Source organism: Onychostoma macrolepis, chromosome 11 (genome assembly GCF_012432095.1).
Source record: "Onychostoma macrolepis isolate SWU-2019 chromosome 11, ASM1243209v1, whole genome shotgun sequence".
In the NCBI taxonomy this organism is placed as follows: Eukaryota; Metazoa; Chordata; class Actinopteri; order Cypriniformes; family Cyprinidae; genus Onychostoma; species Onychostoma macrolepis.
The window spans coordinates 15,897,395-15,969,483 of NC_081165.1; the positions used below are offsets into that span (position 1 = coordinate 15,897,395).

The 72,089-nt window shown below is 36.6% G+C and overlaps 2 protein-coding genes across 8 annotated transcripts in view; both read right to left on the reverse strand.

The window, feature by feature from the left end:
• Positions 1–3,756: 3,756 nt before the first annotated feature.
• Positions 3,757–27,970, reverse strand: lrrc38b (leucine rich repeat containing 38b). Its single transcript, XM_058790523.1, has 2 exons — positions 24,490–27,970; positions 3,757–7,323 (listed from the first exon to the last, which is right to left on the reverse strand). The coding sequence occupies exons 1-2, from the start codon at positions 25,115–25,117 to the stop codon at positions 7,076–7,078; spliced, it is 876 nt and encodes a 291-aa protein (XP_058646506.1). The 5' UTR covers positions 25,118–27,970; the 3' UTR covers positions 3,757–7,075.
• Positions 27,971–65,161: 37,191 nt separating this feature from the next.
• ephb2b (eph receptor B2b) overlaps positions 65,162–72,089 on the reverse strand; it is a 150,726-nt gene continuing 143,798 nt past the window's right edge. Inside the window, exons 16-18 of one of the 7 annotated variants that reach the window (XR_009273378.1) lie at positions 68,341–70,312; positions 68,125–68,221; positions 65,162–68,057 (exon numbers count right to left, since the gene is read on the reverse strand). Coding sequence is in view for 1 of the 7 variants with exons in the window: in XM_058791336.1 (XP_058647319.1) it covers positions 70,204–70,312 (109 nt within the window). In the remaining 6 variants the exon portion in view is untranslated. Of the gene's footprint in view, positions 70,313–72,089 lie in introns of all 7 variants that reach the window. The other 6 variants (XR_009273379.1, XR_009273380.1, XR_009273376.1 and 3 more) reach the window with 6 other exon arrangements.

Sequence of the window (72,089 nt, forward strand, 5' to 3'; positions counted from 1 at the left end):
AAAGAAAAAAAAAGAAAAGAAAAAAGAAATCCTTTGTAACAATTTAATGCATCCTTGCAGAAGAAAAGTCCCCAAAACTCTGAACGGTAGTGTAAATAAATGTGACAGCTGGGAGAAAAGAATCTTACCATCTTTAAGCATTCTGGACTGTAAATGGAGGTACAAGTTTAGGCCCCAGAGGCTGCAGTACAGTAACCTGAGAAACCTACTTTACCTCAAGTTTAAGCTAAGTTCAGCGAGCCTTTGCACAGAGATCTCTCTAGAGGTGTTCGTTTCTTTCTTCAGCATTCCTCGCTGTTTCTCTCTCAAGGGTTTCTAGGCCATCTTACTTCTAATTCACTTCACAATGTTTGCTGAGGGAAAACTGTTGTGCATAAATACACACATACATACTGTACATACAGTATATATAGGTAAAGTAAAGGTTTTTGTTATGTTTTATTTTTGGTTTGTTCAAAGATATTATGCATTGCAAAGTTTGCTGTCTATAATGCAGTGGTTCACAAATATGCTAAAGCGAATAACTAAAATGCTCACTGTGCCACTGTACACCGAGAGGATCGGATTTAATCTGCATCTCATGTCTCTGGCTACTCTTGCGCATAAAATCCTGGGAGTATTAGGCCTACGTTGGAGAGAATTTGAGCTTGTGTGCATTTGTGAAAACTAGAGGTCAGCACCATCTTAATCTGAAGAGACTTCTCTCTAGTGCCAATACGTGAACCATAGCTAATCAGAAGAGACTGGGCTCCAAGCTGAAAGTGACCCTGTGAAGCCCCTACCTGCTCTTTAGCACTGAATATAGAATCAGGAGACAGGTCCTGATGACACGAATCTCCCGAATATGGCAGTTCCTTTTAGTGTGAGCAGGACAGACGAGGAAGCAAGTGCAAAAGGCTGTGGCCGTGACTGTTCCCGCCTCGGCATCCCACCGTGCAAGCCTCTGGTCCTGTAGCCATGGTAACCAAATGAAGTAAATGCTTGAAGGAGGGTTCTCTTTTTTCCATCCATCATTGCCTAAGTGTTCTCACCATACCTTTTTTTTTAAACAGCAAGTTTAAGGAGAACAACTTTGGCGCTTCTCTTGAAAGGGTAATCACACATATGGAAAAATCCAAACAGTGAAATCAGTGGCTGACCATCTGCTCCATTATAAAACAGCAATGTGGGCAAACACCTGTGTCACATGAACTGGACCATGCTTAGTCTCCACAGCTGTAATCTGCATCAAAAAGCATCATTTGTGAATGCAAACACCGACTTGGAGGTAAACTGAAGTATGACGTTAATCCATTTGTGCATGAAAACTTTCAAGAAAAAAGGTTGTGAACTGCTCGGTTTACATTGACAAAATGAATATGTTTCAGAAGATTTCATATTTAGGTTCTATCATAGAAAATGAAAAGAATAGTTTGCCAAAAATTGAAATATACTCACTTTCAATTTGTTTAGTCTTCTGAAGCCATATAGTATTTTTTGGGCATTGTATGAAGATTCTGCATGAAAAATAATGGCATACAGGTTCAGAACAACTAAAGGGTGAGTAAATAATGTTAGATGTTATATTAAGGCATCTGCTTATCGCATTCAAAGGGAAAGTTCACATAAAAAGGAATATTTTTAAACTTTTTTACAGCGCCCCCACATTCTGACCGCTTCAAATCACACACACACACACACACATATATATATACAGTATATATTCAGTGCTGCTTGAAAGTTTGTGAACCCTTTAGAATTTTCTATATTTGTGCATAAATATGACACAAAACATCATCAGATTTTCATGCAAGTCCTGAAAGTAGACAAAGAGAACCTAATCAAACAAGTGGGAGAAAAATATTTTCTTTGTCATTTATTTATTGAGAAAAATGATCCGGTGTTACACATCTGTGCGTTGAAAAAGTATGTGAATCTTTGCTTTCAGTATCTGGTGTGACCCCCTTTTGCTGCAGTAACTGAAGGTAAAGTTTCTTGTTAATGCTGATCAGTCCTGCACAATAACATGTCGGAGTTTTAGCCCATTCCTTAGTGCAGAACCACTTAAACTCTGTGATGTTGGTGGGTTTCCTCCTATGAACTGCTTGCTTAGGTCCTTCCACAATATTTTAATTGGATTAAGGTCTGGACTTTGACTCAGCCATTCCAAAACATTTACTTTGTTCTTCTTTAACCATTCTTTGGTAGAATGACTTGTGTGCTTGGGGTCGTTGTCTTGCTGCATGACCCAAGTTCTCTTGAGACTCTGTTCTTAAACAGATGTCCTGACGTTTTCCTTTAGAATTTGCTGGTATAATTCAGAACTCATTGTTCCATCAATGATGGCAGGCTGTCCTGGCCAAGATGCAGCAAAACAGGCACAAGCCGTGATACTACCTCCACCATGTTTCACAGATGGGATAAGATTCTTAAGCTAGAATGTTCTTTTCTCTGAAAATAATAGCTTCTCATTTAAACCAATAAGTTCTATTTTGGTTTCATCCATCCATTAAACCTTTCTCCAATAGTCCTCTGGCTTGTCCACATGATCTTTAGCAAGCAATTTTCTTTTTGGAAAACAGTGGCTTTCTTCTTGCAGCTCTGCCATGCACACCATGGTTGCTCAGTGTTCTGCTGATGGTGGGCTCATGAACATTAACATTAGCCAATGTGAGAAAGGCCTTTAGTTGCTTGGAAGTTACCCTGGGAACTTTTGCAATCTTGCAGACTATTACACGTTCTGCTTTGGAGTGATCTTTGTTGGTCGACCACTTCTCGGGAAGGTAACAGTGGTCTTGAATTTCCTTCTTTTGTACATAATCTGTCTGATTGTGGATTTGTGGAGTCCAAACTCTTTAGAGATGGTTTGTAATATTTTCTAGCCTGATGAGCAACATCAGCTCTTTTTCTGAGGTCCTCAGTAATCTCCTTTGTTTGCGACATGATTCACTTCCACAAACATGATCAGACTTTGACAGATTTTGAATAAAACTGGCAACGCTCTGACATTTGATAGTCATTGCACTGACTGAAAACACCTCTGCACAGATGGACTCTAATTTCTAAATTAACTGCTAATCCAAGAGATTCACATACTTTTGCCACAATTTTCCTGAATAAATAAATGACAAAGAAAATATTTTTGTCTCATTTGTTTGATTGGATTCTCTTTGTCTACTTTCAGGACTTGTGCGAAAATCTGATTATGGTTTGGTTCATGTTTATGCAGAAATATAGAAAATTCTAAAGGGTTCACAAACTTTCCAGCAGCACTATATATATATATATATACAGTATATATATATATATATATATATATATATATATGTATAATTTGAAGCGAGCAGGATGCTAGAGCTAACAAGCCGTAACTGATGAAAATTACTGTCATTTTACTTATTCTGTCAAATATTGCGCTGCAAAGAGCAATACTATTTTTAACTTGTATATAACTTGGCAAATGACCATGGAAAAAGCGGGATAATCAACGGCTTGCCATGTGTTAAAGGATATTAACACTAATATATCTATATCTATATATATCTAAACACACACACACACACACATATATATATATATATATATATATATACTGTATTCTAGTACCAGATGTGGAACAACATGGAGTGAATTATTTTTCCAGAATTGCACAAAGCTTGGAATCAATAACATTTCAACACCAATTGTCTTAAAATGATGGGTGAATACATGACAGTTAGAGAGAGAGATTATAGCTTAACCATGCATTGTTTTCATCATTTTATTCTGCAGATCTACAAAAATATCTGGCCAAACATGCTGTTATCTAGAGCTTAAGCCCCTGAGAAGTTATCTGTGGTCCTGACAGATTGCAGACATGACCTGACAGTTAATTATCACCCGTGGACGTCACAAGCGTTAATACTGGGGCGTGAAATTAGATAGTGCGGTGTCTCCTTAGTGTTTAGAACCCAGTTTCACATTCATTGTCCGTAAAACGACAAAATCCATTAGATGGATGTCTAGTCAAGGATACATGTCTAGTCAAGCTTTATGTGGAAAAGTAACACTCAAACATGTCTGTTTTACAGAGCTGGACATTGCTACTTAAAGGATTGGTAAGAAAAATGAACAAAATCAATGCAAAGAAATAAAAGATCAGTCGAAAATAGTTTACTGTTTAATATGATATTGTATTTCATCAACAGTGCACTGCCATATGAAAAAAACAAAGTACTGGATGATGTTGCCATTGGGTTATGCAGGAAAAATAAAATCATAAATTGTTTTCCCTTTCTTTGTACTGTAACTACATAGTAGTTGGTTTTCTAGGTATATGTAGTGTTCAGTTAAGACGGAGAACAAATATACTCCAAGTTATTATGCAACACACATCTTTACTACATCGCTCAGTGTGACAGTTATGACACAGGATATGACTGATGCTGGGAGCTCTGGGCTCTTTTCAAACGACACATACTGAATTCAGAAACAGACGGTACAGCAATGAACTCGCCATATTTTACTTGTTGTTGTAGACAATGAAGGAAAGTACTGATTATGGAAATTTGATGCATTTTGTCATTGCAAATGTCATTATTCAACTGATCCGTGTAAAATCAGCTGCTGTTCTGTTTGTAGCACTAAAAACTTTCAGGTCATGAGTTCCCTCAGGAATTTCAAACAAGTTGGCAGTTTTTGATTTACGAGTTGACAATTTAAAATAAGATGCTTAATTTACAACTAATTCTCCTTGTATCAACCATTTTTTTTTTTTTTTCATTTGAGATTTGACTGTAAACACTGATGTCTATTCATATAGCTTACTCTCAATATTGTTATTACTTTATATTTCTTGTTTTATTCATAACACAATTTAAAAAAAACATTCGAAATTCTAACGGGAAGCCATGCAGATGTCTGCAAACAAATTGACGTCATGACTGAACAGCTCTATTGTCATGGCATAGTAAGTGTCTATAATATTAGTTTACAATTTGAATTTTTTTTTTTAATGATAATGCCTCATTTCACTTGCAAATACAAAGTAGTTGTTTTTTTGTTTTGTTTTTTACTGGTTGACTGAAAAGCTATTTCAGAATATACTGTATGTGAAAAAAAAAAAAATTCAATATGACAATTTTATAGCTGCAGGTTTGAGTTCTGCTGATGATATCATGCTACAGTCTAGCTTTGAAAGTTTGTGCATATGGGTCAACCGTGTCCTGACACCAGAATATTTACATTATATTAATATGCATTCGTGCTTCTTACATCCAACACAATATGATGGCTGAGGTTGAGTGAGCAGAATAGAATTCTTTTAAAATAAGATGGTCTTTGAATCATAATGATTTCTTTTTCCATCCCCAACATTTTTGAAGGCAAGCACACTGTCTGCTTCATTTCACACATCCAATTAATTATTCATGCACTGCAAAAATGAAGTTGTGATACCTGTCTGGGAAAAAGAGCTATACTATATTCTCTAAATAGTACATCCAGAGCATCTGCCAACAGCAACAATGGAACAGAGGATAGTGATATATTAGGATATTAATGAACGTGATTCTTGAAATTGTGCAGAAGACATTAATCTAATTCTATATGAAGCCCTTTTAAAATAAGGACATGAAAGAAGCAAGACTGATAGAAATATTCATAAAGGAAAACACAAACAATCAAATGTCTTTTTCTGACATTCGAAAATCATTTCCCCATACGCTCTATTGACAAAATAATTTTCTTGGAATTGATGGAATTGACATTATGAACAGAAATGTATGCCAGTTAGTTACACACTGTATTATTATTAGTCGACACTAGACAGCAATCTGTAGACACGTGAACATACAGTGGCCTCAAAACATATTTGGACACTTAAGTGGCATCTAAAAATGTACGAAAATAATTTTGTTGTTAAAAAGAAATTGTGACATCAGCAAATGAAGAATGCAGAACCTTTTGTCAGTCCAAATGTCACTTTTCTGGGACATTTTTGCAATTTCATTTTACCTTTTCTTTTCTTTTTTTTCATTGTGCATGTATTTAATTCAATTTACATTTTTGATAATATCATATAATTCATTGTTTTTTTATTTTATTTAAACCAAACAGGCATCTTTTGCTTGGTTCATTATTTTGTTATGTATTGCAGTGTCTGACTTGAATGCCCAAATACATTTTGGGCCCACTGTACGCATTTTTAAATATACTTTTAAGACATAAATAATTGAATAACACAATGACATTTGTAGAATAAACTTATCTCCATCTCATAGATATTGTCTTTAGTCACATTAAGGATATCATTATATGTGAGTAGTACCATAATTACGCTAAATAAATGTAATCTTGCTAAAATCACAAACTTTCTTTAAAGAAAAATAAATCTATATTTCAAAACACATTAACCTCAGTCCCTCAGTCAAAGCATTCTTTGGCAGATCTGGGCTGAACCAGTGTACCTGGTGGTTTGAGGGACAATGTCAGGTAGGACCATTTTAAAGTGCGGTATTTGACACGACTATTCACATTAAGCGCTATACTTTCAATTACAGGTAATGCTTTCTGAAATCTCTCTTCAGTCTAAGTTATTTTTCCCATCCTTTCCAACCTGAAGGAAAATGGCTTCTATCATGTATACTTGGCTGTATAAAGCTGCAACATGACTTTCTATAGTGATAATTCCTCACCATGGATCATCAGTGCTTGTCTGAACCATTGCTGTCTACCTGTGCTAATTTGGCACAATCAACAAGTAGCACAGTTATATTTTGCTAACTTTATATTGACTACATGTAGGGAAACTCTACAGACACGAGTGTTCAACAACACTGAAACTCTACTGCAGAACAAGATCTCAAAGAATTTCCTTTAACAAGTAAATCCCTGGAAGTTTGCATACTAAGGCTTGCTTTCATACCAAATATCCTTCAATTCTGAGGGCACTGCGTCCGTACTAGTCACTTTATTAGTGCTGATACTATCAGTCAGGTTATTTCTGCTCGAGTTCTACCTGGTGTCTGTTCAGTCACGCTGTTTGTTTGAACTCTGGAACTGTCAGGAACTGGCAGCTCTGAATCAGATTGAAGGTCGTTCAGCCTAAACCCCCTCCTCATTCTTCACTCTCCTCCTCGTCTCCTTTAGTGCCCTTGCTCCAGCGCTGAAAACAGTGGACGGTGGACGCCAGGAAGAAGCTGGCCATGATGGCGGCCACTGAGACGGAGATGCCCGAGAAGATGATGATGAGGAAATCAGTGAGGGTGAGGGTGAGTTGGCACTCCCGAAAACTGTCCTGGGAGAGCTGGCTGAGAGGCACGCGGCGTCCGTCGGTGGGCAAGGAACACTCCATACCCTCTATACCTGTATAAACAGGACAAAAACAGTATAATAAATTATAGTTTTTAGTTAGAGTAAGATCTGATATTTGTATTAAAATCATAAGTACGACTCTACATTACATATGGTTTCTATAAAACAAAATATAGCATTTTTATGAACAGTTGCTTAGGTCTAAAAGCTCTTGCGGTCTTCTTCTGACTATGTTATTAATATATTGTATATTATATATTATATATTATTATTATATATTAATATATTAATAATTAAATACTTCATTTCAGGTAAATATTTTCTTTCTGTCTTCTTTCTTCCAATGCAGTTTCTTGTCTAGTGTGAGCATTTCATTTCTGATTCAAACTCACTGAACAGAAAGGGAACCAATTCTTAAACTCTGAACCCCGATATATAAACATGCATATTGTCTGAATATCTCATATTTTAATAATGGTATCTCATTAGACTAAATACACAACAGATATATAACATAATGACAGTAATAGTACAGCTTTATTAGTTAACATCCAAGGACTGGACAATTGTTCTGTATGGCCATTCAGATCAGATTCATCTGACACAAACGAATCCCTGGACTCATTTCAAGAAATTTTAGAATATTATAGATGGAAACGAAATGGCAGGGGGCTTATGAGATGGCCTAAAATAGCTCTCATGTTTATTTATGCCACTATTTGACCAGGACAGGAGTCAGATTGTCAGCACTCACTCATTTAAAACAACACACACACACACACACTCAGCATGGCCCCGCTGATTCACTGCTGCGTGTTAATGAGACTGAATCAAGGGCATATAAGACTTGGGCACGTCAACAGCACATAATCATGAAATCCACAGAGAGGAATATCCGACAACAGCTTTCAGCTGCACAGAGAAATATAATCAACTCGCATTATATAAATGTAAATTATATATTTGTGTATGCGAGTAGATGTTAATAAGAGTGTGATTAGAGTTTACATCGAGGAATTTAACAGAGAAAAATGCATCTTCGTCTAAATGAACGGAAAACAAAAAGAAATAAGAAAGAAAAGTAAATGAGTTCTGAAGAGCATATCAAGGCAGGCTTGTTTTCTTCTATGGCTGGTTGCTTAGACGCAAGAAATAAAACAGCAGGAGCATATCATGAGATCCAAAGCTGATAAAACAAGCAACGGGCTTTTCACTCGTTTCTCTCTCTCTCTCTCAGAACGTGCAGTCTCATAGAAGAATGGGAGTGATGACATGTTTGCTTTCATTGCTTTTAACAGCCAGGTCATCTGATGCACTGGAGCGTGAGGTTCTGTGTGGGAGATGTAACTATATCCAGAGCTAACTCACAGTTTGTGTGGGATATCTGCACAATGGCAGAAGACGACAGAGGTGTGAATCTAGCTTCTCTCATTTTCACTTGCTCTGTAATGTAAAATGCTGCAAGCATTTTACATGGTTTAACTAATACTTTACAGTAAACTACCATACTCAGAAATTTACTATGAAATCAGTGCACGCAAGGTAATTTTCACTCATTAGGGGAATACCATTTAAAATAATGCATTACTGTATAAAAATGTATATATGTTAATTCTTCATTTTTATTTCTCACCCACATTTAATCACCTAGGACAAATGATGAATGATTTGCTGACTCACAAATGAGAATTTAACAGCAATTTACCATAATAGTTCTGTAATTAATTCCATTTTGATGAGATACTGTGATTTTATGATATATAACAGTATGATAAGTAGTATCCAGTAATATCCTGTCACATTCACAGTCAGATGTTTTACAGTGTGCATTCAACTGACGTGTAATTTCATTTATAAGGACTTGATGTAACAATTAAAGCCTATGAAGACATTTTAATTATGAGTTGTCGCAGTCATGGCCTCAGCCTCAGTCCTGACACCAGCCAGCCTTGTGCTTTTATTATGCACTGAAACTGATGTTAGTCTCTGGCAAGTCAGTACAGAGGAAATGCTCACAAATTACCAGTTGAAAACGGAAGCATGTTGGCTGGTAATCATAGGCGATTGTAAACTGATACACTCTGCAGACCTTGAGGTTGTCAGGATGTTATTCACAGAACGATATTAGTCCGATATCTCGTGGCATTAGTCACCAGTCCTCCATGACAGCCACGACTATTCCTGACCTGTCTCCATCACAAACATGATGTCTAACGTGTCATCTGTCCACTGCAATAGAGCACCATCGTCACAGGTCATGAGATTAACAACTTTTGTGGAGCTTTTGACAGATATATAGCAGGGAACATTACAATGTTAATACTTCCACAGAAACTGGAGTGTATTTTTTGCATAAAATGACTAGCTTCCAAGATAAATACATTTGGTGGGATAAATTCCCTGCGGGTATCAGGCATAAAATGTTGATATGATTAACACAAGGTGGAAGTACCGGGGGAAGCCAAGCTCAGAGCAGGTGGGTGGACGCTGCTGGAGACAAATGCAATGGAAAACCTCAAGCACTGGAGTGCTGCATAGTTGATCTTTAGCTTATTAAAATGTAATACACAAAACATACGTAGTTCTATGTCTAAATATTTATCCTAATTTTTTTCTAAGTCACCCTGCCCACCCAGGCAAATCAAAACATATACAAAATACACATCGTTTCTACATGTACGTCTAAACATTTCTCTTATTTTTTGGTCAAATAATCATCAAATTGGTTATTAAAATACATATAATGAACAAAATATAGACCGACATAGGTTCTACATCTCTCTTTCTCTCTCACAAAATATACATAGTTACTCTGTCTAAACATTTTTCTAGCTAGCTAATCTACAAGCATATAGTATTTGATTTCTTTAATTATTTTTTTATTAATGTGTGTTTCATGATTTTATTTCCAAGAAGGAAGAGGATGTGATTCAAGCCGGACTCAAAACTCATATCACCTGCTTGAGCACAATGTCTTATTTGCTGCAACACATCTCCCGCTGTAAACTGTTTTACCTTGTAATGTCCCCAGTGACCTCACAACATTTCCATATGAATTTCTCTTCAATTTTTAAGTAAGAGTCTATGTATCTGCGTATTGATTTTCACGTCAGATTCGAGAGCAAGTCTGAAATGTGAGCTTGGAGAGTCCATCTGTGCCTTAGCGTCAGGATAATTCGCTGGAGGATGATGGAGATAAATTGCCTGTATTTATATTCACATAGCTTCGACACACACTCACCGCTTCGCTAACTTCAGACAGTGGCCTCTGGCACTTTAAGAGGCTATTCTCTCTGATCATGTGACCCCCACCTGTCTCTTCAGGTTGATTAATGTTGCAAGATGTATTTTTTTCTTCTATTTTCGCTCTTAAGAAATGGATAGCACAGGCTGTGTTCATAGAGAGAAATTAATCAATACTCAGTGTGGCAGGAAATATTCTTGACCTCAGCGCATCACGACCTGGTTAAGGTTGGTAAATGATTTATTTCCATCACAGGTTACTGTACTTGAACGAGTGGCCCGGGCAGCCTTCTATATGGCAGCCTGCTACATTTCGTGGAAATTAGGTTTCTGAAATTTCAATCATATTTATGTGTCCTTGGGTGCACTGCATGCGCCACGGTTCAAGGAGATTTTAAACACTATTTGAGATTTATATGTTGTGTTGATGGAGGACAAAAACAGCCAAAAGCAGCATGTCCTGAAGAGCCTGTGGAAATTTCCAATATGTTTGTATTCTGAAAGTAAAATTTCAAGTTTATTTAAAGGAACTGTTCTACTAAGGATGCTCTGATTGATACTGTGGTGTCAGTATGTTCCCCTACCATAAAAAAGTAAGCTGAAAAGTGGAGCAGCTAATATTATTCAGAGCTCTTAAAGGGGAGTGTTTGATTTTTATATCATTTAAAGGGGAAGAATGAGTCAGAACATTTTTAAGGCAAAGCATTTGAAATGTAAAATACTACATGCTGACTTTTATAGAATTAGATACTGTAAATGAGCAATATCACACGAGTGGCTGTGCAATATTGTTGTATATCAGCACGGCTGTGATTGGCACGAGGCCAGAGTGTCTTTAAAAACCCTCTTTTGTGTGAACTACTTCCTTCTGCCGCAGATTCAAATCTCAATTTTACTTTTTAACAGCCGAGCCCAAGCCCCTGGTAGTATTTCGAAAACGTCACTGTAGAACTAGTAATGAAGGAACGTTGAGTTGCTTCATTGAAAATATATTGTAATTACTGTTTTTAAAGCTCACTGTGAAGTATTATGAGAGAGATGGACAGAGCGAGTGTGATTACCTGCGTCTGATACAGCATTTATTCTTCAGCTCAATCTCATTAGTTTGAATGTCCGCTGAGGGAAGCGATATCTTTGTCTAATAAGATTTCCGATGACAGCGCTGCTCAGTGCAGTTGTTGGCTGTCTTATAAGGTGTTGTTACAGTAAAAATGATTTAGTAAAAATAACTTTCTAGTCTACAACCCTGTTTCAGTCTATTTCAATATAAAAGTCTTTACTGCTGACTCTCTCATAAAAACTGTCACTTGTCACCATCTAATAGTGGAATAATGTAACGAAAATCACCATCATGAACACACACACCGTTTCCTAATACTAAATACTATTATTAAGTACTACTATTTTTATAGAAAATATTATTTATTGAATTATAATATTTAATGAACAACAACGACAGCCATCATAACAGTTAAATAGATTTGATTAGATATTATATCGATCCATGCATTACAGTAGATCTTAATATAGATCTGTTTCAATGTTAATCAACCATTAAAAGAAAAGACAGAATCACTCGCTGCTCTTGATTAAACTACTGTTTATTTTCTTTGATCTTATTTTTATTAACAAAGATAAAATAAAAAATAGCCATATTGTGATTAATAATATAGTATTTATTATTGAGAAAAGAACTGGAGGAAAATATGGAACGTTACTTGGTGATTTTGCTTTGGAATCTTCAGAAAACTCAAAATCAACTCTGCTGACTGGCCTTCAAACGGCTGTAGCTCCGTCATTGTTGGTCTTCCAACAACTCATATATCATTTTGAAGGTATTTTAAGGCAGAATGTGAAAATAAAAAGAACTATGGGTAACACTTTAGAATAATGTTCCGTCGTTAATGAATAACTACACAGGAACAAATGGCTAATGCACTATTAACATTGTAGTAACTACTATTAACTAACAAGAAACTCTGATTAACGATTTATTAAGTAATAGCGCTAAGTTGAAACTGGTAGTTCACTATTAGTTAACCAATAACTACTATTTTTTTTCATATACCCTGAGAACTCCTAAGAACTACTTTATACAGGTTCATAATTAATGTGAATTATGCATAATGAATAATTAATTCTAAAATGAAGATCATGGTAACCCACTAGTAATGACTCAAGTATTACCAATTCCTTCTAAATTAACTACTAATTACTTGGATCAGTATACTAAAATGAAAATCATCATAACTTCCTAATATTGACTGATGTTATTGTGAGCTTTTGAGATATGTAAGGTTTTGGATAGTAATGACTCAAGTGTTACTACATCCTTCTGAAGAAACTACTAATTATTTGGATCAGTATTCTAAAGTGAAGATCACGGTAACCCACAAGTAATGATTTAAGTGTTACCAAATCTAGCTAAATGAATTACTAACCAGGACCTCAAAAGTTTACAATGACTTCAGTAATTACTAGGGAGTTATCATCATTATCTTCACTTTAGAATACTGATCCAAAAAATGACTAATTCCTTTAGAAGGATGTAGTAACACCTGAATAATTACTATTCAATACTTTACAAAAACCTCAAAAGCTTACAATGATTTCAGTCATTACTAGGGAGTTATCATGATCTTCACTTTAGAATACTGATCCAAATAATTAGTAATTCCTTCTGAAGAATTTGGTAATATTTGAGTCATTACTAGTGGGTTACCATGACCTTTACTTTAGAATGAATTATACATTATGTATTATTCATATTAATTATCAACCTGTATACAGTAGTTCTTAGTAGTTCTTGGGGAGGTATGACAAAAATAATAATTACTGATTAGATAATAGTGAACTACCACATTCGACCAAGCACTATTACTTACTAATTCATTAATCAGAGTTGCTTGTTAGTTATTAGTAGTTACTAGAGTGATAATATTGCATTACTCATGTGTTTGTGTGTAGTTATTCATAAATGATAGAACAGTATTCTAAAGTGTTACCGAACTATGTTTTGAAAATGTGCTCATTCCGACTCATTTTGCCAGCACGGGTCACATTTAGGCTGAATGACTTCTGTTTCAAAACTTTGCATCTTGCATTTTATTTCAGGTATATGTTAACACTGCAAACTCCGTAAAATAGACTAGATCTTTTCACACCCTCGACAATGAAAGCAGAGCTGTGAACACTCAAACCGGTCAGATTCCCGGATAGCGCTAAGAGGCCCAGAGGAAAACTATCACATTCGCTCGCTTTTAATGAGAAGATCTGAGACAAGCTGTGCCTGGACGGTGTCAGGCTCTCTCTCTCATGAGTGCCAAAAGATAGTCTTCTGTCTAACGTGGGTTTGGGATAGCTGAGATTAATCACGCAGATTGTCTCTGACCTTTCAACCTAAATAAGTTTTTGCTACAGGGAGTAAGCCTGATTCTGTCAGTTTTAACGTTAATATGACCCTGTTATACACCTGAGCACCTGTGTTGTTTCAAATCTGATAATGCACCACTTTCAATTGTCAGCATGGTGAGCTTTTATGAGCCACACGGAAGATCACACTGTTAAAGAATGAGCTTTCACAAAGGTATTTTGGAGGGCCAAAATTGTTCCTCTCTTGCTTACATCCATATTTTACTCCCTAAATCAATGTGTTATTGTCAAACATGAATTAGAGGATGAATGTCACCCCCTTTGGAGACCGAAAAAAAAAAACAGTAGACAGCAGCTAAGGGTTACTCCACCCCAAAATGAAAATTTTGTCATTAATCACGACACGTTGTCATTCCAAATCCGTAAAAGCTTCATATGCCTTCGGAACACAATTTAAGATATTTTGGATGAAAACCGGGAGGCTTGTGACCAGTAGCGTAAATTTCCTGACCGTAAATTTAGGTGGGGCAGATTATTTTGTAAACTTTATATTCTAATCTCTGAACACAAAATTTTGGCAGAGATGTCCTTGCATTATCCAGTGGGTGGCGCGCAAATGTTGATTGACAGGCTCGAAGTAATGTAATCAGGGGCGGTTATGGGGGTGGGGGGTCACTCCAAAATATGGATGACAGTGCCCCCTGTCAACAAGCCTGCCCCCCCCCCCTTGGCCCCCCTAAATTTGGAATCATATCACACCAAACAATTTTCGGTGAAATGCGCAGTTTGGCCTGTAAACTACATAAAAAGAGAAACAGCTTTTAAATTCAAATCTGTGTTCGCTGGCTGGCACAGAGCCAGAGACACACACGTTTTTAAAGCACTGCACATTATAACCAATCACATACGATTATGTTGAGTTTATGAATGCAATGACCAATCAGAAGCGTTCAGATGAGTTATCGCCGAAGCACCGCTATTTCGTCACCGCGCGCTAGCTGACTGAATTCTCTGGTAAATTCTCTCCTCAGAAATAACAAAGTGAAGATGTACGAATGTAAGTAAGATATTAATTTCACAGTGTAAACAGCTTTAGAGATTATTATGGGAGTTTTTATGAGAGTGCTTGAACTCGCTGGACTGAAGTGAAAATGTTCTTTGATAATGTAAACGTATTTGCTATTTTTGTACAATGAAAGTGTTATGCGCTAATTAGTAACTTAAATCCACATAAAATACAAAGTCAGTCGTATTATATGTTTATGGTATGACACTCATTTTATGGTATGGCATCTGGTACTTAAGTAAAAAGACGATTTTTATGCAAAGTTAATATTACACTATTAGGCTACTTTGCCTATCGGCCATTATAGATCAACTAACACAATCTATGAAGGTGCAAAATGCATTTACTTACACATATTTGAGAATCGAGATATTTCATGATATATTTTGGGAATATTTCGAATAATAAAAATAATAATACATAAGCCAATATCAGTTATACAGTGGTTTTGTGGCTGCTGTGTGTCATATGACAAGCATGAGAGTCCCCTTCACTCGTGCCCCCTCAAAAATGATGCCCCTGACATACAAAATTATTTGTCAAAATAAATGAAACATGATGAAATATTCATTTTAGTTGAAATTGTTATAGATTACTTCTAGAGATTGCAATGATACATGACATGGTGAAAAATGACTGAATGAATAATGCTTAAAGTAGGTTAGGATGAATTTTAAAATTGTGTCCCCTAAAAGCACAAGTGGCCCCTGTCTGGGCCCCCCAGTTACTGTGGTCTAGAACCACCCCTGAATGCTGTATACTAATTGCCTTATATGGTATTCATCACCTCCAAATGGTGATTTAGAATGTTACAAATTGTGGAGCAATTCGGGTGAGGAAAGAAGATCATATTTCTGTTCTCAGAATAAACAAAACAAACACAACAGAACCATATAAAGGCTATTCATGTGAGCACATTTAAACTAAAAGATTTAACGTATAGCCTACTTTGTTAATTTAATCCACTACTCCACATAGAAAAACAGACATGCCAACTAGTTACTGACCTGATGCAGACACACAGCTGAAGCGGATTGACAGCGGATTGATAGCATCTTACACAGGCTTTAGTGGAGCGAGGTTCACGTAAAGTAAAGTTAACGTGAAAATAAGCGGGGCAGTCTCAAATCTGCCCCAATGGCCCTCAATTAGAACGCGCTGCAGTTCCCCTTTTCACCACAGATTTACGTTGCAAAATTGTGGGGCGCTGTTGAGCTCGGGAGGTCTCAGGCACTGTCTGCCCCACTTAGTATCATGTATACATGCCTGCTAAAGTCATGCGCGGGATTTTAATATATACTGCTTGCTTTACGACTTAAAATAGTCTAGAAAATCCGACAAATATTTGTTGCAGAATGCTGAACACATTTACAATTTATCATTGATTCAGTTTATATAGAGGTCTATGTTTTGTATGAATATTTTGGTGCCCATATAGACGAGCTGCACCTGCTTGTGACTGTCCCATTGACTTCCAAGTAAATTACACTGTCAAGGTCCAGAAAAGTATGAAAGACATCGTCAGAATACTCCATCTGCCATCAGCGGTTCAACCGTAACGTTATGAAGCGACAAGAATACTTTTTGTATGGAAATAAAACAAAAATAACAACTTTATTCAACAATTAGGCACTGTAACGTCACTGTAGCATCACCGTAGCATCACTGTAGCGCCATTTTGGAGAGTATCCGCTGAACGCAAAATGCGTACACTCTTCTGTGTCAGCTGCGACACAGGAATGCAAAAAACAATAAAACCCATAATAAACGAGGCATTTGTTGCATCCAGTGGGGACATAATTACTGGTTATAATGACTTATACTGTCTTTTTACGTGTTGCGTTGCATCGCGCCGCGTAAACATTACCATGTCTGCATTTGTGATCGGAGAAACGACAAACAACAAGCGCAACTCTACACAGCTCCAAACTCGCATTTGAATAGTCAGTGGCAAATTCTTTAAATATGAAAACATACTTACAGTCTGTGAGTCATAAGCCCCAAACTGTCCTTGCAAAGTTGGAATTGCCCTACTTTATAGAAACAGCCTTTGTGCACAGCTGGCATTGTAGGCTACTCCCAGGTTCAGGAAATAGTCCTCCGTAAAATGCGCTGCACACACTCTAATATTTGGGTTGAACTGTTCTGGAACAGTGTTGTAAATACTGATTTCTAGTTGTGTCCTCTTTTGGAAGCCCAAAGAAAGTAGTTTCGCTTTCACAACGAAACACAGCACCTCCAGAACATGGCACGGGCGGAAGCAACAATACTACAGCGAGAATAAAAGTCAAACCCTCTTTGGGTGGTTTTATGCAAATCTTCCCACATAGTGACGTAGACGTGGGGGCATGTTTAAATGAGCCGTTTTAGGAGGGCGTGGACGAGTCTTAACTTTTATAAAGAATAACTCTTTGGGTTTGAGACTTTAGTCTTTGCAACTTTAGTGTTACAACAGCTTGTAACACTCCAAAGAGAAAGGAAAACTTGAAACTGCATCATATGACCCCTTTAAATAACCCCAATATAGCATACATAAATCACTCCATAGCAGATCTATACAGGTGGAGCTGGGGAAGGTGGAGGGTTTCTGAAGCGTGCTGCAACTGCTTCAGCAAACACTAGCCAAGCATTTGAACGTTGAGCAGCAAGCTCATCGACTGCTGATACAAAAAGAACCAATCAGCTGCGCCATGTGATGATGTCATTATGTCAAATTCAGTTTGACCTGTCAGACTGCACCATCTAGAGTTTCACGACAGAACTTTGGATGTGTGCATATGTATATCATGGTTTCCACAAAAATATTAAACCGCACAACTGTTTTCAACATTGATAATAAGAAATGTTTCTTGAGCACGAAATCAATGTACTAAAATGATTTCTGAAGGATCAAGTGACACTGAAGACAGCTTGGCCATCACATGAATAAATTACACTTATAAATGTAATTTAACTTTTAATAAAACTGATTTATATTGTAATATTTTACAATATTACTGATTTTACTCTATTTTCAATAAAATAAAAACTTTTGTAATATCAATACTAATCATGTCACCACAAATGTATTAGCATAATCAAACGCTACATGCAAGATATGATGTAGTTTGTATTTATGTCCACACTGAAATTCACCATTCATTCTTCCCCATCTAGTGAACCGTGCGGTATTCAGTATATTAGGAATAGTGACGAGCGAGCGATTCGAAGTGACTTGGATGTCGTCAAGGTGATGTCTGCACTTGATGGATTACATTCAAAATTAGCGTCTGGTAAGAGGAATGAATGCTCCGTTGTAACACAGTCTTGCCAGTGATTGATTTACCTTGCTGATGTGAGCCTGATATTGGAGTCTGGCATCGTCCCCATCTCTAACTCCATTCAGGCCATTGACTGCAGACGCATGAATAGGTGGTGTGCATTTCAGCGTATTGACAACCTTGCCTGACCTCAGCTTAACTCTAGCTTTGCTCTCTACCTTGTAATACACTGCACAGGTACTCAAGGGCTCTCTTTGAGGGCGCAAGCATGAGCTGTTTGATTGAGCTCAGAAAACGGTGCTGCTTTGCATGCATTTGCATTTAAACACAAAATCAGTGTAAAAGATGGAGCTCACAGAAAGGTCAAGGGGAGGTAGAGAATTAGTAAGCGAGAGAGACTCATGTTATAGTAAAGAAGCTCTCGGTCCTGTGTCAGCAAGAGCTGTGTGTGACTCATTCTAATCAGGAGGGGTTTCCCTCATATGGGGGATTTGGTGATGTCACAGACACATGGGACTGCTCTCAATGGTGCATTTAGACATACTCTGGATGCCATTTGTGGCATGAAGCAGACCATACGGTGGATTATTTTAAGCACGCAAAAAATACACGCTAACGCACATACGGAAACATGCCAGCAGCCACACAGCAGACAGGATCCAGAGTTTTATTATAAACAATGTGGGAGCAGAACATACCGCATGCATAACACACTATGTGCTGAGGATTTATTTGATCTCTATTACATAATGAGGATATATGCGAAAAATACAGCATGCCAGTCGATATACGGGCTTGGACATGCCAGATGGTGGAAAAGAATTCAATTTTATTTATTTATTTATGCATGTCCACCTGTTTAGTTAAGTCATATTTTCATCATGTGATAAAACACTAGACAGTATACAATAGACCTGATAGAAAGCCGACAAAAATTCACAGGAGTCCTTTGTTCAAGCAATTTGTTATTCAACATTGAGTGCGAACCAATCGGCCTTGGGTCATAGGTTCAGTTCCCAGGGGACACACTGATAAATGTTTACCTTTTCCAAACTGTATGTTGCTTTTTTTAAAAGCAACATACATATAGCCAAAAGACACATTAGGTTTAAAGACTTATCTCAAACTGAGGTCAGTTCATAAGGTTTCAGTTAACACGTCTTGGGTGGAAAGAATTGGTTGTAAATCAGTTAAAATGAGTCCCTTCAGACTCCTGTTACACTGGTCAGGGCAGTCTGAGGTCACAGGTGATGTTAATTATAGATGTGCTTTGTTCTGTCTTAACCATGAGCAGTGATGACAGCCGTGGATCATGTTTACACTTGTTTCCCTCGTAAAAGATTCATGGTTGAGGCTGCTGGTAGGCTGAGAAAGTCCACTGAGCACATCCTCCCCTGAGGACAGTTTGTGAGCAAAGAGTCAAGTAATTTTCTTAAAACCATTCTCATGTTTCACAACATTTTCACAGGGAATGCATAGGGTGAAACTAAACAGGGAATTCAAGTTCTCACAACCAATAAACGCAAACAGAGATTCCTGAGATGGGGGGAGAATGGACACTTTTTACATCTAGTCAAGGAGAAATGTAAGGAAAAGTTGAGGAATATGTGAATTATATAATAATTACCGGTATATAATATTTCTAACAATGAAAATTGTAAGGTGTGTAATTATTATTATTATTATTATTATTATATTCCTGCCGTCTATGATTGACATATATATATATATATATATATATATATATATATATATATAAAATTTAGACCTGTATATATTTGATTTGATGTTAAATTAATTTGACTTGTCATGCTGAAGTGGTTATGCAGAATTGATAGATTAGGGGGTGGGCAACACTTCTTTCCCCACTATTTCACTTCACGATCATTAAAGATATTGTTTGATTTTCACATATTTATTTATCCATCCATTAAAAGACCTACTGACCAGCTTTTTGCCTTTATCCACCAAATATACAGTAGTTCAAAGGTCACACAGTAAAGGGCCTATCCGTCCATTATATCATTACATCAGCCATTATCCAGTGTAGCCCACTCTGCCAGGCTGCCTAGTCTGTGCTCAGGGTGTATGATCACATGGGCACATGGGAAATCAAAATGTGTGAAAGAGAGCACCAGCACAAACAAGCACAGAGCAAGTCTGCACTGGTTAAACACCAGCCACGATAAGCGTAGAATAAACGACTTCAATAGCAGAGCCGTTCATCTATCTATCTATCTATCTATCTATCTATCTTTATATTTAATTTTAGTGATGTAATAAATGTTGCAACTGCTATATTGATGAATAAAGACCGTTAGCTCAAACGATTTGGTCTTTGGTGATACAAACCATGCTTGGCAGTGATTGACTGTAATGGGCTCTCATTTATTCTGAATGTTGTTGCTCACAGAGGATTATCTAGACACCTTCATTCTCCAAAACGAGTCTTCATCTGTCAAACATAGTGATGCCACGCACTTATGTATTGAACACATGCATACAAATCACGTATGCTCTTGAACCTAAGTGCGTTCTTCACATTTCATCTGAACATATCAGTTTGTATGCGGTAGACAATTGCATCTGAAACATGAATGTGCGATAGCAGAGAGGTTGAGAATGAAGTTGTCATTCTTCTGGGATTCAGCAATGTTCCTAATGAATATAATTATTTGAATATGTGGGTAAGACAAAGTCCAAAGCCATTACAGAAATCAATTTTAAACATGGACAAATAAATTGGACAGATTATAATTTATTTTCAGCAGCTCTAGGAGATTTGATTGGAACTGATCAAGAATCTTCTTTCAGCCAGGTTATGCAGGACATCTCTAAATGTAAATAAAAACAACTATGCAAATTACATTTTAGAAATTACCAGAAGGAATGTGTTCTGTACAAATATTCCACCAAAAATGTAGGCCAGTGATAGTTTTATGCTCAAAGATATGAAAATAAAACAAACAATATATTTACTTCTAAAGCCTCTTTTTGGAATTAAATCAAACATTTGTCAATTTAATGCTTATATCATTAATAATTTGGAAACATCTCTCAGCAATATTGATATGTGTTTTTAATTAACTGTGATTTGATTGATTTATATAATGTGCATCATGTAATTAATTTGATCAATTTTTTAAATGTCTGACAATAAGAAAAGACCTAGAAATGGCCCATACATAGGCCCTTAATGTACCATCGTAATCCAAACCAGCAGATGACTTAAGAAAAATGCTAGTGAATAACTCATCTTTGGGTGTTATTTTAGTGAGATCAGATCAAACAATGTACCATAGCCTCAGGAACGGTGAGAGGATAATCTACAGTAATATGTTCAGTTTCTAATCCAACAGTTTCTTTCCCTTATCATTTTTCTCATGCAGCTAGAAATAGAAGAACTGATAGTTCCAGCTGCTGGGAAATCCATCTTCTCATTAAGGGGATAATCCACGGTGAGCTCTGATGCTGCAGATATGCATTTGCGAATTGCATTTCTGACCAAAACAAAGCATATTGGGTGAGATCGGCGGTTCAACTGAGGAGTTCAAGAGGGTAATAAACCATTCCTCTGATATGTGGAGAGGAGCTAATATTTATTTGATTTAAAACTCAATTTTCCTAAACCCTAAGGCAGCATATACAGTTTCTCTAGAAGCTACTCTCTTTCTCTGGAGAATTTACTATCATATATTTTAGACTAGAAATGCAATGCACCAAGTATAATCTGCTGTATTCAAATCAATAATTGTAGTAGTTGATTAGATCACAACACATCAGTTATCAATCTGAATGCATTAGTGTGATACTCTCATTCATCATATCAACATAAGTAAAGTCGATCTTCAGGCAGATAAATAGCCTCTTAGGACTTGCTGTCCACGCACAGTCCAGTCATCTGTTTATGTTTGCTCCAAAGGTCATTCTAGGCTGTTTGTAGTTATAACCAGCTGCTCTCGGACTTCCTCAAGTCATAAGAGCCCAGTGATGCAGAAATAAGTGGAAAACATGAGGTGAGATGTGCGCTCCTAAATCAATTTCAGAGTGCATCTACGGCGGGCCTGTTGGCGGGTACGCCGGAGGCTTGGCTTTGCTTTTGGCTTCCCGTCTGCTGCTGACGCTGATGCTGATGTGAGCTTGGCTCCTTCTCTCGTACAATTCATTATGACCCTCTAATGACTGCTTTGAAAGCCCATGATAAATTTATTTGTCAGAGCCACTGAGGGATGTCATATTTTACCCAGTGCACAAACATCTTTTAAAGGACCGAATCAAAATGTGCATTAGCATAGCAAATGCAAATGCAATGAAAATGGCCCAATGATATGGTAATCAAGATGACCTCTGCTCACTATGGTTGAATCATCAGAAACTTTTATTAAAGACTGGGTCCTATATGTTTCATGAGGCTCATGAGGACTGTCTTTTATTAGCCCTCGCGTGTTTACTCCCCACAAGCAGCTCTTAACTTCTCCTTGCACTAAAGTAAGGTCATGTTCGTATGTAAACAAACAGCACTAGCAGCTCAGCTAAATGACACATAATGGAGCTCTGGGGCTGCATGGTGTTTGCCCATTAGATATAATGTTTGTTCAGAGTTATCTATTTTCCATTTTATCCACAGAGAAAAGATGACTAGGATTGTATATATAATTTCAAGTTGTAAATTTCCCCGTCCTCTTGCGGAAAAATCTAGCATGTAGATAGATAGAGGGAGATAAGATCATTTTATTCACTGTCTGATTCATGAGTTTACGCTGCTTGTGGGTTTGCGACATTATTCAAATATTTATTTGAACAGAATGCAACACCACTTCAGTGGAAATGCTGTAAACTTTCTACTGAAAAAAATAAATAAACAGATGATGACTGAATGTTTGTGCTCTGTTTTTGTATTTTATTTTAGCTATTTTATTTGTAAGAAATATAAAGTATCTCTAATATGTTGTTACTATTCAGCTTTCAGAAATATAAAGACAAGCATCCACAGAAAGTAAAAATGCTTTTTTTTTTGTCGATGAATGTTAAATAAGTGTCCAGTGGAAATTCCCCAGCTCCCATCTCCACCATCATCTATTTCACAGAACAACACTGAGCTTTATTTGTCAGACAGTGAACTGAATCTCTGTATAAGCTGATTTTTTTTCCATAGTAACCCTTCTGCTGAGAATGATGCTCTTTAATTTTCTCTCTCTCTCAGTCTCACCAAATGTTTTTTATGACTATGTCTGAGACTAGACATTATATATGCTTTTACTATGCTTTTAGAACCAGCAGATTTTTTTATACTGAACTACCCTTACAAAACACTACTGCAACCACAGTGAGGGTATTATTATGTGCCTATGATATATTATGACACTGAATGATTACCATATATACATATCATGGTATTGTTATGGTACAATTTTGGTGAAAACAAACCAAAACATGGTGTAACCACAGTACTCATCGGTACATCATAATTAAATGCCAAAAATGAAAATTCTGTCATCATTACTCATATTCGTGTTGTTCCAAACCTCTTTCTTGTGAAGAAAATAAAATAAGATATTTTGAAAAATGTTTAACTGTTCTTGTCCATTATGTGAAAGTCAGTAGGGTCTGAAACAATATTGGACCCCACTAACTTCCACTGTATGGACAAAAATGAAGAGACATTCTTCAAAATTCTCATTATTTTATGTTCCTTAGAGGAGAGAATGTCATACAGATTTAGAAAGGTATGAAGTTGAGTAAATGATGACAGAATTTATATTCTGGAGTACACTATCCCTTTAACCTCTGTGAACTCTACCACAAACTAATCACAGATCAGCATAAACAGGTTATTTCCATCACTGTAACCCCAAAGAACAACAGAACAGCAGCGCAGTAAGAAAGTTCCCATATAAATAGCATGTCCATAACCGGCTGGTATATCGCGACGTGTAAGCAGGTGTTTGGCATGCACAACATGTATAACAATCACAAACCACATTCCCATATGGAATGCAAAACGTGAGCTCTGTTGAGGATAAGAGCATCACTGCATACTTGAAGGGGTCGCACAATGTTTCCGCGCTGTCCTCATTTATCTGTCATTACTCTGGAAATCCCTTGTAGTCATTGTGGGGGTGGGAAAGAGAGCTAAATTTAGATCACAGGAAGAGGTCCCTTGTTTAATCTGGAGTAATATAAATAGCAAAGAATCCTGTCATACAGTAACGTTTATGCAACAGTGAGACAAGGTTCAACAAGCTACAATAGTTGATGCCAGATTCAAAGACTCACCATTGGGAAGCTTGTGACTGTTTTCCACCAGCCAGGTGAACAGGTTGGCAAAGTTGCAGTTGCACACCCAAGGGTTGCCCTCTAACCTTACCACCCTGAGAGACGGCAGCTGGTTCAGGGCACCCACCTGTAGCCCAGACAGGGCATTGCGTTCTAGTTCTAGTTCACGCAAGGAGGTAAGACCCATGAAAGCATCTTCGTTGACCATGCTCAAATGCGGGTTGTTGCCCAAGCGCAACTTAATTAAGCTCCTCGACTCCCCAAAAGTCCCTTTGGGGATCTCGGTCAGGTTATTGCAACCGAGGTCCAGGAAAACCAGCCTGGAGGAAGTGCTAAGGGTGCCTGGCTCGATGTATGAGAGCGAGTTGTTGCGGAGGTCCAGGTAGACCAGGTCACTGTAGAGCACAAGGAAATCCGAAGGAATCCGTGGGATCCAGTTGTTCGCCAACAGCAGCCTCCGCACGTCCAAGGGGATCTCGTCTGGAAGACGGATAAGTCCGCGCCCGCTACAGTCCACAGTGTGAGGGTCTGGGCAAAGGCAGGTTACTGGACAGTTTTCCCCTTGAGTGAACAAAGTGAAGAAGAGCAAGGCAAGGACAGGCTGGAGCCGGTAGACACATGGCAACATGGTCAAGAAAGAGGGGGGAAAGAGAGGGAATAGGGTCAGGGGTAGAGGGATGAGGGTCAGAGGGCAGGAGATCAGGAAAGGGGAGGGGAAGGGAAAATCGAGCAGAGAATCAGTGCCAGCGCAGGAGCATCCTGCCTTCCTGGACAAGAAATCTTAAGGCTTGCACATGGAGCGGCTTGAGCAAGATGCAGACGCTGTTTTCCGAGAGATCATGTAGCAAGCAGCCCTGGAGTGACGAGCAGACTGCTGGCTTTGAAGGCACGAGGGGAGGAGAGATAGCAAGCTGTGGGAGGGAGTGTGAAAGCATGAGAGACTGAGGGAAAGGGGTGGAGAAAGCAGTAGACAGAGGTAAACAGAGACCAGAGAGCAGAATGAGTGGAAAATCAGAGGCACGAACAGATTGGCAGCGTGGAAGAGGAGGGGGGATCTTCCAGCCGCTCTCTCGCAATTAACCCGCGCTTGATCGAAGTCTGCGGTCTGACACAAAAGGATTCAGCAAAGAGAGGCTCTGTCATGGTGAGCAAAGAGTGAAATTGTTGCATCCCTCCATTTGTCCCTCAGCTGAGCGCAGGAATGATTGCTCGACCGGCGGCTGTGAACATGATCCTTGGCACTTCGGAGCCGTTGTAACTGAGCTGTCATGGTCCTAATGAGGAGAATTCCCACAGAGAATTAGGTGCGAGGCAGCGGTGTCCTCTTGTCCTCTCTCTTTTTCCTCTTCTTATCTCCCTTTCGTCTGGCTCCCGCACGGCGTGCGATGCCTAGGCACGACTGTGTCTGATGAGAGGTTGTACAACACGGTTTTGCAGCTCTGTTGCTATGGTGAGGAAATCCAAATATCCACAAAGAAGATGTCTGCATGCAGATTAGACACCGGCGTGGGGAACGGGGGAAGTCTATCAGCATGCTGGCTCATGGACTCCGCTGCTTTTGTCCTGTGTTGTCTTTGCAGTTTAATATGGAGGGACGAGGCGACCATGCACTCAACATGTGATGTCATTTCCTTGTGAGATAAACGGTCACACAATTGCAACAGATTTTGTATGCTTTCATGTTTTTGTGCTCTTTTATCAGCCTTTATTAGTCTCTTCCACATCATGAAAATCTATTCTGTAAGTCAAGAAATCAGAAAAGCATTTGAACCCACATAAGAGATTCTAGTAATTCTCTCAGCTTGACCTTCATATGACATAAATCAATTCCCAGAGTTTTTCAGAAGTGAGGCACACACAAACCTAGCCCTGTTTTATTGTATTTTACTAAGCAGATGTCAGTGCCACAGTTAATTAGGGAAGTTTATGGAAGCAAAGGGCACGTCTTTATTCATTTAGCTATCACCAGGCAGTTCGCTCAATCATTGTCGCTTAGTAAAGGACAGCAGGGAGGAGCTAGACAGCGTCAGACGCTCACACAGCTCCTTCAGTGTCTTCAGACAGGTAAATGGAATTAGGAAAGCAGATTTTGGTCACGACACAAAGAAAACCAGAAAATCATATGAACTGTAAGGTGAAACATGGCATGATGGGGTCACAAAGCTATCAGTCTGCAATCTAATAGGGTATTTGAAAGAGTCGTGACTTAGAGTGAATACTGTAATTTACAGCTCACTGCTTTGTGCACTCATCCAGAATAAAGGCAGGCTTGCAGAAGGACATTCTCTGTGTGTGCCAACCTCCCTCTTGAAGACAATGATCTAAGCAACTTTCACATAAAATTTCACATAAATTGAATTTGTCATATTGAAAAAAAGTTGACATTGACTATTTTATGCAAATTCCATTTTCATGGTTTCACTTTGGATAAAAGCTTTTGGAAAATGAATAAACATTAATGTATATACTACAGCATTCAGCAGCTTACCTATAATAACCCCTCCTATGCCTTCCTGGAAATACAGACAGGATCTAAGGATCAGTGCAATATAAGGAAAGCAAAGATGTATCTAGAACATTGCTCATGTCGTTATAATAGTGCACACTCCCAAAGGTAAAGTTCTCTATTGAAGTTCCATAGTTAACTTTGCATGTGTAAAATTAAGTCTCCTTCCGGTCCATCCCCACAGACCTCAGACCCGGTCCAAGAACGGAAGCCTTTGAAGGATCCCTCAAATTATCTTTGGAATGAGGCCATATTACCATAAAACTGCACAATTAATGAGATGCACATGGAAAATATATAGGGGGCATGCGTGTCTGTGACAGGGGATTGCAATTATGACTTTCCATTCCCTGGGAATAAATACTATATGGGACAAACAAACTCTTATTCAAGACAGGGCACATTAAAAAATGCATTTAGCTGGAAGGATATTTTTTATATTAGGACCATGTCAGAGTAGAATTTATTGATTTATGCTGCAATTGGTATTTTTGTCACGTAAGGTAAACAAGTCCAATTTAATTAAGTAAAGTTTTATAGTTATGTAATTTGCATTGCATTATGAACTACAAGAACACAGACTCCAAACTCATTAATGGACTTCCTTTTGTTGCATTTAACATCACGGCTCATGTACCGGCAGTATAGTCGCTATTAATGGCACTATGTATATTGTAATGATGTCATTTGTTTCAGTATATTTCTTCACATATTACTGGTGCTAAATGCACTAAGCAAACAACTGTATTAAAACACATATTAAAACCAACGTGACAATGAAACTTAATAAAAGTAAGCATGGCAAAACTTCAAAATAAAGTGCAAATGAAAGTTATTATAATTTGGCTGAAATAAAATGCTAATCTTGATAAAAACATTAACCCCAAATGAGGCATTACAGATGCAGCAATGTACTGTATTATAATGATGAAAGAATTGATAAGAAAAGACTATACAGAGCACAAAGAAACCAATGTATATTATTTTTCTTTCATCTTTTAAGGTCAAGACTGCAAAATAAATATTTCTTCTGATTGACACTGCTTGCTCTATATTAAAAAAAAAAAACAAATCTGCTCAGGTGTGCAGACAGCTGTATATGTGGCCACTGAGAATTATAAAACCGGCCCCAACCTCTCAGATCGACTGAGCTTGATTTTGTGCTTGATTTTTTATTTTTATTTTTTTTTCTCTGTTGCGAAAAATAAAACTAAAGAAAGGTCATCTTCTTTGGTACTTCATGAAATCTTACCTGCAGCCTACAACGTGTGGTTCCCACCTCCCTTATGTTTTGGCTCTGGAACTGAGGTGCTACGCTTTGTGGGTGGATTTAGTGCCAGACACTGCTAATGCAACTGAAAAACTGTCAACTGTTTAAAAAAAGTGTATAGGAAAGTAAAAAGTATACTATATTAAAATTACCGATTAACCGTCATCAGATTAACTAGGACATTACATTTATTCTACAATAACATTTATCCTATATGTTTGAGAAGCCTGCTTTATTACAGCAGGTGTTATGATGAACAGTAGGTTTTGCCAAATTACTTATTTAATTGATATCAAATCTTGATGTCACAGCTTTTACTATGAACAATAAGAATACTAATAATACCACATAATACACAATGTTATATAAATCTCTGAAGAACTGCTGTCATCTCAAGTATTTGTTACCTGTAAAGTTAGTCAATTTAAATATGCAAACTGATCTAATATTTTAAAATAAGTAATCTGACTAAAGTTAAAAAACAGAAGCTAGGTCGGCACGCTGACATATAGTGCTGCTGTGCTATGGGCGTCCTGAGTTCAAATCCCAACTCAAGGACCTTTCCCAATCCTGCCCCTATTTCTCTCTCTCTTTCTTTTTCTTTTTTTTTTCTTTCTAAAGAAAACAAAGAATAATCATAGAAAACAAAGCACTAACTCAGCAGACCCTTTGTAGTGTTTATGCATTGCTAAAGGGCAAGACAACCAGCACTGCCCAGCATGAGACGATGAATGAGCTGGTTTGGGTTGGTATGGGAGAGCCAAGCTACTGGGAGGAAACAGGCTGAAAGCTCCCCAGATGCAATTAAAGCCCTGCGCATCAATAAGTAATGAATGTCAAGTGCAGCATGTTGTTTGGCTCAGCAGGGTGCTGGTGGCCCGTGGAGGCACATGTCCAGTGCAGGACGAGCTTGAGGGTGGGGTAACATAGAAACAACAGGTGTTGGCTAATGTTGCCCTTTTATTCTGTTGCGAGAGTTATCTCACAGTTGTTAATGATAAGCATCTGGATAGAGATAGCTGGTCCTGGAACAGAGCAAAAGGGCAAGGTTCTCCCAGAGGAGGGAAACGGAGGCTTTGGAAATACTTGAAATGTCACCTCCCTTTGAGCCGATCTCGGAATGTGGTGGACATTCAAAACGCTCAGGCAGCTGTCGAGACTAACGCTGTGGACAGAGTGAAAAGATGCCAAGTTTGCGCCAAGTCGGGATATCAGTGATGAATGTGTTATCGTGGAGAAGAGCAGGTGACGGAAGCGAACATATCTGATCCTGAGCAACAATAATGATGATTCACACAAGTGTGCCTTCTTAATGCTTATGTTACACAACTCTGCAGTTACACACTAGAAAAAAAGATATCAACTAGCAAAATTGAGAGCTTCTAAAAATAATTTTGACATTTTTGTGTGAATGCCTCACAAGATGCATGTCATGTACTGAGATTAAAGTATAGAGCTTCATTAACGATCTCGTCCATTCTCTGGCAGTCCATTAGCATTCTCCTTGTACTCACTGTGAATACATAACAGCAATAACCTAATGACCTAAAGATGGCATACCAATGTCACATCATGTGTAATATAACTATACAATTTACTGAGTTTGCTGGGGCCTTGTTCCTGAAAGCTCTCAGAAGGGTTCTGTCTCAAGGTCAGCTGTGCATTGTGCAAATGAGCACAGACAGAAGCAGATGCAAAGAGAAAAAAAGAATAATTCCTGATAAAATGCTTCAGAGCAGATGTTCTTGCAGTGAGTTTTAGCAGAATTGTCAGTGAGCCTCCTACTTAAAGGGATAGTGCACCCAGAAATGACAACTGTGTCATCATTTCTCAGCCTCATGTTGTTCCAAATCGGTATGACCTTATTTATTCCATAGAGCACAAAAGGAGAGATGTACTGTTAGTTTGTTTCCATGCAGTTAGTTTTGAGGCATTTTACTTAACAATATAAAGTATTTACTGTCACTGTTGATCAATTTAATTAGCACAACACAACAGAAACAAGCTGCAACACAATTAAATTAGCACAACACAATGGAAACAAGCTGCAACAACAAAATCAGCAGAACACAATGCAAACAAGTCACAACACAACGAAATTAGCACAACACAATGGAAACAAGCCACAACACAACGAAATTAGCACAACACAATGGAAACAAGCCGCAACACAACAAAATTAGCACAACACAATGGAAAAAATTTGCAACACAACAGAAACAAGCCACAACACAACAAAATGATGACAACACAATGGAAACAAGTCACAACACAATGGAAACAAGTCACAACACAATGGAAACAAGCCACAACACAATGAAATGATCACAACACAATGGAAACAAGCCTATACACATTTGGAAACAAGCCACAACACAACGAAATTAGCGCAACACAATGGAAACAAGCCACAACACAACGAAATTAGCACAACACAATGGAAACAAGTCGCAACACAACGGAAACAAGCCACAACACAATGAAATTAGCACAACACAAAGGAAACAAGCCACAACGCAACGAAATTAGCACAACACAACGGAAACAATCCGCAATACAACGAAATTAGCACAACACAACGAAATTAGCAATGGAACACAACAAAATTAGCACAACACAATGGAAATAAGTCGCAACAAAATATAAACAAGCCAACCCTTACGAAACAAAAATATATGTGAATATATTGGCAGATATAATGTGATATATGAAATAATATATTTTCATATATGGGACTCTAGTGCTTATATTTTTCAATATTCTGCAATATATGCATGAACCATGTATAGCCATAGATCAGGGTTCCTCAAATCTTTCCCTGGAGGGCCAATCTGCTGCAGAGTTTAGCTCCAACCCTGATCAAACTCACCTACCTGTGATTTTCTAATGATCTTGAAGACTCTGATTAGCATGCTCAGGTTTGTTTGATTATGGTTAGAGCTAAACTCTGCAGGAGTGGGCCAGATTTGAGGATGCCTGCCATAGATTGATACATATCAAATATATAATTAGCAATAAGACAGAAACAATACAGAACTACATAGCTGTCAGTCCTCTTTCGTGTGTTGACTTGTGTGTTTCCAGCCCTCATGTTTCTATATTTGGTCATGTTCCTGTCCTTGTTCAGTGTGATTATTTGTTTATTCAGTTCAGATGTGTGTGTGTGTGTGTGTATATTAATTCCTGCCCGTTCAGTTCCTTTTCGTCTGGTCTACTCCTTACTCCCGGTGTTCCTGTGTGTAAGCTCTGCCTTGTCTTGCCCTGTCTTGTTTATATTAAAGAATGTATATTTGAGTTCTTCCTCGTCTCCGTGTTCCTCATTCCTCCCCGCTGTGTGCACCATGACAGAAGACCAGACCTAACAGAACGTAAGTGGCGCCCCCTTTTCACCGTTTTGTTTTACGTTTTTGAAAGTCTTTTGTTTTGTTCCTGTTTGTGTTTCCCCCTTGGCATGGAAGTCGCTGCTCGTCTTCCCGCTCTAGCCCGCGGATGATGCGTGGGAGTTCAGCAGGATCACCGCGAGCGCCGCGAATCCGCCGGCCGCATCAGTCAAGGTCACCGGCCACTTCGAAGTCAGCCCGTCGATCCGCGGCTCTCTCCAGCCTGCCGGCCGCGGCTCACTCAAGCCTATCGGTCCATCATCAGTCAAGTCTGTCGGCTGATCATCTGTCCAGCCCACCGGCCACTCGTCAGCCAAGTTTGCGGGCTGCCGCTCGCTCATATCTGCTGGCTGTGGCTACCTCAAGCCCGCCGCCGTTCCGTAGTGACGGCCAGGAGTGCCGTTCCCAGTGTCCTGACCAGAGTCCAGTGCAGGCTCCAGTCCCTGACCAGAGTCATTTTAAAGTTGCGTTTTGTCCACAGGAACAGTTTTTAGTCTTGTCATGTCCATGGAGACTCGTGTGGGGCAGGCTGCTTCTCTAGTCATGCCCAGTATGGACCTCAGCTTCTGAGTCTAGCCCACGGAGGGCTTCCTGCTCCTGTGGATTGCCGTGTTCCTGTGTGTTTAGCCCCGGAGGGCTCCTGATACCCCGTAGCTGCCCCATGGATTTTTTTTTGGGGGTAGAAGGGTTCTGGCTGTAGGGGCCACGGCTCCAAAGACTACCTGCCATGGTCTCCGGTGCTCCCTGATCCGCCATGGCGCCCCATACCTTTCTGTTCCGCTCTGGAGGTCCTCATCCTGTCATCCTGTCCGTGTCTGTCCTGAGGGGCCTCCAGAGTGCCCACGCCCCCTCCTCGGTGTTACTGTTACGGTGTGGGACGCGCCTTCCGGGAGGGGACGTGCATGTTTCCCGCCCTAATGTTTCGCTGTGTGCACCGTGACAATAGCTTTATTGAAACACTCATTCCTTTTTATTAACACATGGGTTTAAATACAAAATCAAATGTCTCAAAAATACATTCCCAATATGCCTACAAAGGTCCGCAATTCTATACAGATTCAGGCAAATTAATGTCCATATTTAATCATTCAGCAGACACTTTTATCCAAAGTGACTTAAATGAGGACAATCAAACCAACAAAAACTAACAATATGTAAGTGCTGTGACAAGTCTCGGTTAGCCTAACCCAGTACACATAGCAAATTTGTATATGTGCGTTTATATATATAGTACAAATGTATTTTCATATATTATAATTTTTTTTTAAAAGTTAAGTGAACTTGACAATTCAATTAACTTATTTTTTTTAAATTATCATTTACTTAAAAATTTTAAGTCAACGGGTTTCCTCAATTTTTAAGTTAAGTCAACTTATCACTTTTTACAGTGTAGTTACTTCTCACAAATAGTAAATGAGTTAGTAACTGAGTTACATCATTATATAAGTAACCAATTACCAGGGAAAGTAAATATTGCGTTACATTTAAAAAATAAAAAATAAAAATGTTCAAATATATCAAATAACTTGGATGCCTCCAATATTACACACTGTAAAAAGTGATAAGTTGACAACTTTAAAAAATTGAGGAAACCTGTTGCCTTAAAAATTTTAAGTAAATGATAATTAAAAAAAATAAGTTAAGTGAATTGTCAAGTTCACTTAACTTTTTTTATTATTATTATTATTATTTACTTAATCATTTTAAGGCAACGGGTTTGCTCAATTTTTTTAAGTTAAGTCAACTTATCACTTTTTACAGTGCATGATAAATGAATGAAATGGACACTATATGGAACAAATTATTATTTTTAAACATTGTACACTAATACAAAACAACGATTTAAAAATACTTATTTAACACTAATCTTTTTTAACATTCTAGCAGACATTATACCAACAAAGCACAATTTAACTTAAAATTAATAAGTAAGTAAAATAATATTGTGTGGATATTTTTGAGACTTTCTTCTTGAATCAGACTTGCAAATAAATGTAGCCTTGCTGAGCAGAAGGGAATTCTTTTAAAACATTAGAAAATATTACAGATCCCAATTTGAACACTATGTGTGAATGTTATAATAAATGTATCAATAGAGCTGTTGTAATTATTATCATTATTATTGTCTTACTTTTTAATTTTATTTTACAGAACAACAGCTCTTTTTGTTGACAGCAGCAGATTTATAAATTATTATCATTTCTAATTCGGGAAGATGCTCGTATCACATTGTCACATGCCTTGTAAAAATTCATAAAAGTGTTACTGAGCAACTGACTAGTAGTACATTTTTAGTGCAGATTTCCCTCCCTCGCGAGACAGCGCCGCAAGCTCGTGCAACGCTGTTTGAACACATGCAATTCATGCGTGTGTTAGAAAACATAGCGTTCTGCAGTGTATTTAATTGTTTAAGACCATTTCGCGATTTTAATCACCATACAGTAACCAGCAACAACCACCCCTTCCTCTTCTCATGGAAGACATGCGATGCAGTACTAAACAGTCTCTCGCTGTCGGTGCTTGTAATGATTTTTGCATCTTTCAGTTTTAAATGTTTCCACACCGCCATCATGTTTGCTGAATTAGTGCGCGCCTCTATTTTGTAGCGTCACGTCATTGTTCGGTACAATTTATTCGGTCTTTTTGCTTATTCGGCCGAACACCGAAAGAGTGTTTGTGTGTGTGTGTGTGTGTGTGTATATTCACACATAGCCTACATGACACAATAAATTTACTCATATTTGGATACATATATTTTGCATACATTTTCACATATATGTGTGACATTATACTGCATGTTAAATTATATGTGTTGCCAATATTTATATATTTACAAATATATAATTCCACATATGAAATTGTATTAAAATAAATAAATATTTACCTTGAATTGTGTTCATATATTGCTAATATATATTCCCATATAAATGTGACTATATGAGCACCATATTGGGGAATACAATGGAACACAACGAAATTAACACAACACAATGGAATCAAGTCGCAACACAATGGAAACAAGCCAAAACACAATGAAATTAGCACAACACAATGGAAACAAGCCGCAACACAACAAAAGTAGCACAACATAATGGAAACAAGTCACAACACAATGAAATTAGCACAACACAATGGAAACAATCCACAACACAACAAAATTAGCACAACACAATGGAAACAAACTGCAAGACAATGAAATTAGCACAACACAATGTAGCACAACACAATGGAAACAAACTGCAAGACAATGAAATTAGCACAACACAATGTAGCACAACACAATGGAAACAAGCCGCAACACAACGAAATTAGCACAACACAACGGAAAAAAGTTGCAACGCAATGGAAACAAGTCACAACACAACGAAATTAGCACAACACAACGGAAACAAGCCGCAACACAACGAAATTAGCACAACACAACGGAAACAATCCGCAATACAACGAAATTAGCACAAGTCAAGTCAAGTCACCTTTATTTATATAGCGCTTTTACAATACAGATTGTGTCAAAGCACTTAACAGTATCAAATTGGAGGATAGAGTGTCAGTAATGTATAATGATAAGATTAAACACTCAATTTTCAATTTTCAGTTAAAGGCATTTCATTATTGAATTCAGAGATGTCATTGTCTAGCTCAGTTTAGTTTAGTTTAGTTTAAATAGTATCTGTGCAATCAAATCAGCGATAATCGCTAGAAATTAAGTGTCCCCAACTGAGCAAGCCAGAGGCGACAGCGGCAAGAAACCAAAACTCCCTCTGTGACAGAATGGAGAAAAAAAAAAACCTTGGGAGAAACCAGGCTCAGTCGGGGGGCCAGTTCTCCTCTGACCAGACGAAACCCGCAGTTCAAAAGTTTCTATTTCTATTTTAATTTTGTTACAATTTCTAACAATAGTAGTATTATGTAGGTATTTTTTTATATTTTAGTTATTTAGTTATTTTTTTTTTTTTTAGTTTTATTGTATTCAATCGAGGTTTTCACTGGGGATATATCTCTGGGGGTCATCTGGGTGTCCTGGTCTCCGCTGACGATCAGGGCTGTAGACATCATCTCTTGGTGCTGATCCACCATCTGATCGGATACGGACTGAGAAACAGAATAGGAAAGAAACAGACAAATATTAGCGTAGATGCCATTCAACTTACGATGTAACGAGTACATCGTGTGTTATGGGGAGTGTTCCCGGTTCCGGTTGATCTAATTAATGCAGCCTAACAATCCTTTAACAGATTTGAATAATAGAAGCGTAACAAGCACAACAGAATGGAAACAAGCCACATTAAAATGAAATTAGCACAATGCAACGGAAACAAGCTGCAACACAACACAATGGAAACAAGTCGCAACACAACAAAATGTGGAGATGTTGTTGTGTTTTGAAGATTTTGTTGGGTTGTGCACTACAGGGCCACCGTATAAAAGTATTAATTTCTTGTTTGAAGTTGTTATTTACTGATTATCTTAAAATGCCATGAGCTGTTAACACATATGTGACCAGGGGTTTGTTTCCCGAACAACGTTGTAACTCGCTGATTAACCACCATAGTACGATGCATTGTTTTGGAAACGAACTAGCTAGTCATGACTGTTTCCCGCACACGGTCGCATCTCCATCGTTTGAACCACATTAGTTCAACAACATAGGACCATTGTTAATGCCATCACACGCATGTGTTGGAGGAATAACTTCTGTTATTTAACTGATTAGAGATCTCTAAGATGCTTCTGTATTGAACATGGCACCTACTGACTAATTTACTATTTTTTGTTCCCTGTCATTTTGCTGTATTTGATGTTTGATTCATCGCGAGTTCCCTCTTATGTCACACTCCGGGGTTCCCTTTTTCAAAAACGGCACTTACAAAAATACATAATTAAAAAATTATTTTTATATTTAGATAGAATGGAAGATACAGATAGTACTGCAGGTTAGCTTGCTTGTTGTGCCCAAGGGTATATATATTTAAGCCCATATATCTTATTAACAAGAAACTATGCTTCTAACCACAGGTCGAGAGCTGCAGTTCCAACCACGTAAGTTTGTGACGCTGATTGCGAACGTTCGTTTGAACTATGGTTTCGGGAAACACCGAATCATTGAACTATGCTGGTAACGATGGAACTTGCGACCATGGTTGGCTAACGATGCTTTTGGGAAACACACCCCAGATCAGTAACACCATTTCTTATTCTTATTAGTCGTGATGCAATAAGATTCCGGTGACAAGCAATTAATTGTGGCACGGCTACGCGACATAACAAAATCAATCAAAAAACACAACCAATCAAAAGAGCAGTTGGGCGGGCTGTTTCCACAAGTGCACTTCATTCGCAACGAAACGGATAAGTACATAATCTAATTCATAAATATTAAACCATTTTAAATGCACCCTGAGCTGAAATGCACTGTCGAGTTGAAAATCGATAAAAATGTGTGACAATTCAAGTCTAATCACGGTACAATTGGGGGTCGGAGTTTATATGAATGTATCTCTGAGGGGAACTGACTGTCTTCAGAAAAGTTTAGATGGTATTTTCTTTTCATCTTACCACCTTATAATGCCTAATAAAGTAGTGTTTATAAGCGCAGCGCTGTTTTGTTTACAGCGGCAACAAAGGAAACACTGTATTGCTGCTGTTCCATAAGCACCACCTGCTGTCAGAGAGTGAATTGGAGTCCCATGCAGCCCATCTGCTGTTTTTGTTTCATGCAGATTTCATGTAGCATAATTTCACAAAGCTAAAGTCAGACCATTTTGTATTTGCTTCAAAGTAGGTCATTATAAAATCTAATTTAAATTAAAAACTGCTCAGGTTGCATGTATGCAGCATCTTTGTTTGGATTGCGATTGAAATGCAGTTGTTGCCTCTACTACAACTACTATCTCTATCTCAAAGAGAGATGAACTTGAAAACCAAATCAGTCTGATTTGTGAACAATTTTGTCAACAGGATCAACATGTCAAGCAGAGCACATGACATCACACAATTCTATTTTAGGCTTTAGAAGGCTGGTTTAGACTAATTTAGTGGCGCTTTTGCATCCTTTTTGAAGCTTGAAAGTTTCATTCCTCTTAACGGCAACCAGCAGAATTCTTAATTTCTCATTTTACATTCCACAGAAAATTAAAGTCATACAGGTTTGGAATACCATGGGGGTGAGTAAATGACGGCAGAATTTTCATTTTTGTGTGAACTATGCCTTTAAGACTGGCATCTAAATTGGTTATGTCTGAAGCCAATGCATGTATTTTGTTGACTGTGTGAGTCTTGTTAAGAGTCTTGTTGTGAGTCTTCGTCAGCAGCATCAAGCAGAAAGTGAAGTCTTGTTCTGGTGTCATACAGTGAGAGGAAATTAAAAGTATAGATTGTTACGGTACCACATCGATCCCCTCATGGGGGGAACACACAGTCTCACTCTCTTTAACTGTGTCACATCTCAGCAGGGGGAATGGGTGCAAATCACTCGCCTCCCTCCACCATAAGAACACCGTGAGGCGAGAATGACACAACCTGCCTTGAGAGGAAAAGTAAAAAAAAAAAAAAAAAGATAAAACAAACAGGGCAAGCTAGAGGTGACATCCATTTAGTTTCTCATTCCCTCATCACGTTGTTTGCCACCTGCCCCCATCGCCCGTCCCCTGAGCGTCCTCATCTCTCTGTCTGGCTGAGGTTTGCTAGTCGACAGCATTAACGTCGTATTGCTCGAGCAACATCTCAGCATCCTTCACACCCGTGCTATTACAGGAGGCGTTTATGTGAGCGTGACAGCCAAATGATGACAGGGTTATCAAAGTGAGCTCTATGTTTTTCTCGGCTTCAGCAGATGTCAAGTTCTTCGGTGCCACTGTACTTTGCTTTTTTTAAAGAGGGATTTTAAGGCCATGGCTATTTTAGGATGTTTGATTGTTTAAACCCCAACCTGTTTGAGAATGTTAACAGGCGTAAGTGTAATTTGGATGGTGTTATGAGTGCCACCAGCCCTCTAGTGGACAGAGCTGGAAATGTTTTATCATTATGGCTGTGAAATATTAATAAACAAATTTTATTAAGAAACCTTTTTTTATTATTAATAAATTATTTATTTATAATAATATTTATGATATCATTATATTATCAAATTGTTGTAATTTATTGAAATATATTAGAATAATATAAAAAAATATTATTTTATGGTTAGAATGAGGTACTAAATTAATATCTGACAATTACTGTATCTTAAAACTTTTTGTACAAAAGAGAATGCTTGAAGTGTTTGATGGATAAAGCATAAGAATGTTTTTGAATTGCATTCAGCGAATCAGTGTTGTTTTAGTATTATTTATATAATAGTTTAGTATTTATCAGTATTTAGAATTTGCTTTTTATTATTGTTGTTGTTAATATTATCAGTTTATCAATTTTAGTTAAAATTTTTGTAGTTTTGTTATTTGTGCTTTTGTCATTTTATTAGCCCTGTTATTTATTTATTTATTTTTCAGTTTTATTCATTTTAGAAATTAAGCAATTTTACCATATTTTATTTTAGGCAAGGCAAGGCAAGTTTATTTATATAGCACATTTCATACAAAATGGTAATTCAAAGTGCTTTAGATAAAAGGAAGTAAAATAATCATAAAAAAACTGAAATTTTAAATGATTTACAAATTGATTTAAAATGAATTTAGAACAGTTAGTTAGTTCTTTGCCAAGGCAACAATTCAAATTTTCTTTTCACCATATATATATATATATATATATATATATGGTTTGTTGACGTGACATGGCATTTTCACTGTCCCACAAGATAAAAATGAATATAATTAATATTGTCGTTATTTAAAATGATGTAAATCATTAAACATTTCTTTGTCCTACATGGAACTGTTTTTATAAAAGCTGCAGTGTTATTCGATTTTTTAAATATTTGAGCCAAATGTCAAAATTGTCCTATAGTGTGACTGTCTCAAGCTTGGTTCAATAAATTACAACTTTTATGAAATTAAAAAGAAAAGCATAAAAATAAATACCTCCGGCATAATTGTACAAGTATTTTAGTAAATGGCAATCATTTTTTTCATCTATATATTTCTGAAAGTGTAGGAACTTGATACATTTTGTCTCTGAAAACCACGTCCTATGGTGTGACACCATATCCTGATTTTAAATCGGCCAATTCCAGAGAAAACTTTAATTAGTTGAAGGACCTTTTATACTTTTTTGGAACCACTACAAAAGTGTTACATTTTGTTGTCCTGTGGTGTGACACCCCAAAATTATATATATTTTTAATTAAAAACTGCATGTTAAACTACATAATCATGGAAAATTATGCAAATGTGTCTTGAAAACTGCTAATGACAGGTTAGCTTGGAATAGAAAGGCTGAAACCGTCCTTTGGTGTGACAGAAAATGTCCTCCGGTGTGACGCATGTACTGTCACACCACAGGACAAAGATGTCACACCAGAGGACAAGGTCTCTTTAAAAAGCATTTTAAATAATTAAATAAGATTGGTTTAACTCTTTTTTTATTCTTTTTTGATTATTTTCAGTGTTCTTAAATGCAATAATTACATTAATTAAACTATGTTCTGCTGTTTTTGCAGAAAACTTGTACTGTTATAAAGTGTCATGAAAATAAGTATAAAATGTGATGTTTTGTTTTTGAAACAGAAAAAAAAAATTAGGGAGAAAAATTAGTGGAAGAGAGAGGACGCGGAAATACAGATAGAAAATTAACAGGGATCCACCAGAAGGGAGGAGATCCTAAGAGAACAATGCAGAAAGTAAACAGAATCAAAATCATGCCTTAAAAAGAGTAGCTAGTTTTTTGTTTTTTTTTAAATCATTCACATCTTAATGAATATAGTTTCAATCATATATCAATAATATTTAGCTGTATCATAAATATAAATCATATTTAGTTGTGCCGCACATTCAGCAGGGGGCTAGAAGAGTTTCATTAACATACTGATTGACTGCGAGACTGAAAAAAAAAACACCTTGATATTGTTTGTATCAAAATTGAATTTTCTCATTTGACATGTTCAAAATTGAACTTTCTCATTTGACATGTTCAAAATTAAATAGAAATACTTTAATAACTACCATTTCTGTCCTTTAGTGTGACATAATGTCCTATGGTGTGACGAAATGTCCTATGGTGTGACACACATAAAAGAACCACAGATTTGTTTTTATCTCAAAATATCTTTAAAAAAAACAGTTGAGTATTGCAATAGGGGAGATACAAATATCACTCAGCTTAAAATGGTTCAATAAAATGGTATAATTTTCAGCCGTTTTGAACAGATGACAGCAAAGTTTGTCTTGTTGTCAAAGTTTGTCTTGAAATTGTCCAACAAGTCGTGGGAAAAAAATTATGTTAATTATAATTTCATATTAAATAAATAACACTATATGAAAATAAGTGTCTTACAATGAAGATACATCTCTCTCATGCTATTTATACATTATTAAGAGGGTTTTTTTTCTGAATTTTTGCTATGTCACACCATTGGACAAATTTATGGTACAGTTCAGTAAAAAAAAAAAAAATTATTCAAGAATTGACGAAGTTAGGGACCCTTTATATTTTCTCAAAGACCAGACTTCACACTACATAAATATATGCATTTCTTCTTCAAAAATGGTCTTTTACAAAAAAAGCATTTTTTACCGGCTATTTGTCAACTACCCATATAATATATTAATTCTGTCAAACAATTAATTGCGATTAATCGCATCCAAAATAAAAGTTTTTGTTTACATAATATATGGGTGTGTACTTAGTTTATTTATTATGTATATATTAGGGGTGTAACGGTTCACAAAATTCACGGTTCAGTTCGATACGATACAGTGGTGTCACGGTTCGGTATATTTTCGATACAGCAAAAAGAAAGAAATGCCAGAGAAATTTCCTTGATTTTTACATGTTTTATTTATTAAAACTAATTTTTTTTACTTTGAACAATGATGGAACTTGACCCATCTTCTGGGGTGTCTTCTTAGCAGCAAAACCAAAACAGCTCCAGTTGATGTATTCCAGATGATGTAGCCTATTGTCATGTAGAAGATTAATCTTTTCCAATAAGTTTAAATTGATTTTTACCTTTTATGGGCTTTTTTTTTTTTTTTTTTACCTTTATAAAGCCTTTCTCTCTCTCTCTCTCTCTCTCTCTCTCTAAAAGTGTGCATCACCTTTTGAGTCATTTTTTTTTACATTTAATAAATCAATAAGGCATTTTACATCAGTATTGACAAAATTCATCTTTGCAATGCAGAGGAATCATAGAAGTTGCATCTGAATGGCATCTAGATGCCTTTACACAACTTTAATGCAGCTCAGAGGGACATGCAATGCTTTAACCTGTTAACCCGCACCGGCCCGCAGGCGTGGCTAGGCGTGTCTGCGCTTTTAATTACGGGTGTATCGTTACACCCCTAGTATATATAAATACACACACATGCAGTATATATTTTGAAAATATTTACACATATATAAATTTATATTATTATATTTTAGATCATATAAATATATTGGTAAAACTTTACAATAAGGTGTCATTTGTCAATATTAGTTAATGTATTAACTAACATGAACAAACATTCAACAATGCATTTATTACACTATTCATTATTCTTTGTTAATGTTAGTTAATGAAAATACAGTTGTTCATTGTTTATTCATGTTAGTTCACAGTGTATTAACTAATGTTAACAAACACAACTTCTGAAATTAATATTAACTAAGATTAATAAATGCTGAAGAAGTATTGTTCATTCTTAGTTCATGTTTACTAATGTTGTTAACTAATGTTAACCAATGAACCTTATTGTAAAGTGTTACCAATATATTTAACATAACTTATTTTTCTTAAATATATACATGCATATGTTTGTATTTATATATACATAATAAATATACACAGTACACATATATTATGCAAATAAAAACTTTTATTTTGGATGCAATTAATCGCGATTAATAGTTTGACAGCACTAATATATATATATATATATATATATATATATATATATAATTCTTAAATAATTTTTAATTTTACATTTACAAATTTTCAAATCATTTTTAATTATTTTAGTTTTAGTTCCGAAAGCAAAACTGGACCCGCCTCTCTGAACTACAACGGATGCCTATGCCAAGTGTGCTATGGCAAAAATGAGGACATTTGGTCGCACGACTGAGCATCACTTTAAACAAACCCCTTGCAATTTTCATCTACATCCTTGTGACAAGTCATTCCCAATTAAATTAACAGATTTGTCTGCTGAGGAGTGTCTGAAGGGCACACTGTATCTGAAATGAATACACAAAGTGTCATAAAACATATTGTCAAGATCCCCTACCATCACAAGCACATCTTCAGTTCAGTGCTGAGCTGATAGTGTCTCTGCACTGTCACAAACTGCAAAATCTCCTTCTCTACCTATAGAGCCCAATTAGTCTGGTATTAGCCTTGCCAGCAGAAGGTGATAGATTTAGAGCAGCTCATTTTCCATCAAGGCCAAAGGGCATAAAGGTGTTCCTCCCCTCTATTAAATGTCAGCCACAAAGGATAAATAGTATATTATACTTCATTATGATAGCAGTCACTTCAGCAGTTTTATTTCATATAGTCAAAGATAAAAGGTCATGAAATACAGGCTTGTTCCTGTTAATAGCCGTGCGGTTGAAAGCTGAAGCGACGGAGCGTGAAATGGGGAAACAGACACCTTTGGATTCAGAGGATTTTCGAGACGGTCATTCAAGGTATGGAAAGCCTTAGACTTAACAAGTGATGTCAACATTGGCTACCAGAGATCGCTTACCCCACCTTTAATGTGACACAACAGAGGAAACTGTTGAGAGTCACAGTAGCATGTAACAGCTAGTACACAAGTGCATATTTCCCATGAACCTCTGCAGTAAGCCCACACCGGTCTGGGTCAGCACTGTCTCCTAAGGTAGCCGCTGATGGACGTGCCTGCTCTAGCTGCTAGCGATGGCTGTTTTTCTGAGAAGGACATTATATGTGACATATCGGTTAAAGAACTGTGGTATGTTTAACAAGTTTTCAAGTCAATACTTGGATGTGCCTGGAAAGAGACGTTTATTGCTAATGCAGCAACTGCAGAAAACCTCTGCAGCCACCCAAAACAAAAAAACACACCCTACACATTAAACACTTTTAACATTAAATAAAGCACATAATCTTAAAGCACATATTATCATACCTGAGATCATTGTCACAATTTCTATGTTGTTGTTCCAGTGCCGACATTGGGCAACAACCCAAAACACCCTAGCATTGTGGGAGTGAGTTTTACTGCAGGAAGAATCACTATTATTTAAAGCTGCATGATATATAGAAATAAAATTGATATTGTCATATGGTATACTACCATAGTCAAATCACAAAGGCTGTAATTTAATGAAATGCACTTTTTCATTGTGTTCATTTCTAAGCATTTTTAATGCATTAATTTATTTGCTGGCAAAACATCAAAATAAAATTCTGATGTTTAGCATTTGGAAATTAAAAAAATTAAAAGTAAATTTAAGTTAGAATTAGAATTGTAATTGTACAGTTGTACAATAAAATGTTTGTTTATATTAAATACTTATAATACTCAAATATTATTGCAGTATACATATTTTGTTTAATATTTTTATTTAAATATAATCAAAATTAAAATATTATTTTACAGTCATATAGAATGTATCAAAAACAATGGGATAGTGGCCTATATGATCATTCAAGTGGACAGAGACACGATCAACCGGTAGAAATTTGTCAACCAGTAGAGATTTTGGACTACCGGGTCTATCGCAGTTAAATGCTCACGTGAAATTGCTGTGGTACGTGGTCACGAAAACATATTGTTTGTTAGCTTTTAAGCATTGCGGTTTAAAAACAAGTGATTTTAAGCTGTTGAAACACAATCAGCAGCAAAAGAGAACTTATTTCGCTATATGCGCACATGGTCGGAGTCAAACAACAAAAGAGAGAAAATCTCTCACTGACTAAATCACTTTTGTAACTTTATAAGAAGAAATATATATTTTTATGTGTTTTATGCATTTGATTACTTTATACAATGTATGTAGCATTTCTTATTTATTTGTTCTACTGCAGTTTTTTGTCTTGTAATTAGTTTCTTATTCTTATTTAATCACTGACTGTTTACTTGTCTTCAGTGAGATTGTGTTTTGTGTGTTTGTGTGGGGGGGGGACACAAATTTGTGTAATGACATGAGTATGACAGAGGTATTACAATTTGAAGGTGGTTTATGAGGACACTTCCTGTGTCCCCGTGATTCAAAAGGCTTAAAAAACATACTAAATGCAGTTTTTTTTTTTGAAAATCTAAAAATGCACAAAGTTTCCTGTAAGGGGTAGGTTTAGGTGTAGGGTGATAGAAAATACAGTTTATACGGTATAAATATCATTACGCCTATGGAGAGTCCCCATAAACCACAAATACCAAAATGCTGGTGACAAGAATTTTGAAATTTCTATGGTATCAATATTTTTTAAAGACCTTATTTATAGCAAAAGTAACTATATTGTGATATATGTCGTTACCATGAAATAAAATTACTCATATCGTGATATAAGATTTTAGTCATATCACCCACCCCTATCATTAATCATTGTGAGCATAGGGAAGCACACCCCAGACTAGCTAATAACTGCAAACCAGCTTAGGCTGGATGAAGCAGTTTTTCAGCAGAGTTTGTTGTTCTTTTAATTTGGGCCAGTATGCAACCACCTAGCAACCACATAGCAACACACTAGAAACCACTCTGTTGGAAACTATTTTGGCAGCCACCCACAACACTCCAGCACCGTGGCCGTGAGTTCTGCTCAGGCAAACACCACTCACATTTTCTTCAGGAAATGTAAAAGTCTAGTTCTAAATAATTATAGTAATTGAGCTGAGCTGGCAATGTCAAAACATCGGATCATGCCACGTTTAACACATAATAACATACTGAATGCTACAACTGCTGACAATGACGGCTAATACATTTCACCACACCTCAGCTCTGTCATACTACAGCACCACATACTGACCTAATACACAACCTGACCTAACACATGTACCCACACACACATCCACTCGCATGGCTGCTCCGCTTCACTTGGCTAATCGAATTTGTCTCTGTTGCAGTCCTTTCAGTTCTGGGATTTGAGGTTTTTTTTGCCCATGAGCAGTGTGAGTGCCCCATGACATGTCATTATTCACTTTTAGTTCTTTTACGTTTAGCTGCTCACACTCCACCACCCCCAAACTCACTCTCTTTCCCTCTGTCTCTCCATTTTGTTCTCCCTTGCTGTCTCTCTGAATTAGACGTTAGCAAACAGGCATGTAATTAGCAGCGGCAAACTGTGTCCTGCTTCCTGAAGAGTACGATTACATAGCAGATAGATGCTAACCAGCTACATGTTGAAAGCCTTTAGGTCTGTATATGCTCCATTAGAAATGCACTCACCCACTCTGTTTTTATCTGTCCACCTGTGTTATCATTCCACATGGGCCTGTAAGACACACCTGGACGTCTCGACACCACATACTTTACTGTCAGCTTTGTAGGAACGTGGGAACACTTAATCCGAAATGCTTGAGAAGATGATTCTAGTTGCTCTAGGTGAATGCAGTACTTTGATAGCACACTTAAAGACTCGTGACAGCCTTATTCCCCTTTAATGCTCACTGACCGATGATGATGATGGCAATGCACATTCAGAACCAAGTGTGAGTGCTATCAGTTTTGCTATTTTATGCAACTAAATACAATGGATAATTTGTGCATTATCTAAATCAAATGTTTTTAAACTTTTTAATGCCACTGACCCCCAAGTATGATTATTACTTTGTCAGGGACCCATTTTCTAAAATATAAAGGCAGCTATATTTTCATGGATAAAGATCCATTTATACAATAAATATAGTAATCATTTTAATATGCTGATTTGGTAATCAAGAATTATTATTTTTTATTATTAATGTTGAAACAGTTATGCTGCTTAATATGCTTTTTGTGAAAATATTATTGTTTTTTTTCAAGATTTTTGAATGAATAGAAAGTTAAAAAAAACAACATTTATTTAGCTTTAACACTATTTATCAGTTTAATGCATACTTGATGAATAAAAGTGTATCCTCAAACTATTGAATGGGAAAAAAGATAATTGTAGTACAAAAATAAAACAACGCAGATATTACAATATATAATGTTAAAAAGTATATAAATCACTTGTTTTTCTAAAGAAACATTGTCCAACAGTGACACCAGCAGGTGAAGTTACAGCGGTATTCCACGTCTCTCTCGCCTCCCCTGAGCCCATTGAGTTTTAACAGACCCAACTAAGCATGCATCATGATATGATTGCATATGACTGGTTATATTCGGCTGTGATTGGTTCATGCAATAAATCCCACCTCTTGTGTTTGTGCACGTTGGCGAATCAGTCTGAACGAACAATATAATGGCGTTAATAGGAAGAATAATTTATAAAAGTAGCCTATGTAAACAACTCACACACTTAGATATAACCAGTTTTTATTTTTTTTTTTTATGTCAAAATAAAACATAAAATGGCATGAAAACATAATCTGTGGTTTTTAGTGAGTAATCAGCTTGTAGTAATATAAAGTAAATCTCCACATCTGTGACCAATGTTTACCCAGCTTTGATAACTGATGATCCGAAAAATTCAAAAACAGTTAAAAGTTAACTAAAAAAAAAAAAAATAATAATAATAATAATATATATATATAATTGATGTGTCGGATTCTGTAAATTTTAACTTATTTAATATTGTTTAATTTTAACCTTGGTGCAGCTTGACTTCCTTATGTAAATTATTATTGCATGGATCTAATGAGGTAAGTTAAAGCACTTTAAAAGTAAACCAAAACTGGTAAGTAAAAACTGTAGGTCCTTTTCACAAATATAAATAGAATGCTCTGTCCTTATTATGCACCAGTATGCAAAGCAGCTCAACAGACAGCTAAAAGCCACATTTAACTTCAGAATGGTCTAGTTTTCAATGGCAAAACTAGTGCAACTGAAAACTTGAAGCTGCTGTAGTGAGAAGCTCCCTTACGGTGCCCGCGAGGTGACATGGTCGGTTCACTTAGTTTTGTCGCGGCCACGACATTATAACTCGTGGGAACGTGATATGTTGTGGCCACGAAATATTAATTTGTGGGAATGTCATATTAACTCGTGGGAACGTGTCGTGGCCACGAGATCATTTTGTCGAGGTAAGGACATCCATTTCTCGTGGCCACGAGTTCAATGCATAAACAAACCTGCGTGACCATAGCGACCCGGGATTATCAGATATTATCATAAAACATTTTTATTAACATTAAACATTTAATTTAATATTTGTATAGGCTATTATTATTATTATTATTATTATTATTATCATTATTACTACATTAACTTATAGGGTTATATTTTTTATTTGTTATGCTTATTTCCCCTTTCAGTTTGTGTATCGCTTTACCTAGTTAACATTTTGTGTAATTATACTATATTTGCTAGCCTACCATATATTTTGCAAATACTGTGAATGCTTGACAATTACGCCAATAAAGTTTAGACTTTCTGATTGTATTTATGCCCATGTGTGATGATAAATTAGCGTGTTGTGTTTTTATTTACCAATGAAATTACGTGAATGATTAAATCCTCAACGAAACACTATATAGTATTTGTAATTATGGTCTAGCCTACTTAGCAGAAATAAAATGAAATATAGCCTATGTTAAATTTAAACTGCATTCCAGTAAAAATTCCAGTCAGCATAATCAAAGCTTTATTGGCATGTCGAGCAATTACAGTAGGATGTTATTTACAATTCAGAACGTTAAGTAAGGAGATCGAAATGAAGGGAAAAAATATAGCCAATAATAATAGGCTAATAATAATAATAATAATAATATACAAATATTACGGGAAAAAGACGATCAGTTAATGGATTTACAAGACTGTGGGATGGATAAAAATGTTTTCTTGTGGGCCTGTTTTATTTTATGCATTTTATGTAACATTTCATGATAAACTTAATTTGAATGCTGACTATGGCACGTAGGCCTAATACAGTCCGGTAGCCATGGTAATAATTTAATAATGTAATTTCTATAATAATTAATATAATAATTTCTTAATTCTAAATAAAATATTAATGAATCCATCTCTGATAATCCCAGGTTGCTATGGTAACGCAGGTTTGTTTACGCATTGAACTCGTGGCCACAATAAAAATATGTCGCGAGAAATGGATGTCGCTACCTCGACTAAAAGATCTCGTGGCCACAACATATTATCACGTTCCCACGAGTTATGATGTTGTGGCCACGACAAAACTAAGTGAACCGACCATGTCACCTCGCGGGCACCATACTCCCTGTACTGGTCAAAACACACACTACTGAGGCAATATGCTGCAGGCTCAGTTGCTCAAGCTTTAGTGCCACATTTAGCATTGTTTCACTTTGCGAGCTGTTTTGAATGCACAGTACAAAATGTTTCCAAAGACAGCTCCAGCAAAATGAGGACGTCTGGTCAGCCTAGCTCTGGGTCTCAACAGACTGTAGAAAAACAAAGTGCTAGGTAGCACATTGGCAAGCCACAGACAAGACCATGGTGTCAGTTGGTGCATGACCACAGCATCTATCTGGATCGCAGAAATGGGTACAAACACACCGAGTTAATGTGTTTATGATTATCTAAAAATGAATTTTTCGCTGTTTTATGATCTAATGTCTAATAAGCTATAATGAGTTCCTAGTCAGATTTGGCATTTGCAGCGTGAGTTTTTGGCCCAATATGAATTCAGAAAAGCTGGACGGTCTTGCAGTGATCCTGGCACGTGATTTCGGGTGGCTCGGCATTGCCTGCGAGGTATCTGGCACTCTGTCTCCCAGCAGTGCCAGCATATCCTCCATACAGACTAACACAGGACAGAGAGGCTGTCAGCTCTGCTGTAAAGGGCATCTCATATCACACGCTCAGTGATATGGCTGTTTGTACCCTTTAAGGATCAGCTTCTATCTATTTCTAGCAAGTGTTTATCATCTGAACATCAAAATTTAATTAATTGGATCAAAAATAAAATCATTTTTCAGGGATCATGTGAGACTGGAAGGCTGGTGTAATGGCTTGCTGAAAATTCAGCTGTGCCATCACATTAAATTATATCCAAATAATATAATTAAAATAAAATACTATATATTGTGTATATGATATAAATAAAATAGCTACATTTTATGTATTATAAAAATATAATTTATTTTTATTTAATTCATACTCATGTATTTCTACCTTAGACGTTACAAATTTTAGTAACAGAACTGAAAAAAATAAATAATTGTAACATCATATAATATATATATATATAGGGGGGGAGGGGTGTCATGTAATATTTAGCTGACCTGATGATAAGACTGATGATTAACATTCTCTCTAATGCATCTCTATTCATTTGATGAATTAAAAAAAAAAAAAAAAGGTTTCAGGTCTGTTATTTACCCTTGGAACTATTCCTATTTTGTAACTTATAGGCATGTGGAAACTGCCCCTAAAGCAATGCTTCCTTGCTTTTCATATTTTAAATCTCAATAATACCGCTTCCATGCTGTTGACAGGGTCAAAAGGTCAACTGAAGAGATGGCTCGAAAGAATGACATCATTAGCATGCCGCCACCAGCCAAGCGGGCAGAGGGCAGACAGGGTGGGAGCTGCGGGGTACAGGCCAGAAATAAACCAGAAATGGAAATCTCCTGCTCTTTTTCTCCTCTCTATCATTCCTCTCGACCCTTTTCCTCTATGCCAGAGCGACTTTACTGATTTAAAGCAAATCTCCTTCAACAGAAACTCCAAATACCACTTACGTGTGTAATCTATCACGACGACCTTGGTCACACAGCATTCGAATGGACTTTAATTCCTCAAGACTAACCAAGTCACGATTTGGAAATTCTTTGCAACTACAAAAGGGTAAATGTGAATTATTTTTCCATTAAATAACTCCCTTAAATTTGGCTGCTTTGGGATCAGCCTCAGGACACCCTGGTATGTCGGTTGCCACGGAGATAAGTCTCCAGTGTACGAGATGTGACGTAGACCACTGCAATTTAGTATTCTGCTCCCTCCTTCCATGGTAGTAAAGAATCCCTCTGTGGGAAGAGAGGCCATGTGACGCACACATCAAGTCAGTCACTCTCTTTCAGAAAGGACATGTGCAGACTTTTATCCATGTTATATCAAAGACATCCTCTCGTCTGGGACAGTGACACTAGAGATGTCCATTCAGCTAGCAGATAGAAAGGTTGGGCTGTCAGTCATGGTGACTAATCGGTGGTACGCTTGATGAAAAATGTGACATTTGAGTGGTGGTTGGTACATCTTGACCACCCAGTGACAGGAGCGGTGTTACACTGCTGCAGAAGCCATTTTTACAGGATAACTAACTACAGTCTTGGGTGACTCTCATTTTCAGTCATTACCATTTAACATAAAAATAATTAACAGACTGACCTGGTATAGAGAAAAAGGCTCAGGGCTAGAAAACCAGAAGATCGTTAGTGTGGTTACCATAAGGAACAAAATATGAGCTATTATTTTTATTCATATATTTAGTTTTTTAATTATTACAAAATAAAAAATTTAGAAAATTATTCAAGTGTTCCACAAGTGATCAACAATGCCTAATTAAGTATGCACAAACGTTATTTTTTCAATTTGGAAAACACACACATACACATAAAAGCAGAAACCAACAAAAGCATGGAATTTTTTTTTTTTTTCTCCAGCACATAACTCTCAAACTATGACTATATTCTAGTGCAACTTGCTAACAATCACAAGAGAAAATGCAAACAAATGCAGACATATGTCCACTAATGCATTGTATGGCTCCAGTTTTGGTTTATTAAAAGAAAAATAGAATTTGAATCTACTCATTTTAACAGTGCCAGTCCAATTTGCCCCCAAATTTCATCATTATGTAAGAAACTCAAACAATAAATACAGTTTTGTGGCAATTTGGTGTGTCGTGACAGATTGGTGTAGTGCCTCAGTTCAAGCGGCACATGAACCGAACGTCTCTTCATCTTTACGAGTTATAGCATTAAATAAACATGGATGAACATCAGAGGGTATTTTGTTTCAATTGTGGAAATATATCAGTACACCGTTTTTCAAGTGCACCGATGTTAAGCTACTCGCCTGTCTGGTTTGTTTGTCTGAAAAAAAAGTTTGTTTTAATTGGTCAGATTGCCTGTCAATCAAGCTCCCTGCAAAGGGTCAATTAGCCAAACAGATCTATCTATCTATCTAGAAAGATAGATGGGAATATATAAAATGTCCAAGACATTCTCAGTTCAATACATCACGCCAGAGCTTTTTAAATAAATAAATAGTAAATGATCATATTAAATCATTTATGCGCAATCTAATATCATGAGAATGATTGTGTGAACACAATAAAAAAGTAGGCTATGCCTGTGAAACAGACATTTACTTAACCTTCTCAGGGAAAACACCTATATGATTAAACCCTTTACAGAACTCATAAATGTGACTATACTTTTTCTTTCAACTTTATTTCTAGACTCAAGGTCCATTAGCAAGAAACACACACTACAACCCAAAAACAATACACATTAAAAAAGACAGTTATCCCAATAGGTCCTCATGGAGGACTGATATCGCACATAAGTAAGTCCAGGATTTGACAACAACATTATAATATTATTATGTGAAACATCCAGCCGACAAATAAATTTATACATCAATTTTCTCCTTAAAGCAGGGAATGACTGTACTCTTGCCTTACAGAATAGTTCACTTGCACTGCTCCATCTTGGTTTTTTCAGCAAAATCCTCATACAATCATTGTATGCAACCTGAAGCTTACATAGGCTCTCTTTCTTAAACTTAACCCACAAAGGAGCAGTATACAAAGAAGTACAATATGCTCTAAAAAGGTTTATCTTTACCTGATCTGAACACATATAAAATTTTCTCACCAACATATTTGCTTGAGCATATAACTTACGACGTTGCCTATACATATCATCGTCATCACTCATTTCATTATTAATGATATGTCCTAAATATTTTACTGTAGTACATACATTTAAAACTTGCCCTGATAAATAAAATTCTGGGAAATTCAAATCTCTATGTTCTTTGGTTCTACATATCATGGCAACACTCTTTTTTGTATTGTAGTGCACATCATATCTAATCCCATAATCAGAACAAATATTAAGCAACTGTTGAAAACCAACACTACTTGGGGAAAAAACAACTAAATCATCAGCATACATATAGTGATTGACTGTGGTATTACCAAGCATACATCCAGTCTTACAGTCACTTAATTCTTCTGACAATTCATTCATATAAACATTAAAAAGAGCTGGTGAGAGTAGACCTCCTTGCCGCACTCCATTACTTACTCTAAAAGAATTTGAAACACAATTATCCCACTTTATCTGCATACTTTGATTAGTGTACCAATGTGTCAAAATTCTTAATATGCTATTAGGTACACCCTTTGTTTTAGTTTACTGAACAACTTTTGATGATTAACTCTATCGAAAGCTTTAGAAGCATCAATAAAGCCAATTATAACAGTGGAATTTTGTCTTTTATACAGTTCTACTACTTCCTTCAGAGCATATATACACAAATCAGTACTATGGTGAGCCTTAAAACCAAACTGATTGTCAGTGGTATCGAGATAAACACTTAATCGATCTAATATAATTCTTTCCAAAACCTTTGACACAACACTTGCTAAAGCAATTGGTCTATAGTTATCCAAACTACCTACCTTGCCAGCCTTATCCTTAATAACAGGCAACAAGGTGACTGACAACATAGACTCTGGCAGCAGCCCATGTATCATAAAACCAGTAAAACAAATTGCGAGAAGAACCACAAGTCTAGGGCTCGCAAATTTTAGGTGTTCAGCAGTTATTTGATCTAAACCACCAGTTTTCCTGTCTTTAAGCTGAATTATTGCTTGATAAACCTTCCAGAAAGCATTCACATTATTACAAAGTAGATTTTCTGCCATTGAATCAGCTCTCATCACTTGTTCATGTTTACAAATATAACGAACTGCATATTTATACCTGGCATTAGTTAACTTTTTCTGGTCCAAAAGTGCACCTTGTCTGGGCCTACCAACTAAATCCCATGCCTTAAATGCCTCCTTTGCTTTTTTTATGGTATGCTGATACATACTTTTTCCACCCTGGCTTACTATGATATTTCTTTTCAGGATAAATAAGATATGTATTATACTGAACAATGTCAGCAATTAATGCAGATCTGCCTCTGTACCTGCAAACGTATGGTCTCTCTGGTGAGTGTTTGTGTGGATTCAGGCAGCAGAAGTGTAGGAACAGACCCTGATAGTGCGAGACACAGAAACAGCCTGTGAGGGCGAGAACTCACTGATATGTGACAGCCATTTTACTGTTGAAGCGAAGAGCACAGCTGTGTCTGACTGTGTATGCTCAGATAAGTCCAGAGAAACAGCGATGACAAGAGTAGGATGCAGTGTGCGATTCTGAGTTCTAAGCTTATATCAGATAGAACTGTCTCCAGATTTAATTTTAAATCAAACAGTTTTGGATCTGAACATCTATATCAGTCAAAACTTGTAGGAAATAGCCTCTTTTTAACATAATTTCTTTAACGTAAACTTTGTCTTTGCTATAAGTTTTACAGAGGAATTATATTATGAATTTACAGGAAATTACGTTGCATTTAAGCAGTGTCACACCTGCAGTCATCCTGGGCAATCGAATGATATATAAAAGTTCAATAAACAAGTAACTTACATTTTAGACACAATATTTCAGTTTCTAACTGATCCACAAACAAAAATAGTTCCAAATAACGCACGTATTTCTGAGCAACACACAGTAATGGCATTCCTGAATGAAACATTTTGATTCAGTCACTTGTTTTGGTCTTTAATAAATCAGTGTTTTGAATGAGTCGGTTGAATGAATGATTCAATGATTAATTTATAAAGAAGGTCATACATATGTGTTTTTCGTTTAGTTTAAATGTTGTAGTGAGTGTGATGTTTTAATTTTGTAAGTCTGTCTGTAAGGGGTTTTCACATATTTTAGCATGTATTGTTCTGTTTAAGTTTGAATGCAATAAAAAAAATCTGTGTTTTTGAGAAAACGGTGGACTGAATGATACAATGGTTCACTCACTTGTCGCCACCTACCGGCAAAACTTTGTAATCTACAGAAAGAGTCACTAAATATTCTACAACACGGACAAATACTGACAAACAGAGTGATTCAAGTCCCAGTGCTGCTCTGAATGTGGCCTTTCAGTGATTTACACATTACCTGGAATTCACATCCACAATGCTTGCCTGATTTGTTGAGCCTGAGGAAAACAAAAAGAGGCTGTGAGCTACAAAAACATGATTTTGTTCCCCCTCAAACCACAAAACATTGCGTTTTTGCTTCATATAGTTACAAATCAACAAGAAAACACTGTCATTTATTGTGATTTATTTTAGCTATAAAACAACACAGAGTGCTATACATTAGGGGGAGGTTATTAGCTGGTAATGATTTTTGCCTTGAAATTCATTCCTGGCCCGCTGGCTGTGCTTCCTGGGGGGAAACGGAGCTGTAAGGTGGTCACAAATCTAGTGTTGTCCTCATAACTTCCCTGACCAATTGGCTCACCGGTCTCTGCCAAATGACTCAGCTGTCCCTTCCAGGGTCCAGCCCATCTTTCTGCCAGAATAATGCCACAGATAACGGCTCCAACAGGGGCCATTCCTCCACGGAAGCCACTTGGCCATCATTCAAACTAGCAAAAAACAGGGATATAGAAAAAAAATGATTTAAAAGAGGAGTGCAGATGGATTTGCCTTTCATCAGCATAAAACTGATTAGTATATGAGTGATTCCGTCTGTTATGGAAGCTTTTGGGATTGATGGATGAGGGGTGGATTGTGGCTGAAGCTTCCAGACCACATCTCAACACAGTCCACCCTTCTGGAATCAATTCAGCTAGCTCAGGGTATCGTGTTCACACACAGCCTCGGTTTTGTGCCCAATCAGCAAAGTAGCTGAAGCACAGCATTAAAAATGAAAGAATCAAAGCATTAAACTTCAAAAAAAAAAAAAAAAAAAAAAAATTCATGGCATATTGTAATTGATATTTTAAATATAAACTGAAAATGCAGAGGATGCAGACTTTTGCTTTGTGTGGTATTGCTTTAAAATAAACTGTGTGATTGATGCTCCTGCCATGCTTCAGAGAACATCCCTTCTTCTTCTGTGGATTCGATTTACTCGAAAATTTACAGAGCAGGATGGGTCTTACTAAAAGATGATGATTTGGATTTACTGAGACCTTGAGCGCATGAGGATTTTTTGGTGTTTATGTAATCGTAAATTCACTGATATGCATTGTGAATTGGAAATTGAATTAAAGTTATAAATAATTAAAGACGAAAGCTGCACTTTTTACTACCAATTACTTACTAATCTTAGTTTTATGAGTCAGTCCAGACCCAAGGAAAGAACAAAGATGCTTTCAGTGAACTATGAAGTCAATACTGCCATCTGCTGGTCAAAGTAGCCATTGTTATTTTAACTGCAAACACGAATTGGATTTTGAAACACACACACACACACACACACACACACACACAGCATTTCGTTGGACAGACATTTCAATTTGTTATGATGTAACTTGTAAATGCTATAAATGTGTCAATAATATTTAGGATTTTTTTTTTTTTTTAAATAAATATCTTATGCTCACCGAGGCTTATTTGACCAAGAAGTACTGTAAAACTCTACTGTAAAAGTCTTTTTTCCTTTACACCAGACTTCAGGGTCACGTGATCCCACAGAAATCATTCTAATATGCTGATTTGCTGCTCAATTATTCTAAATTATTTTTGGTGCTCAATCATTAATAATGGTTATTATTATCATTAATGTTGAAAACAGTTTTTGCTAATATATATTTGCAAAAACCGTGATTTTTTTTTCCTCCCCCAGGATTTTTTTTTTAGCAAGGAACAGCTTGAAATGGAAATATTTCGTAACAGTATAAATGTCTTGACTGTCACTTTTGTGATCAATTTAATGCATCATTGCTGAATAAATGTCAACTTTTGAATGGTAGTGTATCACAGATTATGCAAGATTGTTAAGCAGCAAAAACAGTTATTTTAAATTGTAATTTTTAAAATGTAACTTTTTATAGCATTCAGAAATTGTAACAGGGTGACCAGTCGAAGAGATGTTCTTAGAGGCATAGCAATCATTCACAGTTTCTTTTTTTAAGCAATGCCACACAAAGCAGAAATCGAAGCAGCTTAGCTTCAAGACGTGTTATTCGTCTTCGTCTCATTGGTTGGTTAACAGCATATAATAGAATATAAAATAAACACATATTCAACTACAAAATGCTAAATAAAAAATTACCACAATTTACGTACTTCTTCTTTGCCTTGATATATTTCCCACAAATCGTCACTAGATGGCAACAAAGTACCTTTTTTGTGTCGTTAGTAATTTTTTCTTTTCTTCCCCCTCGCTCCACCATCTATCTATTTTTCTTTCAGGGTGGCAGATGGCATAATGAAAACAATTTAGTGCCAGAGAAGACTTTAATGAAGCTGCAGGGCATGTGTGCTGTGAATACATCTGAAGGGCATTAAAGACTGTGGTAGTAGGCCTATGTGTCAGGATTTCTCTCTCTCTGCAGTCTGAACGAATGTGCGCATGTTCACGACCCAGAGTTCACAGTGTTAAGTAGGTCAAACTCAGCAGGTCAGACGTGACGCTGTCGCCTCTAGAGGAACGCTCTATCATGCTCCTGTACCTCACACTCCACAGTTCACAGTGTTAAATAGGTCAGTCACAGCAGGTCACACACAACCATGTCGACCGTGGAGGAATTTGTTCTCTGAAGTGTGTAAGTTTACATGTGCCCCATAAATATTAATGTAAAGTTATTTTATACCGCAGTAGCAGCCTACAGTGAAATCTGGTGTTAAGGGTTTTAAACCAAATATGATCATCCCCCTCCTAAAATTTAAAAGGCAGGTATATATTTTCATGTATGGACCCAAATTATACTAAAAAAAATTAGGTTTTTTAATTACTCCGGTAATTTATTTATATTACATTATATACTAAACCTTTCTATTGATCCTCTAGCACTCATTTCATGCACAAAGACCCAATTTATATTGTAAGAATTAATATTTTGAATATGTAAAACTTGTTGTAAATATATTTTTTCAACATTTCCATGGACCTCCTAGCACTCCCATGCAGCCCCTCATATCATGTATACAGACCCAGTTTGTATTGTAAAAAAGTAATATTATGAATGTGTAAAATGTCATTTGAAAAAAATATTTCATTTGTATTGTTACATTATTATGTTTTCCCTATACTCACCAAAGAACTGTACTGTTAGATGTAGTAGTAATAATAATAATAATAACAACAATACATTTTATTTGTAATGCATTTTTCGCAAACTCAAAGCACTACATGTATAAAAAAAAATAACAAATCAAAACAAAAATACATAATATAAAAAAAAATAGAATCACAGAATTAAATCATGAATTAAAAACTACTAAAAAGATGCGTCTTAAGAAGTTTCTTAAAACAATCCAAAGTTCCATAATTTAGGCGCATTATAAGGAATATAATCCCCCCCCCCCCCATGGTTATTAATTTACAAAGAGGCTGATACGGAGTGAGACAACCAGCAGAGCGGCTAGAACGAGAGGGAGTGGATAGAGTAACCAAGTCACAAATGTAATCTGGAGCCAACCCGTGCACTGCATGATAGGCTACGTTTTAAAATCAATACACTATTGAACCGGGAGCCAATGAAGTTGCTGGAGCACAGGGGTAATGTGATGGCGTGAGGATATGTAAGTCAAAAGCGTGCAGCTGAGTTTTTTATATACTGTAACCTTTTAACGGAACTTGGTAAACCCACAAAGAGAGAATTACAATAATCGAGCCTTGATGTGATGAAGGCATGAATAAGCCTCTCAGCATCAGGCCTAGAAAGAAAGGGACTAATGCGAGAATTAAAAGTCAGCTGAGCATCAAAAATCGCACCTAAATAACCCGGGCAGGAGATATTTGGATATTGTCAACTGAAAGTTTAAAATTATGGCACTTATTAACTTTAGATGGAGTGCCAGTTCATAAAATTTCAGTTTTAGAACAATTTAGCTTAGATGTATTTATTTATAAAAAATATTTTGTTTATTTAAAATATTTAAATATCTATAAATAAAAATTATTATTATTTTTAATTTGTTTTAAACAATAGTTTTTTTCTTAACTTTTCCATGAACCCCCTAGCACTCCTGTGCAGACCCTTATTTCATTTGTAAAGACCTATTTTATACTGTAAAAATTAATATTATGAATGTGTAAAATTTTAATTGAGAAATATTTATATTATATTACATTACTGGTAATACGTTTTTCCTTTCTCACCAAAGTACTGGACTGTAAATATCGTACTTATTTAAAATTAAACATTTAATTTATTTAATTAATCTTATTTTAAACTAGTGTTGTCAAATGATTAATCGTGATTAATCGCATCAACAACAAAAATGTTTTAAAAACTATTTTTAAAGAAATATTTAAAATATTTATAAATATATTAATAAATGTTTAAAATAGTGTTGTAAAATGATTAATGCGATTAATCACATCCAAAATAAAAAAATTTGTTTACATAATATATGTGTGTGTACTGTGTATATTTATCACGTCTATATACACACATGTATATATTTAAGAAAAATGTTATGTTTATATATTAAAATATTTATTTGTTATATAAATAATATAAATAATATAAATATATACATGTAAATACATGTAAACATTTTCAAAATATATACGGTATGTGTGTGTATTTATAAAGACATAATACATATACACAGTACACACACACATATTATGTAAACAAAAACTTTTATTTTGGATGTGATTAATCGCGATTAATCATTTTACAACACTATTTTAAACATTTATTAATATATTTATAAATATTTTTTAAATATTTCTTTAAAAATAGTTGTACATGTTTTTTTGATGTTGTTGCTTTATATATATATATGTGTGTGTGTGTGTGTGTTTTTTCCCGGATCCCCTAGCATTCCCTTGCAGCCCCTCATTTCTAGCATAAAATCTAATGTTATTGACTTGCAGGCACTGAACTAAAATTTGCAGTTGAAATCATTCTTAGAATATATATATATATATATATATGTGTGTGTGTGTGTGTGTGTGTGTTTTCCGGGATCCCCTAGCATTCCCTTGCAGCCCCTCATTTCTAGCATAAAATCTAATGTTATTGACTTGCAGGCACAAGAAATCATTCTTAGAATATATATATATATATATATATATATATATGTGTGTGTGTGTGTGTGTGTGTGTGTGTGTGTATATATGATATGATATGAGTCTTAATAAGTTATACACAAATCACACAGCAAGTCACTTTATTTTCTTTAATACCAGTAGACGTCTTTCCATCCTTTTTAAAGTGCTTTAATAAGTCCCTTACCTTGGTTTTTAATGTTTCACATGTGCTGAACACTGGCATATTTTCATTCTCATGGTATAGTTTCCATTCCTCTCCATTTCTGTCTTAGAAAAAAAAGATAATTCAGTTATTATGAACATCATCACAGTACTGTATCTCCCTGCCTCCCTTTTCTCTCTGGCAAATTGTGTGTGTCTGGGACAAATCTGCAAAGCATTTGGATCTCTGTTTTACATTAAGTTCCTCCACAGACCTTCAAAAGGCTCAGGTCTTTGGTTAAAGTTAGAGATGTGCCGATGATCTCTGGTAATTGTGGGGTGGAGGAGCTCCAGATCATCTATCTCAGAGCACCATCAAAGATCGTTCAGGATTTAAGTGTTTAAAAATATTGGCTCTCAAATGGAATGTGCTTTGAAACAGCAAACGGTAGACCTCTTTAAATACGTCTTAATTTGCGCCTGTGTGTATCCTAATTCTGTCCATGATGTACAGTGAAATGGAAACAAATACATTCCCTTTGGCTCTGTTCCACATAAAGCCTGAAGAGCATTTGCTGCTTCTGTTGACGACTACTGCTACTGAAATGAGAACTGACCATTTACAGATCTGGTAGTTGGTTGGAACTGGTTTTTGCCTAAAATAATTATGGAAATACATCCGACTGCTCAGTAATTCACCTAAATGGACTATTCAAAATTGAACGTATCGTGAATAATTTATGCTTCGAATGTTATATTACATAAATAATTACTGTGTTCTACTGTACTGTAGTGTATTATTACATGAATTCATATTACATTGAATTATATTATGGGAAACCTTTTTGCAAAGCTATTTTCTTTCTGCTAACGGGAAAAAGGCAGGCCTGGAAAATTCTTGTGCACCGCTGAAATTTTTTAATGCAAGCATTGCAATATTTAATGAAAGCGGTAAAAACATTCTTATTTTTCCACATTCGCATGAATGTATATGAAGTTTTTTGAAAAATCTCTTTCTAAAAATATATAAATAATATCTTCACATACTGCCTTTGTATTAGTTTTTATTTAGATGTTAAGCAATTCTAACATAGCATTTTTAGCTCTTTCAAAACATTATTTTTTATTTATTTTTGTTTTAATAATGATAATCATCAACATCGTCATAATAATAATCATAATAATACATATTTAATATTATAATAATATCTATTTACAGAAAAAAAAAATACAAATATTTCTGAGAATTTGTACAAGAACAAACTGTGTGATTTTAAAAATTATATACTGTACATGTTGGAGAAATTGCACATCGTGACACCAAAAAAAAAAAAAAAAAAGAGCAAGGGAGGTAAAACAAAAATAATAATACATTAAAAAAAAAATAATAATAATAACTTACCTCATGAATTTACCTTATATAAATGAGTTTAATTTCTGGCAAATGTCCCCAAGCGCACACTCCAAGTGAACATTCAGAGTACTGGTGAATTTGGGCTCAGGTCTCCTTATGTAAGCAGCTGCTTTCACACACCGTTTCTTGCAGTCTGAATCTACACTTAGACAGTAATCTGGCAAAAAGCTCCCACACCTGACCAGTGTTCATGTCATAACTGTCCTAATGATGAAGAACTGTGTTTAAAAAGGGCTCATAAGTCTTTTTCAAAACATAATTACAAAGTTGAAATGTTAGTAAGAAAAGGAGAGTAAGGTCAAAGTTACCATAACTTATCATTTATATAAACATCAAAGGAGAGTAATACAGTAAACATCCTTTATATAGAACATACTACCTTTCTGAATTTTAAGAAATAATTACAAAATATGAAATGTCATGGAATCCTTAAATATTATTTTCAAATGAACATTCCAGTGCATTTAACAGCAAAAAATATTTTTGTCATGTTTCTAATAATCATAACCTTTAAAACAAAGATCAATTTAACTGAGATTCAAATTTGAATGAGATAAAGACTTTAGTAAGATTTGTTCTCGAAACATTGCCAAAGAAATAAAGGAACATTTTAAGAATATGTAGATATTTTAACACAACAAAAATGCTTAAGAAAAATATTTTTAAAATTCTCACATCATCATTCTCTCTGTATATATTTAGTCAAATCTCTATCATATATAGCTTTAAATGTGAATTCACCCCATATTATTTTTGTAGTAGCCTAATTTTACAGATAGAAATATCAATATTTACATGAATTATTACTTTTACGGCATGAAATGAAAACTTATCACGGATGAGACTTTCCTATCAAGGCTATACTTCTGTTCACAACTTTTCACAACATGATTTGAAATGAGTAATATTTTCCTGATGTGAAAAGCTGTCATCGTGAGCTCAAGTGGTCTTTTTGAACTGCTCACACTGTAACGGTTCCCTGCAATGGTTCATTTGAATGGCGTTTCTAATATTTGACTGGATAATATTTGTACTGACAGAGTGCAAATATGAGAAATGTTAGGGATGTGAAAGTAAGTCTTCCCAGCGTGTGATGATTCAACTAAAATACACACGACCAGACCAAAGCCAGAACAAACCATCCGCTTTTACTTGTGATAGATGGATATTCACAGTACGACGTGGCCATCAAAATCACCCCCGGCGTTTCAGTTAGCTGCACAATCCACGGCCTGGAAAGCTCACTGATTGCATTTTGATTGACCTAATACTCTTTTAAATATCTGTAGATCACGTATGTGGAACAATGAACATTAGCGGCCATTCAAATAAGCGAATCGCAGGGCGGCACACATGGCCACTGTTTACATAGATTTGTAGTTTCCGTATTTCCTTAGCATGACCACAGCGTGATCTTTTAAAAATGCGATTCAAAAGCAATGATGTGTGAGCGCATACTATTCCGGTTAGCAAGCACCATCGGCGTCACGACCACGAACGAAAAAGCAAAGGGCGTTTCTATCAATCTAGATATTTCACGTCGAGTCCGGTCACTTTCATGTGCGTTTCCAGTGAAAGATGATCGTCAGGGTTTTGGTCATGTTCTCTTGAGGGTCTGGCGCTGGTGCTGTTCCCACTGAGCCCATGGTGGCAGTGGTTAACAGGGCGTAAAGGAGGGGGGAAGCAAAGGCGGTCGGGATTAGACGAGAAAAACTGTTGGATTGCCAGCGGGTTGCGCACTGAACTCCTGAACTCCCACTTCTCCTCGCAGGGGCTGTGTTTTTTTCGCATGCCAGTCTTGGCGAGGTCAGCGAGAGGTCGTGGGGCTTTCACACATCGGCCCGTTAACGAGGCCTCCGAAGCGAGGCGAGCTGTGAGGAGACACTGGGATCCGGTCGGAGGGAACAGCAGGAGGGGGAGCGCAGACAAACCCAAACACCCCACAGGAACATCAGCACAAAGGCTGCAGCATAAAGGCCGGTCCTGTGAGGAGTGATTTGGGGCGTATAAATGCCTTCAATGTGAACTTTATATAAAAAGGTATTTCAATTTACTCCAGTCTTCAGAGTAATTTTACCTCAGTTTAGCGAGACTGTAATGAGTGGGAAAATAAAACAACAGGATCTTTAAACATTTAAAGCAACATTCCAGGTTCAGTACACACTCAGAAATCGCTAGTAATTTCACATACGATTACAAAGAGACAGCAAGGACGTTGAATTAAACACGGAATTGTTGAAATTGAAAGCGGTTTCTTGTATAATGTACTACAATCATCTGTTTTATTTACCACTTTACTGTGTAAATTAAGCTCGGTAATGTTTGTCCCTTGTTTTCTTTTAAAAATTGAGGTGATGTTGAGGCACTTACAACACAAGTGAATGAGGCCAAAGCAATTATTTTATACAAGAACTTACATTACAGTCCAGATCATGCAGAATTAAAGCTGATTCAATTATTTTTATAGGGTTTATAGCATTGTCATGGTGGCAGGTGTTTTTAAATTCTGTCATTAATTACTCACCCTCATGTCCATCCAAACCCACAATAATGTTCATGTTCAGAATACAAATTAAGATATTTCTGATGACATCCGAGAGCTCTCTGACCCTCCATAAACAGCAAGGGTTATACCACGATCAAGGCACAGAAACGTAGTAAGGACATCCTTAAAATGGTCCATGTGACATCAGTGGTAATGGCAGAGGACGATAATGGCAGAGGACTGTCCCGGAAGAGAAGAAATTGTTGAATAAAGTCATTATTTTTGTTTTCTTTCAAACGACATGAGGGTGAGTAATTAATGCCAGAATTTTCATTTTTGGGTGAACTAACCCTTTAATGTTTATGGATTGGCACTATTCACTTCAATCCCTTTTTTTACACAGAAAAGCTATACAAAATTTGTTTTTGCTTTTTTTGGTTATTTTATTGTAGTGTAGAAAAAACGAAAAGCAGTCAACTGTCATTTTACTTTCTTTTTTTTTTAAATCCATATTTTTTAAGGAAAAGGAGGGACGTGTGAAAATGTTTTTTTTTTTTGGTAATCATTATTATACCATAAATGCTGTCGATTGGACATTTTGCCAGTCACGCAACAAATATTATTGGTCCATGTGAAGACAGATCAACCGTTTTAATTAGCTTTAATTTACTTTGATTATTTTACTTTTTTTTTGTTACATTAAATATACATTTTACAATCTTTTTTTTTTTTTATATTATTTCAATAAAATAAGGGACAAGTGGTAAACAACATTAGGCCAAAAATGCTGTTAACAGAGCAAAAATGTACTGAACCTGGAATATTTCTTTAAATATTTTGTAGCCACTTTTATCTGAAGCAACTTCCAATGTATTCAGTCCATAGAATTTTTAGTATTATGCATTCCCTGGGAAATCAGCCCATGACTTTGGCAGCACTGGCGCAATGTGCTATCAGGAAAACAAACACTGAGGCTAACACGCACGCACACACACAAACCACTGAATGCTGTATAACAGTTGTATCTCATTTCATGTTTTAATGAGGAGAGTCAAGTTGGGCTTTTTTCAATTTTTAGAAAATAAACCAATAACAATATTACAAATAATGAAATTGTTACATCATTCACAGGGTTACAGTCAAATGTACATTTTATACAGTGAAACAGGACCTCCCATCTCCGTCACAGTGGTCCAGGTGGGCAGTGCTCTATTTCGGCTCGTGCGCGCAAAAGAGAGGTCTGCCGCCCTGTAATGAAAAGCAGGGCTGAGAGACATAGGGATGAATGCACTACTGCCTTCCTAACACCAGAGGGTGCAGTGGCCCTACATGCACTACAGCTCTGTTTCGGGGAGCCATTTTCTATTCAAGAACTTCCCACCATATTTGGAGGATGCAGGCAGAAATATGGACCAATGAGAGTGAGCCAGAGCCAGCTTGTATTTACGTTCACAATCGCACATAATCATCATAATAACGGTTTTGCATTGGTATTACGCTCCGGCGGTAGCATATGCTGTTCACAGCTTGCTGTCACCAGCTTTCAACAAAAAGCTTTAAATGGTGCACGGGATCACATTTTTGCTTGCCAGAAGGAACATTTGCAGTTCGCATGTCCACATAACGGCAGCTTTTTGGCTATTTTCACAAGCCATCTGAACCAAAAGTGTGCTGAGTATTAAAAAATGTCCACATACCATCTTTCCCAGCACTTGGTATGAAAAAAGAGCTGTGTTGTGGTAGAAACTATGCGTTTAAGGTGATAATCCATGTGAAAAAAACAATAAGAAGTGCTTAAATCACTCAGCATGACATTCTTTCACACTCTCGACGCCACGTCTCATTTGTCTGTGGTCTACGTAGTGTTCTGTGAAACGACAAATGAGAGAGGGAGACGTAAGAAGCAATTAGTCCCCTACCGAGAAACAAACTTGAGCGGTTAAAGATGCAGTGGAAAAACAGAATTACATAAGACCGCCGTGATGAAATATTTCTATGTAAATACAGGTTCGCTGAAGAAAATGCGTAGCAAATGTCAAGCATGTCATGATCTTTCAACATACCAATATCTTAAAACAGAAAGGCTCATTGGTCGTTAATGTTCCTTCGGATCTCTCACTGCAAAGCGCCAGAAACTCATGTGATCATCAGCGCCAAGCTGCAAGAAAACCGCCTTTTTGCAAATAGCGAAACTGTACTTATGAAACGACAAATTTCATTGGAAGGAAAAGAAAATGAGGATCAGGAACACAGGATATCCCTTCAGCACTGGATTTCATTCAAAGCTCCGTTAATCCTGTGCTGTTAGGCTGATTTAAAACACGCTGTAACTCGTGGGCAGCACCTCTAAATATTGCTGAGCTACTGCCACGAGAGTCTCAATTTCTGCAGACGGACAGCAGCAATGTGTGTGTGGATCCCAGGATGTGTGCTGGAGCTTTGAGTGACAGTGATTGTCCAAGGAGGGTGAAGCAGAAGCAGTGTTATTCTGAGGAAGACGAGGGATTCAGAACCTTAGTCTCACAGTGCAGCAGTGACACTGATAAGCCATTAAATATTGAGAGGATGTGCTGGACAGACAGGTAAAGGCGGCTGCTGGCACCATCATTGCTCAAGTTTTATGATGTGAGAACATTCCTCACTCTCAATCTGTCTCTCACCTCTCTGACTCGCTCCTTGTCCCAACCAGCTGCACATATGACATATATACCATGAAAATGGTATGATTTTTACATGTATTAATTGTTTTTGCTCATAAAGAATATTTTGTCAATTGCAAAACAGAAAAAAACGAAAATGTGTTTATTTTGATCATCTGTTATTTCAGTTAGTTTGCATTCATTTTTTAGTTTATTTTACAATCATTTTCTGCCCTGCAAGGGATAGAAAGTATTGTAAATTTCTTGATATTCATTTCTATAGCAGCTTGATAGCCCCACCAACATACATTATAATTCCAACGTTTAGGGTTGAGATTTCTTTATTTTTATTTTTTGAAGAAAATTATTTATTTTATTCATCAAGCACACATTAAATTGATACAAAAAGTGACTGTAGAGACTAAACGTGTAAAAAACCTATCATGGTTTACACAAAAACACACTATTGTTTTTGTACAGTTTTTAGGTTTTTTTTAGTAACAAATCAGCATATTAGAATGATTTCTGAAGGATCATGTGAACTGAAGATGGAGTATTGGCTGCTGAAAATTCAGCTTTACCATCACATGAATAAATTACATTTTAAAATACATTAAAATGAATTTTCTTTTTTTTTTTTTTTATATTTTACATGATTTCTTCATTGTACTTTTGACCAAATAAATGTAGCCTTGATGAGATGAGCTTGAGAGACTTGCCTTACCGACCCCAAACTTTTGATCGATAATGAAATTGCATATTAAACATTGGCTGTGATTGTGCTGTGCTGACTTTTTGCTTTCAGTGTGGAAGGACAAATTCCATGTTGCTGGTTAGGACAAGGTGTTAAGCCCAGATTCATTTCCTTTCTCCCTGTATCCTCCTGCTGGTGATAAAAAGTTACCAAAAATGACTGAAAAGCTGAGAGCTAAAACTTAAGGGCCATTTAGTATGTCAAGCTCTAAGGAAATTAAAATCATACCATCTTTCTGGACACAGTATTTTAAGAGTTCACACCTGGGATGGCCTGTCTGCTGAACGTTGTGTTTTATGTCCAAACACTGAACGACAGAATCTTCATTCTAATGGAAGCATTATGTAATGGGAAGAACAGAGAATGGTCAACACCATCTGATTAGAACTTCATTAGCACTCTGAGATTCAGCCAATGGACCTTACCTACACTGAACTGACCTCACAGCACTGCATGGTTTTTAACACAGATGCATGTCAACCCTGAGGTTATGGAATAAAGCGAGCCCCTCGTCAGCTGAGAAAGAAGTATATTGTTAACCACAGTGACCTCAATGCTGGTACATGGACGTACCTGCACGTACCTGCACGTACAAACACACTCGCTATCACACACAGACACTCCAGCATGGATGAAGATGCCGTTCATCTCTACGGCTGATTCTCATCTCTCAGCCAATCCTAGTACAAAACGAAAAGGCCCAAAATAAACATTGACAATAGTGACTCTCCATACAGTTTCAACAATACATAAAAAAAAAAATATGTACACTAAAATCCAACACAGTTTTGAGACAAACCTCTCTGAGGGGGGAAGTTTCTGCTTCAGAATATTATTATACAGAGTTTTATTGTTCTTACATCTATGGAGGTGAAAGATCTCAGAGAGCATCGTGGAAGTACCATACCATGGAGAACGGTGGGATGTATTTTCTGTAAAAAATAAAACAAAACCTATACACACTAATTTACAGCCGATATTGTTCGTGATTTGTTGTTTAAATGACCTATGAAACTCCAAATTTAAGCTTGGCCCCAATTGGTGACTGTAACCAGTTCAAAACTGTCATACAATAACAATATTCTCATATAAAACTATGCTTCACAATGAACAATCACTTCCCTGTTAGGAAAATGTCCTCTAACTGCATACTTTATCAGATATTAAAATCCCTAAACACCTTATTATAAAACATCTTTTTTTTTTTTTAAAGAAATGGTTTTGGTGGCAAAAATATAAGCATATCAACACAGTGATCTGCAAAGTGTATCAAATCCAAGCTTCCTGTGAAATCATAGTTTTGCACCACACATGCTCCGCAGCTTCATGTGCTCCATTCGCACACATGCACACACACACACACACACACACACACACACACACGGCAGGCATCCAAACATAAAAGAAGAGCGTAGATGATGTGAAGACCACACCATACGTGCACTCGGGGTCCTTCTCTCTAAGCAGTTCAAGGAAAGAACATGCTAAACAATTTGCGGGGGAGAATATCTTATGCCCTCTTTCAAACTAAATCATCTTAGCCCATGACAAAAAGGAGGAAGAATATAAAAGATGACCCCCTCAAGTCATATACGCACACGCACACAAAAGAAAATCCATCAAATGTCAATGTAGATCCATCTAATACTGAAACTGAAACTAAATGTTGGACTACATCAGGCTTGTTCTGATGACCTCACAAGTGCATCTGATATGTACAAGACGAGGTACAAAGGGATGATGCACTATTTGGCAGGCTCTTATGACATCTGTAAAATATTTCTTTTTTCTCCCTCCTAGCAATGAGGAATCTGCACCACAAATTCAACACTGTGATAACTATTTTGACTTTGTTTCTCCGTTTGTAGGTTTGTTTGTGTTGATGTAGCTTAAACTGCAAAAAAAGTCTTATATTTTCTTCAAGGCAGTATTGGCTGCCAAAAGGAAGTCCCATTTCATGGTGTTCGCATACTTTTCCCTCGGCTGTCAGCGAGGGGAGAGGGATTAAGGTCCCGCAGGTTGTCCCCTGTGTATCCATTGAGCAGACAGTCAGTATTTCTATTCAAGATTTTCCTAAAATATTAGAAAGAAAATCTCAGAAGCATGTATTGTGGGGTGAGTTTTTTTGTTTTTTTTTATCTCCTGTTTCTTCATTGCCCTTTTAAAGGGTAGCCTTTTGATTCAGTCCACCATATTCAGTCTGCAATTTTACACCAATCTATATATTTTATATAGATTCCTTTTTTGTAAAAATTCTTTACAAAAACTCTTTAAAAAAATGAAGGCTAAAAACAAAAAAACAAAACAAAAATGAATAAAATGGAAGGAAAGTAAGAGGAAAATTCAAGGGAAGTAGGGGGCGGAGCCTATTGCTGGCAGACTGATCGGTCATCCTGTGATTGGTGGCGGCTAAAGCTAAATGATCAGGTGTTTTGACCATATTTTCCAGGCGCAGCTTTCCCGAGTCGAGCCCATTAGGGTGTCTGGGGGTTAATGGGGAATTCAGATAACACAGATGGAGAACGAGAGTGTTTTGGAGGAGGGGGCAGGTGGATATCCTAGGTGGTCCAGAAGGAAAATCAGGCTTAGGGTCTGCAGTGGCCGCCCCATCCCTTCACGTTGGCCCTCCGCCTCCTCCTCCCAGTCTTATCCGGACGCGTGGTCAAACCTCCACCGATTGGATCTGGTTCATCTGGGCCCTCATCATCTGAACGCTGTTGAGGATCTTCTTCTGATGACCCGCTAGTGTCACTCCGACCCTGAGAATATCTCTATGTACACACAAACAGAAAGAGGCAAGATCAAACATGAGCACTCAGAAGCAGATACCATAAGGCTGTAGTAACACATTTTTATTCACTGGCTTCATCGCATGATGCCAAAGTAAACTGAGCATGTTAGTTCAAGATTGAGTAACCGGTAAATTCCTTTATCCCTATCAACCTCTGTTTGTTGCACAATCCAAGCATCTCTGAAACAACAACACTTCTTTTGTTTTCATGGCGTGTCTGGTTTGGCCAGGTAATAGCTGAGGTGAGGAGAGGAGAAGAATCTAAGCATACATTTCTGTGGCTCCCATTTCCACTGTGACTAACAGTCAGCAACAAAGATTAGAAAATATAACTATATTTATGTATTTACATACAGTGTCTAATCACTGAGAGATCATTTCAGACTGCAATTTATTATTAATTAAAAAAAAAAGACAAAGAGGATAATAAAGAGACTGAATAGTAGGGCTGCCCCCTAATAGTCGATTAACCACTGGTCGACGAGAAGAGGCTTGGTTGGCCAAAATTTTATTTGTCACTTAGTCACAGAAAAACAATCCACAGGAAGTGGTGAGGCCAGGCAGTCCGTGACGGACAGATCATTAACGGCTGGTTATGTGGTAATACAGAACATCAGGTAGGACATCCAAACACTCGCATATCATTCATTGACCTCAAATATGGCTTATCATCTGAAATATGTTAGTAGCAGCAATTTTAAATGGCCGCTCAATCTAATGTTAACCTAGAAAAATGTGCGCTATTCAAGTGTCTGTGTGGAGTGTGAAGAGTAGCACGCTCACTGCAGGACAGATGGAGGAGCCGGTGTGCTCACTTGCTCTTAAAATACTCCATCATTTTTGGTCATACAAATAAGAGTAATACATTCTTTGAATCTGTAAAGACCCTATGTTTATATGTATGCACTCACAATAACAACAAAACATTGCGCTTTTGTAAAATAATGAAAGCAAACAGGATGCGCTTTCTGCCGTCTCAGTCTTTGTGAACTTCCGTGTATACTTGCCTTACAAACATGAAAAATATATCTATAGAGAGTGAAATGTCTACTTTCAAATGAACCAATTCAAATGGAAAACAAATATTCTCAGATAATGTCATCCGTATGAAACATGCATACATCCACTACTGCAGAGATGATGAGTCAGTGTCACTGACTAAATCTCTTAAGCGTAAAACAAAGAAAACACTAGTTTATCAATAACTTATTAAAATGTTAATGCAGCCCTACTGAATAGTACAGCTACATAATCAATCACATTGAAACTGAAATTGCGATATGGCCTTGTGCATTTATCATTATACCCCAAAAGGCTGCCATGAATGGTAAAACTTTATAATAAACTTCAAGTCTTTAACTCTATTTAATGTTTTAGATGTTATTAACTACATTTAACAGCATTTATTAATAAAGGGTTATTCTATTTCTATTTTTATACATTTTATCACAGATACTATTTAAACTGAACTAAGCTGGACTATGACATTATTGAATTCAATAATGAAATGCCTTTAGCTGAAAATTGAGTGTTTAATCTTGTCGTTTTACATTATTGACACACTATTTTCCTATTTTGATACTGTAAAGTAGATTTGACACAATCTGTATTGTTAAAAGCACTATATAAATAAAGGTGACTTGACTTGACGTTTTAAAATGTAATTTATACCTGTGATGGCAAAGCTGAATATTCAGTAGCCATTTATTCAGTCTTCGGTGTCACATGATCATTCAGAAATCATTCTAATATGCTAA

Coding starts and splice junctions, on each gene's coding strand:
- lrrc38b (XM_058790523.1), bottom strand. CDS start 25,117: ATGTTGCCATGTGTCTACCGGCTCCAGCCTGTCCTTGCCTTGCTCTTC. Junction 7,324..24,489: donor CAGTCACAAGCTTCCCAATG/GTGAGTCTTTGA, acceptor CTGTTTATACAG/GTATAGAGGGTATGGAGTGT.